This window comes from Python bivittatus, unplaced genomic scaffold, assembly GCF_059951505.1.
Source record: "Python bivittatus isolate LINGU-HERP-01145 unplaced genomic scaffold, Pbiv_v1 ctg000570_np1212, whole genome shotgun sequence".
In the NCBI taxonomy this organism is placed as follows: Eukaryota; Metazoa; Chordata; class Lepidosauria; order Squamata; family Pythonidae; genus Python; species Python bivittatus.
In genome coordinates, this window is record NW_028277097.1 from 4913375 (window position 1) to 4985463 (window position 72089).

At 39.3% G+C, this 72089-nt stretch overlaps 1 protein-coding gene across 2 annotated transcripts; it reads left to right on the top strand.

Annotated features, from left to right (window-relative positions):
- The first annotated feature begins 1539 nt into the window (after positions 1-1539).
- Positions 1540-34959, top strand: EMB (embigin). 2 transcript variants are annotated; one of them, XM_007435279.4, is made up of 10 exons: positions 1540-1696; positions 10980-11060; positions 14378-14455; positions 17416-17611; positions 19411-19499; positions 26135-26274; positions 26573-26855; positions 28257-28290; positions 32235-32310; positions 34045-34959. In XM_007435279.4, exons 1-9 carry the CDS (start codon positions 1618-1620, stop codon positions 32290-32292), a joined length of 1038 nt encoding a protein of 345 aa, XP_007435341.1. In that variant the 5' UTR covers positions 1540-1617; the 3' UTR covers positions 32293-32310; positions 34045-34959. The 2 variants fall into 2 exon arrangements, with proteins under 2 accessions (XP_007435341.1, XP_007435342.1); XM_007435280.4 differs by having other exon boundaries at positions 14381-14455.
- Positions 34960-72089: the final 37130 nt, after the last annotated feature.

Here is a 72089-nt window from a genome sequence, read left to right on the forward strand (position 1 = left end):
ACACAACAAGAGCACGAATAACAACCATGGAGCCTGTGCAGAATAGCTAATTCCACTTGTGGGGATAATAACACTTAAAAGGTTATTATGGCACATTTTATAGTCTCCCTGCATCCTGCCTATATAAAAAATAACAGAATGTTCAGAAAAATGGCCATTTTAAAAAGTCAGATCAAAGTTAGAACACTTCGTGTTTCTGGATCAACATTTTACTGCCTATTGTTGTTCCTAGCACTTGTCCTGCTTAGTTGCAGGATCCTCTTATTTTGCACTGCTGCAAATAAGAACTTGCGCTTTGCTGCAGTTGCACGTAATGAAGCTACCCTGGGGTGTCTGCTGGGAGGGGGGTGTCAAAAGTCTGGCTTGGAGAAAGGAAGGCCTCTCCCTTTTATGGGAAGGGATTACTGCCTCTTGAAAAAAGAAAGGAGGCAGTGATATAAACTGTGAGTAGGCAGTCAAGGGTCCAGTCTCATCACATCACACATTGAGAGCTGTAGGAGGTCAAGATGGCCGCCACAACCATGTGATCGAAGCACTGCCCTTTTTACTGTGCAGACCTACTCAAGAGTGGGCCTTCAATTCCTTTCTCCAAGCCAGGGTTTCTCAACCTTGGCCACTTTAAGATGTGTGGACTACAACTCCCAGAATTCCCCAGCCAGCCATGTCCACACATCTTAAAGTGGCCAAGCTTGAGAAATGCTGATCCAGGTAATGTCCATGTCAATCATTACTTGGACGGTTTGCTGATTGGCCAAAAGTATGTTAAATCAGGAGCAGGATTTTTTTAAAAAAACAAAAGGGACTGTATGTTTTACTTCACCTCTAGGTTTCTGGAAGGGTTAGAAATGAGCTCCCTTATTTAAAATGAGAAATAAATAAAAACAGATCCAGGGATGTGACCATTGTGGTTAAAGTGGCGTGAAACCTGCAGATTGGCTGTGGATAAATGGGAAATGGACTGTGCTCTCCTGATTATGCTTTTATGCTTTTCATAGTTTCTATTGTTTTTAATGTTGTTGTTGGATTTTTTGGTTGTTCTTATGCCTTTGGTTATTTTTGGTACAGTCTTGTTTTTTTGTGTTTTTAACTTAACATTTTTTTTAACTTACACCGCCCAGAGTTGTGTTTGGGAGAGGGTTGGCTACATAAATTGAACAAACAAAATAAATAAATAAAGTGGGGGAGGGTGTCGTCTTCCTTGCAGTCACGCACCAGGTCTCCTATTCGGGTTATGAGTCCAGCTTCCCCAGTTCTGGCGACTTCGACTTTCCATCCTCCGCTCTCTGATGATGGGAGATGCCCGCCTTGGACCAGGCATGCGGGCGACCACTGATGGCCTCATTTAGCCCCCGCACTCTGGAGAGCGCCAGTTGGGGAAGGGCCCGCGGAAGGGCCCCGTCCCGGGACCGAGGCGAGCGCCCGACGGGCCGGCGATTCTCTCTCGCCGCTGCAGGCGACCCATTCGCTGCCGGCCCCTCTTGACGTCAAGCGGCAGTGATTAGAGCCGCGCCAAGGCAACGGGAGCGCGGAAGCCCGAGAGCCGCTGCCGAGAAGAGCCGCCAGGGGCGCTGCGGAGCCCAAACTCCGCGCACAGCTCGCTCAGAGGCTGCTTGCACCATGAGGGTCTCCGACGCGGTCGTCCTACAGCTGGTCCTGCTCCTGGCCCTCTGGGGCTCCTCGGAGGCTGACATGCCAGGTACCGCGTCTCCTTCGCCCGCTCGTGGCTCCGCTCTTTCCATTTCTCGGAGGGCGGTGGGGGTGCTGGGCAGCGACCCGGGCGGAGTCATCCTTGGGTCGCCTTCCAAGGGGACTGCTAAGTCACCTTCGTAGAATCTGCTCCCCGCAAGAGAAAAAAGAAAGTGCTCGCCCCGTGCGAGGAAGGCTCCTTAATCGGGAAAAAGGCGCCGAGCAGAACCGATGTTCCGCCTTTGCGGTTGGGTATTAGTGCATCCAACCTGCCTGCTTTGCGGCAGTGGGACCCGACCCCCCCTGCCCTCCTCGCGGCCAACCCCGGGAAATAGATTGTGGTTATGAGCTTTCAGATCGCGAAGACCCTTCTTGGATTCTTTTTCTTTCAGATATCAGTATGTAAGAGATCACCATAGTCCCCAAACCTCACTGCCTCCAAATTATTTATTAGTTGACTAGAATGAGGGACGAGTGCGGGGGGGGGGGGGGGATGCCAGTGAATGATGGAGTACCTGGGGATGGGTAACAGTTGCTGAAAATAGAAGATGGTGCCCTCCAGGCACCATTTCCTGTGGGATTAACTTAGCAGTGCTGAGATAATCACTGGCAACTTCTTAGTTAATATCTGCACCTCTTCCCCAGCTCATTCTTCATTTTGTTTTCTTTTTCCCCCCTTTTTCCTTCTTGTTTTGAACTTCGTTGGCCATTTTATCCCATAGTATATGATCCTCTTGAAGAGAACACTAAATGCACAGGTGAAATGAGTTCCAGTTTATCTCTAGTCTACAAAAGTTTGTGTCCCGCAAGCCTGCTGGTTTGCAGGGTTCCTCACTTTTGCTATTTGACTAAAGTCAGTATTGGCTACTGCACTGGTTGGTGCTTGTTAAAGACAGGGAATGGCTGGTCATGATCTCATCATGCATTCCTTTTACCAGACATTATCAGGCAAAAGTGTAGGAGAGACTCACACCCTCGCTCCTGGATGGGGAACCAGAGCCTCAGAAGTATAATTGATTGGTTGTGCACATTTAACCCAGCAATGAGAAAATTAAGAGATGAAGTGGTTTGAAAGACGTAGATGGTGATAGAATGCTTGAAAGTGGTGGGGAAGGCATGATGGAAAGTTAGAAAGAATTTTCTTCTTATATAGGGTAAGCACCAAGATTTCATATTTTGGCACTGGGCCAGAAGCAAGGTAATATTTAAGATCTCTCCCCACCCAGTAATTTTGTGACAGTATGGAGGATACTATGGACAAAGACACAGTTCAGGTGGCAACGCCTAGCTAACATTGGCTGATCTCAAAAGAAGCAAGCAAACCTTAGTACTTGAATGATAGAAGACCAGAAAATCCCAGGGTTGTAGTTTAAGCTGGGAAATTAAAGGTAATAGCAAGCCATTTCCATATTATTACTTTAAAAGCTACAAGGATTGCCCACAGTGTTCCCAAAAGTTAAACTTGATTCCCCTTTTACAGGACAAAGGCTGGAATGGGCTTTAATCTCAGGACAGGAATTAGAATTCTTGAGAACCTTTTCACCCCTTCCAATCTATGAAGAAGGCTCCATAATAAGTGTTGTTAAGAATTTAACTTCCTCTCTTCCAGTGTACCAGCTACAAATAGATAGGTTGCTTTGTTTCCGTTCAGCTGCTGTGATATAACCACCATCACCACCACAAAAGCACAATGACCTGGTTTTCACATTGTGCTAAATTTGGGCCTGCTTAAACATGATTTATTGATTATCCCAATAAGTGGCTAGACTTAAAATCCCATAAGGCCATGAGCTTTGGGTTAGAGATTGCAATGATTGGGTTCATACATGGGATTATCATAAAGTGATTTGTTTGATTGTGGCTTAGCATCTTCTATACATTTCTCTACACTCCAATATCCACAAGGTTGGTTGCCCACAAAAGGAAGCTCATTTGATTATATATCTATTAGGATTCTTTTTCTTGGTGCAAGACAACTTTTCTTTCAAAGGCTGCCGTCCTTTGAACATTGCTTCATAATAAGCACACCCTTACTTACACAATGTCTGGCATTTTGCTTTTCCTGTTTGTATCACAGCAAACCTCTAAGAAAGTGTCATCATCGTTTCCATCTAAAAGTGAATTGAGATAATGTTTCACCAGACTTTAGGTGAAGTGATTAAAAAGGAAAAACAAACAAACCCTCTTTCAGGGAACAATTCATTAAAATTCTTTAAAGTTACTGTATACACAATTATTAGAAAACAACTGTTCTCATGATCTCAGTTTTTACAGTATATTTGATTATCATATTTCCACTCAATCCCTGCAAAATAATTTCCAAGGAAATAAACAGATTTAAGCGATTAAAACACACATAAAATTCCGGCTAAGTTATCTGGAGTTATAATCATATAACTCAACCTTCCCCAAAGCCTGGGAGTTTCCAGATAAAAACTGGGAGACTGTGAATTCTAGTCCTGCCTTAGGCACAAAGCCAGCTGAGTGACCTTGGGCCAGTCACTCTCTCTCACCCCTGGGAAGCAGGCAATGGCAAACCACTTCTGAAAAACCTCGCCAAGAAAACTGCAGGGACTTGTCCAGGCAGTTGCCAAGAGTCAACAATGACTCAAAGGCATAAAACAACAACAACAAAACCACACTTACTTGGAAATAAGTACTGTGGGGTTCTTTAGGAGTTATTTTTGAATAGATATATACTATGTGCTTCTCTTGATTTCAGTTGGACATAGACCACATCCAATTATGTAGTGGTAGTGAAGCTACTACATTGTTTGTCTAGCTCCATCCCTACCACTGCGGAATTGGATGTGACAAAGGTTCTGGTGGAAAAAAATAGACAAGTAATTCTATCTAACAGTTATACTTTTTAAACAAGAATGTTTAGCATTGATAGAATTCTTGATCATCTCAAGTTTACATTGCCAATATCTATTAATTACAAGATACATATGGTTAAAGGCATGCTTCAGAATAAAAACAATGCTTAATCTCCTCAGGATCAATGCCAGTTAAAGATATGTAATTTTGACTGAATTATCTCCATAGGCAGCAACTTAATTTAGAATTTGCTGATCAATTATCAAATCCAGGAACACTTTAGTTTGGGAATATGTTAATTAACTATAAGAAAATGCTATGGTGCAATTGAGTTATGGAAAAATATCCATGGGGAACATTTGATAGAAGTTTATAAAACCAGACTTGGGTAAATAGAAGATTTTCTTCTTTGATACCTAATTTGGGATTGTCCAAGAATTATTCTGGGAACAAAGGATGAAATATATCTTTGTATTTTTTTTTTAATGAAATTCATTTGCCCAGAAGGAGGTGATGGCCCCTGCTTTAGGGTTATGCAACAAACTTCTGCAGCATGGATTGCTCTGTTTACTCCAGTGCATTTTTCACTTCCCCTTCATACCCTGGTGTTCAATGTTTACAAGACTGTTGTTGCAGTTTCTTCCTTAAAGAGTTATGATAATTGGCGTAATCAGCAACCTAGAGAATTTCAGCTACTGAAACATGAATGTATGTACGTGAATAACACACAACTTCTCTCTTGCGTGAAGATGGTTTCACAAGATCCCACACGTAGACCAGGACTTTACAGTTGGCACACAATATGGGTTTAAAATTCAGGTTTGCAGATACCTTTCTACTTGCTATAGCTCTAAGAAAACACTGGGTTCAGAATATATTATTTCTAATAGTAGTTGTTGAAAAGTAGGACTGGAGTGGGATCTTACTGCTTCAGATCCTGCTTGTGATTTACCCTGAAGCACTGAAGCCATAAAGTTCCACCTTCTGGCTTGTGCAGGAATCCAGATTAAAATATCCCAGGCAACTATGATTGGATGTTCAAAGCAGGTCTAATCCAGGATTGTGATCCCTCCCCCCTCCCCAAATAGAGGCCAACTAAATGCCTCTGAGAAGCTGGACAGGAATATAGCAACATTCTCTGGTGTTCGGAGGCTTAGTTTTAATTGAACAAACCAAAATTAAACTAAGAAGTATTATGCTAAACGAAACCAAGTTTTCTTTCAGTCATCTTTAGTTTTTTGGGTTTGTTTTTGGAAGGGGAAGAAGGGGGAGAGGAAGAAAGTTTTTTTTTAAGTAAGAGCTGCAGATGTAATAAGATCCTACGTTTAGATACCAAGTTCTTCTAATGACACATTAATTTCAGCAGCTTTAGGAAAGGCTAAAATAATCTTAGGAAAACTACCCACTTTGCTTTGCAAGGGTTTTGTGATAGGCTAAGGTTGCACTTTATGAATTGGTCAAGTATTTGGATTTAAGATGTTATAATCCCTCCAGTGTGAATGATTCCTTAACTTTAAACCCATTACAGGAGAAGAAAAGAATTTACTCCATAGTGTTTAATTAACGGGGTGTAGGCAAAATTCCAGAACTTTTAATGCATACATCTTTATTGGTTAAGACCTTACCTTTCCATTGTATGAGAAGGGGACCCTACCCACTTTACTTGTATAAGTGTAGATATTAGGAATGAAGGATGTATTTGCCAAAGGTTTGGGGCTGGGTTTTGCTGTTTTTTTTCTCTTGCATAAATCTGTAGATATATACTTATCTGAAGAATGAAGATGATAGATAGAAAGATACATACAGATATTCTTGCTTGCATTTTTCCAGATTTGGCTCAGCTGATCGCTGCTGCAGCTATTGCTCCAGAAGCAGGGTTCCCTTGCTGTAGTATTCCTATGTTTGCCCTTCCAGTTCAAAACCAGCCATATATGTATTTCTTTCCCTGAGCTACCCATTTTTTCCCCTTCATCGGTCTACCAGTGCACCACTGAAATGCTAGAACATTTTTCCCCCTCTTTCTTTTCTCTTTTACCCTATCCCAAATAAATTCAGTGATAAATCCATTGCAGGACTTGTCCATTTGGGTGATTTCTTTGCATCTTTAAAATGCTTTAAATCTTTAAATTTTAAATCTTTAAGATGCTTTAAATGGATTCCTGCTTGTACAGGAAGATTGGCCTAAATGGCCCCTTCTAACTCTGATCATTACAAACCACATTGCTAACCACTGGATGGCCTTTTAATATTATGTCTCTAGTATATATCACTGAGATCCAGTTTGGTGTAGTGGTAAAGGCACCAGTCTAGAAACTGAGAGACCATGAGTTCTAGTCCCACCTTAAGCATGAAGCCAGCTGGGTGACCTTGGGCCAGTCACTCTGTCTCAGCCCTAGGAAAGAGGCAGTGGCAAACCACTTTCGAAATCTCGCCAAGAAAACTTCAGAGTCTAGTCCAGGCAGCTGTCAAGAGTCAAGGCTGTCAAGGCAGCTGTCAAGAGTCAACTAGAAAGCTATCTATCTATCTATCTATCTATCTATCTATCTATCTATCTATCTATCTATCTATCTATCTATCTATCTATCTATGTATCTATCTATGTATCTATCTATCTATCTATCTATCTATCTATCTATCTATCTATCTATCTATCTATCTACCTACCTACCTACCTACCTACCTACCTACCTACCTACCGCCAACATAACAACTATTAACAGAACAGAAAGAAATATAAATAAAACTGAAAGTCAAGTTCACTGATTTGCTCATCATTTGTTAGTTTATATTTCCTTTTCGATCCATCTTGAAGGCTTCTTACGCATTTTAGTACTTCCTAGAGTTCTTAAAGAAAGTTGTGTATAAAGTATTTTAAAATGCCCTTGGACTCCTCTATTTATACATGCATTTGTCTCAGTTGTTACATTTCAGTTGTACTTGCAAGTTAAAGATGCTGGTTCAGGACAGAGGGAAGGATATCCAGAATGATTGTCTGAAGAGTTATGCACAAGTGTGGCATGTATAAGAACATTAGAAAAAAGCATGTTGAATCATACCAGGGGCCTCTCTAGTCCAGCATTATTTCCCCCCATCCATCAACCAGAGGCCACTGAAAACCCCACAAGCAGGATAAGATGAAATATTACTCTCTCACAATAAGGAGGCGGACTATGTAGAACCATGTTACTTTGTATATTGAAAATTATCTAGAGCCACCATGAATAGTAGCCATGGTTACTTACCCTCCTGTAACCTATCTTGCAAAGTATGAAACTCACCTGCCCTTTGTGACATGATGAGAATTCCCACCTCTGACCATTTTTTACCACATTCATAGTAGCAAGTCATACTTTCACATTTTTTGTGGGCTGTCTACATTTTTATTTTTGAAATTTGCACTTTTTATCCAGTTCCCCATTGATTTGTTGCTTTCTTCTGGTTTTTAAAAATGTTTGAAAACATCATGGGCCATGATTTCAAGTTTCTTCTTCTAGCCAGTCTCTGTTACTGCTACATACACATGTTAAAATTGCTCTGAAGGATCAAGCTAACACCAATTGTCCAGCAGGTAGCCAAAACAATGCCTTTGGGGTGTTCAGAAGGAAATAATGACATATTTCTTTCCTGCTATTGATCCCCTGTAGCTGGTATTTGGAGGCATGCTGTCCCCAACCAGAGGTAACATTGTGTTTCAAGTATTACACATCTTGGTAGACCTCTCCTTCATGAATTTATCCTGTTAAAGCTATCCAACAGTCAGTGGCCATCACCACATCTTGTGGCAATGAATTCCACAGGCTATTTATTGTACATGCTTTCATATAAAATGACCTTAGGGACCAGTAATTCATTTGAAATGAATGCAACACATTCTTCAGAAGCAGACTTACTGTTAAATATATATATTGATGCATTATGGCACATGAATATTGGCATATCAGGTTAGAGCTAGCATATTCCAACAGTTATGGAGGCTATGTGTCTGTATGCACCACCCACTTCCATTACGGGCTGTGGATGGATTAAATGTTTTTATATATACTTTTTAAAAAATCAAAACGAGGTTAAAACATTCTAAAAATATTCTAAATCATAGAATCCAACATACCAGGAGGCAGAGCCTAATAGTTAACATTCCAAACTATCTACTACAGTCCAAGACATTTTGTTGGTTAAAGCAAAGAATGAAATACTGTTTTTCCCATTGCACCACCTTTGAGGACAACAAACAGATCAGCCTGTAACCCTCAACTCACACCTATCTCCATGCTAAAGCTGCTCCAGTCTGCCTAATAGTAGAGCTTGCCCAACTGTTCTGATTTTGCATGTTATTTTCTTCTGAATGAGAACATCTGAGCATGCTGGAGGCTTCAAAACAAACTTAAACTGATCTGTGGAGACCAGGCCACCAGTTTGCCTTAGAAACAAGCCATGATTCTGTCCAGTGGAGAGCATCAGCTTGATTTAATTTCCTAGTCAGTTATTGACAAAGGCATAATGGATTCTGATGAGACACTCTGTCTTCCTTCCACTTTGGGGCCTAACTGAAATGAGGTCATCTGTCTGGTGTCAGCACAAAATGTTATTTGCAAGCAGCAAGGCAAAGAAGAGAGAAACAGGGACTCTGGCATTACATGATGAAGAGGCTCCAGACAACAGAAGTGAATTATTTCCTCTACTCTATGACTCTACAAGGCACAATCAGTATTTCAGTCTTGTTAGCATGCAGATTGCTTTCTTGCAAAAGGATCACAATGTCTCACAGATCATTTGTTCACTGCTGCTCAGAAGGCAGAAGCCGTGCAAAACAGTTGGGAAGAATATTAAAGATCCCCTCTTAAAATCTTCCAACACTTTGCAAGAAACAGTTCAGAACAAAGTGTAAGAAGAGGAAAGGTTCAAGACTTTTCCAATGTATGTCCTATGTACTGGGTTATATAACAAGGTTAAATATAGGGAAATCTATGTCAATAACTCTTGACATATTTGTGCCACTTTCTGGAAATGTAGAAGTTTCCCAAAACAGCACTTTTATCATAGTCTTGATTAACAAGAGAAAAATATGTACATTCCCACCCACCTAGCCAGTCATCGCACCACCACTCCATTTTCCATACTGTGAGTCATAACTATTAATTATTCACTTTTCACCTTTACAAATAGATTTTAAGGCCCCTGGAACATAACTGTCAAAAAAAAAAAAGTAACTCATAGAAGGAATAGTGGAAGACTTTCAAAATTCATTCCTTTTCATGATGGTAAAAATGTCAAACAATACAGATGGCCAAATAGCTGTCTTGGTTAGGCTCTGTAAAGTTGGGTGGAGAGATTCAATCAGTGATTATGGAAGTACTGTTCTTTGTCCAAGCATCCTTCACCATTGGCCTTCCTAGGGATGCTGCTAGTTGTCATTCTGCAACTACAACTCTTCCAACTGGAGTAAGCTGGGATACATTCAGTAAGGTAGAATACATTGGATTTTGTCACTGAGCTTTTCTTCCAATTCCAAAAGAAGCCCATTTCTTCCAGTCTAGCACTACATCTTTTCCTCCTCTGAATGATTTTTTTCCCAAGGACAGCTCCCCGTGTAGCCAGATAGCACTGCAAAGCTATTCTGCCTTCACCCCTTAATAGAAGTTTCTCGTAAGAAAAACAAAATAAAACAAAAAAGCCAAAAATAAAAAAAAACCCAACCCCACAGTAGAACACAATGAAAAAATGCTTCTGTAATGTTGCCAAGAAAACAGTATAGATGTGACCATGTAGTCACCAAGAATGGAGCTTGTTTTCCTTTAACTCTACATGCTCAATAAGAAGATAGGCTGGAAGCCCTTTAGGTAAGTGTTGTCTTCCTGCATGTAAAGGAACGCTGAGGTAACCTTGATGAAGGATGAGCTGTTAAGGGAAGAAAAATGACAACTCAGTAGTGGGAGAAAACAGAACAAAACAAAATAACCCCACCTTGATTGTGTTTAGTATAAGATGGGGCAGAGGATACCTCTCACAGTCTTTCGCGATTCTATGATTATGGCCTACAACAATAAAGTTGCCTTCCTGGAATCCTTGCACTGTCTGTTTCTGATCTGGCCAACCTCAAAGGGGTGATATTAGAAATTGGAGGCTTGAATGATGGATCCATAGTGTACCTAACATTGCCAGGAACGCTCTGGTATTAAATTTTAATACCACTTTAAATTAAAATATAGAAATTTTTTTAACACAAAATATAGAAAATTTTTAAACACAATTACTTATTTTGTTTCAACTGTATCTACTATTCTGAAATCCTAGAGTAATTAACCAACCAACCAAATATCAATAGAACATTGCAAGAAATTGATAAAAGGAATAGCTTAAAGTTACCACCATGTTGTTCTTACCTATTCTTTGCCATAAATCATACATCTGTTAAAAGAAGTACATATTCTGTATTGTTGTAACTAATTATAGATTTTATTTTTACATAAAAATAGATACTTCTACTCCATCAGAAAATACCAGCCAGAAAACTCCAGGAATTTCTAGCCACACAACTTGGGAATACTCCAGTTCAGGTAAAACCCATAACTTTCTTCCTGAACTTTTCAGTTTTCACTCATGGGTTATTTCAAGCTGTAGTGACAATTGTAAAATAGGGTCAGAGAACCTGTGACTTTCCCAGTGTGACTGAACTTCACCCCTTATCATGACTGACTGTGGCTGGGTTCCAGCCCCACTCCTGTCAACATGATCTTCATCCTTGGGAAGTTCGACTCTCAGTACTCTTTCAGAAACAAACACTTTAAAGTTGATGTATGATACTGATCTAAAAATGTTATCACTCTAGCAGCTAAAGCATGCTGTTTGTCATTTATGGATGGGCCTGCATTTTTCAATCCAGGCAGCTGTATGAAATAGCTTTGTTGTTAGAAATAAGCACCATGGGAATTAGCCTCTGGTAATTCACGTAGCAAAATTCTGAAGGCTGCAATTTATACAGGATTTAGATTGATGGACAGGCATATTACTACTGTGATTGTCTCCCACCTTAGTGGAGAAAAACCAGAAGTATTAGCTGGATAATTACTGATTTGGATGTTTCTAGGCCACAACACACCCTCAGTGATGTGAAGCAGGACCCCCAACTTTGCCTCTCCTTGTTTCTGTCATCATGCCCAAAATAATTGTTGATGGAAGACAGATACCAATCAATGCTGAGTGGACATGATAAATGGATTTACAAGTTTCAAGGTGGATTTACAAGCCACCCAGAGTCACCCGTTGGGGGAGATGGGCGGCATATAGATTTAATAAACAAACAAAGAAAGTTTCTAGGTTTCAGAGTATTGTGAAGGAGTCTGTGCTGGGGCTTCAGAGGATGTGTATCCTTTGGAAAACTTATTTTCCTTAAAGTTCTGGCCAGTCCACATTTAGTTTAAATTACAAAATCTGTCCTCCAACCTCTTCCCCTACAAGGGAAGCTCCTTGGAATTTTTGAGAATTTCTCTGGGTGGTGCTGCATAGTGACATAGATGTTGCTGCTCCTGGGTTGTGGTACTTTTGTTACTTTTTGTTTTCTACTACATTATCTCTCCATCACTTGTAGCTTCTCTGGCTGTTCCTTTTCTCAAATTTGAAAAGGCTACATGGAAGGAATTTCCTTGTGTCACCTTCCTTTGGAATATAATTGAAGTAAAGATGTGATTGTTCATTGACAAACAGAACCATTGCATAAACTCCTTTACCACTTCATGATTAAGTTGCAAAAGAGGTTGCAAACCACCAAGGAGGTTATTATAGAATGATAGACAGAATTTGAACATATGGACGTGATTTCACTGAAGTAGATTCAAAAATGCTTAATGCTTCAGTGGTGCTTATTTTATAATGTGGTCCTGGGTACTTTAAGGGGAAGTTCAGATACAGTATTTATTTCTCTGAATGGTTTCCTGAACAGATTTCCTGTCAGTTGGCAGATGCCTTATCTTCAGACACTGCTTAAAGGTTTCCTGGAAGCATCTGATGGGCCACTGGGAGAAACAGGATGTTGGTCTTAAAGATAGGCTTCCTTCTGACCCAGTAGGGTTCTTTTGAACTCCTTCAGCTCAGCTGGGCTTCTCTTCCCATGTGAACCATTGGCCAAGTGGTCCAACAAAAAGTTACCTTTTCTAAAATAAAGTACAACATTTGCTCCCAATAATTTTATCTCACCTACAGGAAGGGAGGAGAATTTGGAACAGCTATCCAAATAATATGTAAAATGTGTTACTAAAAGGGGCCCAACTCCTGCAGGACCAGAAGGCTTATTAAAAGTTTTTAAGAACTAGTGCTGTTATTATTCCTAAATAAGGATGCTTCCTGTTTTCAATAGTATAGACCCAAGTGGAAGAAGCTTGCTCTGATTTATATACTATTGCATTCCTGGAGATTCTGAAGGGCTTACAACAATCCATATAGAGCAATATAAATACAGCAAACAAGTAGAGCAGTTAACAACAAGTAATCATAACCAGCTGATGCACTTCCACTGGAGGGGTAACATGATATACATTCATTCATTCCCAAATACTGTTGAAGAGCCACATTTTTATAGTCCTTCAAAAATTTAGTAAGGATGGCATAGTTTGAATGACTCGGGGCAGGCTGTTCCAAATGAGGAAGCCCATCACCAAGAAGACTTGACAGTGAGGTCCCTGTAGATGGCATTTCCAGTGTCAGCCCAACAAGGTAGACCCAACGAAGAAATCAGTGTCATGTAGGTATGTAATTTTATTGTAACAGCTATGGTAGCAGAATCTTGCAAGTCTGAATGCACTTCCCCTGCCCCCTCATTTTGTCATAGAATGAACTAGGGAGGGGCCTGTCGGAAACGTTTATTTATTGAAATGGGCTCAAGCTGCGCTTGTCTGACTGCTGCCCTGGTAGTGGCTCTTCCTCCTGTCCTTCATGGCCATTCCCTATTCCTGCCACACCTAGAATAGATGCCAATAAATCTGCTCTTTCCAAGTGAAGAAATAGCACTACGTTAAGGAATTGTGGTGGGGTGATTGCAGTGAAGGGGAAGAATTAAATTCTCTTTTTTTTTAAGAATCCATGTTCAATGCAATACAGGTAGTCCTCAATCTATGACCATTCGTTCAGTGACCATTTGAAGTTACAACGGCACTAAACAGATGGTGGTTATGACTGGTCCTTGGAATTCCAGCTGTCCCAACACCCCTGTAGTCACGTGTTCGTGATCTGGGTGCTTGGCAACCGGTTTGTACTTATGACTGGTTGCAGCGCTCCATGATCATGTGATCACCATTTGCAGCCTTCCCTGCTGGCTTCCCCAGAAAGTCAATGGGAAGCTGGCAGGGAAGGTTGCACGTTGCTGGGGTAAGTCTCCCCCAGCTGTGCACCTTCCCCCAGCTCCTCTGTACTTGCCCTGCACCAGCCACTCATGCACCCTCACACACCCTCCGCGACCCACCCCACACCCTTGCACATCCTCCCTGACCTGTGCCATGCCTCTCGCACATCCCCTTCCACCCTCACGCACCCTCCCCAACCCAGGCCACACCCTCCCTGACCCGCACTGCACATCTTGTGCACCCCCTCATTCCCTTGCATCCCCTCTCCAACCTGTGTGGCACTCTTGCACACCCTTTCCAACCTATGCAGCATCCTCATGCACTCTCCCCAACCCACACTGCACCTCCTGCACATCAATTGGGTTTCAGGCGAGGATTTAGTACTGAGACAGCCTTGGTTGTGCGTGTTGATAACCTGAGCCAGGATGGCGGTGGTACATCCATCTTTATTCTCCTTGATCTCTCAGCAGCTTTCAGTTATAACATGTTTTCAATGATGTCCCGTTGAAATAAATCTAGTCTCTCTCTCTTTTTTTAAGCAGGTCCCTCCTCTACTATGGAAAGTTTTGGTCAAGCTGAGAAGATGCCTATCCTGAATGATACCATTATCATACATGGTATGTTTTTTTTTTTTAATCTTCACTTGAACATTGACTGATGAGAGATTTATGCTAATTATTATTATAATTTTGAATCAGCAGTAAAGTTCAAGGTTGATTGAAAGTAATTTAATGAAAGTGTTTGATTCAATTTGTTTAACTAGCTGAAAGCCTGCGCGGAAATTGATGAGTAAAAAAAGGCTGATTCTAATGTAAGGGTAAACATTTCATTCTGTATGTTGTTGCTTGCTGTTTTACACAAGAGGTTGTCAAATAGGCATGCAAGATTTCATTTTATGGTTGTAAGACTAAATTTTGCATGCAAACAGAAGCTGTGCAGTGTGTCTGCCAACACGTTTGAGGTAATCCTTTTGCTTCACATTGGAGCCACCAGATCTGGGCTGCAAAATCCAGATAGCCGCTAGAGCCACACAGCTTAAAGTGCCAAGGTTGGGAAACACTGCTCTAGTTTAATCCTTCAAGGCTCTAGATACTGTGTCCCAGTGGACCTTTTGCAGTGCAGAGCTGTATTGACTGCTACTGCCTTGTAGTTGGTTTTACTGATAGGTCCCACCTAGCCACCACATCAGTGCAATCTTACAATGACTCTGAATCCCTTTCCTCAGCATTTTCAAATTCTCCTTTTCTGTCTCCTCCTTTCCTTTATATGGTGTATCCACTAACTCTGCCTCCTTTTACTCCATTATCAGAATTTAACCTTTCCTAACATCTTCACAGGATTGTCCCCTAAAAACCTTTTTGTTCTTCTCAGCATCCCACTTCTGACGACTCATGACTCACTGCGCTCATTTTCTAGCACTATTTTGTCATATCCCACCAATATATGACCTGTCAATTCATGTTGTGAGAGAATTCCCTCTCCCACAGGTCCTCCTCATTTTCTGTTCAGTGATGGAAGGTGGGAAAGAGCAAAACAGTGAATGTTGATGAACATGTAGACATCTGGTAGAAGCCATAACGTCATGCATGTCATAGCCCCCTCACAAAAATTATGCAGATTATGCAATTTGTGATGTAATTTGAGTAGTGACATCATGGTATGCACATCATTTACCCCCCTTGCAGATTCCCAGGAGTGCACATTAATAGTTCTATGCAGGGTGCATTGCAGGAGAGAAAGACCGAACCAGTGTCCCGCTCATTCTAGTACATTATCTGAACCCTTGCCATGTCTCAAGGGGTGAAAGCTACTGCACGATTCACTGGATGCCTGTGTTTGACATTTATGCTATCCTCGTTTCCTTTTGATTTTCGTAGGCAACCTGAGAGGTAGGCTAAGATATGAGACAGCTGATGGCCAGCCATTGAACTTTGTGGCTGAATGAGGATTTGAATCTGGGTTTCCCAATAACAGTAAAGTTGCCAAGTTTGAAGCCATCATTTTTATTTAGCATGGCATCTATCTGTGCCGGCGGAGGTTTATCGCAGTTGTAGTCTAACATTTCTGAAAGATGGCAGGTTGGAGAAGGCAATGGGGTGTTGATGGAACTAGATCAAATTGATTCAGTTCTACTGTTCAGATAGAGGCAGCTACCATCTTTTGCTCTGTTGTTAAAGCCTTGCTTTTCATTATCCCGTGTACCAATAGAGGTGAATATGTGTAGCTCAGGGTTAAACTGTGGAATCTTTGGGGTTCTCTGAGCTTGGTTGTTTTCTTGCAATCATTATCCGGCTAGGTAACATCTTCAGTGCTAAAATGGGATGGGGTTTGCTCTCTATTTATATACTCTGGGCTGCCTTGCCAGTGCTGGTGGGGGTGGGGCTTTTGTTTTGCTCCTCTGGTAGTTCTTTGATTAGCATCTGTTTGCTGCTTGATTGCATGCCTGGTGGTAACCTTTGCTTATCTGGGTGATGATTGCTGGTGATTGATTGCCACTTGTTGAGATGGGTGGCTATAGAAATCAAACAAACAAGCAAACAAACAAGATTTCTTGCTTAAAATTTAAAACTCAACAGAAAAAAATAATAGGGCTTGCTCAAAAATCAATATCATAGAAAAGGTAAAGGAATTTAGTTATTTTATTTCTCTTAGCATATCCTTCTGGAACAATGTAAAACAATGTCTTTGTACCATCAGACATCTGTGGTGAGAGGGTAATTCCATGGTAGAACATGTAGTTGGCAAAAAGGTCCAATCTTCCCTGTTTCCAAGTAGATCTGGAAAAGTTTGCCAGTCGCACTAATCAAAACTTTTCCCAGTCACAGTAAACAAAACTGGATAGAGCAAGAGCCTCATCGGATAGAAAGCAGTCTTCCCAAACTAAAGTAACAGTTACGAGATTAGTTCAGATCAGTTACGTGATCTGAATTCTAGAAAGTAAACAAATCTTTAAAAATTAATCAATGAACAATTAAGATTTTTTCAGTTGTCATTTATTGTGGAAAACCAGACTCACTGATATGGAATCTTTGGTGTTTCCTTAAGTTTGGTATCAGGAGAGAAGAATTTATCTGGAACAGGTTCTCCTTGAATTGCAGCAGGCTTCCACGTTCAAAGTAGATTGTGAATGACATGTGTAAGAAGAAATGCTGGTATTCTGATGACATTTTAGTCTATGCCCACTATTAGGCGCAGGCTAACAGGTAGCATAATAGCATATCTAGTTGGACATCCAAGAGACCAAGAGATTATCAGACAGCCAAAGCAATTGTTTTATGAATGAAATGTTTGGTTTAAACATCTAGAATACTCTGCTGTCACAGGCTTACTTGCCAGGAGCTGTGTTTAAAATTCATCTGTTTCTAGAGTATCTGAAACAAAGGTTTGGCATAACTGTGGTGTGTGGGACTGTAATACCTTAGAAGTCTAAAGCTTCTAATTGCCAAATTAATCTGAATGTGCGAATTGTTTTGAAGCGAATGGCTGCACAAAAAGTTGTTTGAGTAATGCATTCACTTTTTAACATTCTTTTCTTTTAATCAGGGAAGTGTTATCTCTTCATTATTTCCCATAATAGGATTCCCCAAAGTCTCTGAAACAAAAAGTATCACATTAGAGAGTCCAGCTGAACTTGAACTGATGTGTAGTTTGGTTATCAGCAACGCCACAAACATGGAAAAAATGGAGACCATTTGGAAGTCAGGAAATGTAACTATCAAAACGGAGACCATCAGGAGGAATGAAACTCAAACCAAATGGTGCACTCGAAATACGTGAGTGGCTTTTGTGTGATGTGCTGGCATTGTTTAAAGCAGAGAGGAGCAATCTTTTAGTAGCTGAGGGTCACACTAGGCGGGGCACTTGAAACGGCTGAAAGACTGTCATGTAGAAAATGAGGCAGGATTGTTCAGTGCTGGATTTAATAATTTTATCTTTTTGCCACATTAAAATTTATAACTTGATAACAAGTTTTAGAGGTCTCTTAGTACTGCACCCAAGCATTTTAAGGGCTGCAAGCAGCTTGAGACTATAGAACACTATTTCTGAACCTTGGCAACTTTAAGATGTGTGGACTACAACTCCCAGAATTCCCCAGCCAAGGTGGCTGGGGAATTCTGGGAGTTGTAGTCCACACATCTTAAAGTTGCCAAGGTTCAGAAACACTGCTGTAGGATATAGACCTCTAGTTTCTTTCTATGCACTGCACTGAGGCAGGACACTGACCAACTACAATATATCCAGAGAAGAGGAATCAACATGATAAAGGGTCTGGAAGGAAAAACTTAGAAAGAATGGTTGGAGGTGCTGGGTCTATTTATCCTAAAGAAGAGAAGTTTGTGGAGTGATGCAGTAGTGCCCTTCAAGTATATGAAGGGCTGTCATGGAGACAGTGGAACAGAATTTTACTAGAAGACAGGCCAAGAAGCAGTGAGGTTAAATTACAAGAAAGCAGATTTTGGATGGAGAACAGGAACGTTTTCCAAACAGTAGGAGCCTTTCAACAATGGAACAGGCTGCCTTAGACAGTGGGCATGAGACTGGATTAGATTATGATTGAGGTCCTTTCCATCCCTTATATTTTTTAATTCTGGGGTGATAACGTAAAATAGGTCAGCCTCTGTTGCACAAATCAGGGAGGCTAGGATTTTTTAAAAAAAATTTTTAAAGCATGATTTAATCTTTATAATCTTCATTAAATATGCAAGTTGGGAAGTGTGCTATAAATTTAATGCATCCATATACTGTAGCTTTCTCCTTAGTTGATTAGCCAACATATTGAGATGATTCTCCTATAAAGTGGAAGGTATCATCATCATGCCATATTGTAAGAATATCTCTCTTTCCATTAGCGGTAATCAATTATGGCAGTTGTGACATCACAACATAGCATAAACCAGGAAGTTAGGCAATCTTTCTAGGTTGGCAGCCACATTTAGGATTTTGAGAGTCAGGAGTAGGTGGCCTCACAAAATTGATTGTCTGCAACAGTGGCAGGTCCCAAAGTACCCATGAGAAAGAAGGCAAATTGAAGTGATTACTCTATATCATCCTTCAGGATGCTTCATACCAAAACATCTTGTCATATTTTTTAGATAGCTGGACAGGACAGAGAAACATTCTCAGAATTAAGGTGATGTTAGAAGCAGGCCCTTTGCTTTGCAATGAGTCAGTATAGCTATATTTTAGTTAAAAGTAATATTTAATGTCTCAGCTGGCGCAGGGAGCCTGGTGAGTGTCAAGGGAAATATCAGGGGATTTATCACATTGCCTATCCATGGTACAACCATGGGAGGAAGATAATTCAATCATAGGTATGCCATTTTTGACAGTAGACTGGGGTAATTGAACCACAATAGTTCCATCTATAGTATTTGAACTGTGATGATCCATTTGGACAAAATGTTTCCGCTCTCAACTGATGAAGCTACATCTATGTTTCAACAAACTGCTTGCATGCCAGCTTCTATCAATCCAGAACATTACTGTTTTCATATTGTTATACTTAATTTTCACTTTTTACTTTATAGCTCAATAGTGCTTATTAAGTGTTAATTATTTAACTATTTTTAAGGATAAAAGTCAGAAACAAAGACCAGATGGGAAACTACACATGTGTTTTTCAAACTAAACCAGAAATAAATGCTACATTCCATTTACAAGGTAAGATCCAAGAATTTTGCTTCTACAGGATCATATTAAATTTTTAGGATTAGTTTTGTTCATATTTAGTTATCAATGACATTAAGCATGTCAGCTGTTAGTGGATAGATATGTGGACTTTTCTACTCTTTTAAATTCAGAAGGACATAGGTTTGTATTAGATGTTCAGTATGTGGTTTGTGACAAGGAGTCATGAAACAGTTCATCCAAATGTAACTTGAAATCAAACCCTAAGAAGACAGACATAAACCTTCCACATCCTGAATTTCCTTTAACTAGTGTTCTAAATCTAAATATTAAGAAGAAGAAACTCTCTTTTTAGTTGCTATCCTCAGAAACATTGTGCTTTCTCTGTATCCCCATGCTGTCAATACTGTAAATCTGAAAAGGACAATGTGTGGCCTGCAGATGTTGAACTCCAACTCCTATAACTCTAGCCAGCAGGGTAAAAAGTGAAGGATGATAGCAGGTATCTTCCAGTGAAGTCTGGAGGACCATGTTTGTTGTCCTGCAGTTGGAATTCAGAATTTCAGTGTAGCTTGGAAAATAAGAATTATCACTTGCATACTCGTTGCATAGGCCAAAAAAGAAATGTATCACTAAACAAGGGACAAAGACCTGGATTTAGCTTGCATTTGCTAACTTCTGGCTATAGAAGCAAATATAAAAAGAATTGTTATAATGGAAGTGAACACCTAATACATGTGAGCAGCCTGACATTATCAACTGTATTACATTGGCTCTTGAATTTACTGGCTGATGTATTCCATGCATAAAAAGAGTTTCTGCAATAGTAATTATGTTCAATGTGCGCTTACCACTGGGAACACTCCAGGCAAATGCAAAGCTAGGCTGGTAAGTCATATTAGTACCTAATCAAAGCAAGACAGTTCTTCATCTTAAGGATCTAAATTGTTCCTGATTCAGTAGAGAGAGGTGAGCAACCCATGGCCCCTGATAGCAAACCAAGGGTGCAAATAATGTGTCCGGTGTTCCACACATAACTTTCTATCACACCTTCTGTGTCTTTCCTCAAGGCATTCCAAAGGGAAGGAGGCCAAAAGCTTATACAAGGATTTTAAGAAGCAAAACCAGCAAATTTACACCTTAAAAACCCATTCTTCCCAAAGCACACCATTTAGCAGCAAACCAGAGAACTGGCCCCATATTTTTCTGCTAGGACATATTAATGTTTTATGCTCGCCACCATCCCGATTAAAAAATCCAGAAAAATTGGAAAAAACTGGATCCACCACACAGTCCTCAATGCTGCCAACATACATAAAATGAAAAAAAAAGGTCTAGCAAAAAGTTGCTTGCAATTAACATGAAGCAAACGGCAAGTCAAATTCAAAAATATGATCTTTTTCTCATTAACATAAAGGAGGAATTTTGCTATACATCATCAAAAATACTAATCTCTTTTCAGACATAACTTAAAATATGTCAAGACTGGTTCCCTTAGGTCTCATTTCTTTTTGTTCTTCTTTTTTCTCTTCAAATCTGCATGGAATTTCCAGCAGTTTTTACTGTTGCTGTCCCTTTTTACTGGAACGGAAAGATATCTTCTGATGTAAGATGGTATTTTACAGGGGATGCAACTTGCTGAATTAATGAGATGACTAAATATAGAATGATGATACAGATTAATGGACTGTATCCATTAAACATTAATGATTTGCTGCCTTATATATACACTCACTTGCTACTGATTTTTAAAACTGAGCAAGTACATTCTGAAGAATCACCACTGGGGCTGTAAATACATTCACTTTCAGTGCTATGCCATTGAGTGGTAGTAGGGGGTAAACATAATTCTTCTTGTCTTTTTTGCAAAACAACATTTTGTAGGATTAGAATTTTGACACTGTACAGTTTAAATGTGCATCTAAGCCCTAATCAAGCATCAGTCACCCAAAGGAATTCAGTTTCTTCTTTTAGTCAGGTCAGTTCTTGAAAGTCTGATGCCATTAGAGCCCCAAGGGAATTTCTGATTTGGGTACTTTCCCACAAAGCCCTATTCATTTGCAGAAACACCTGCTCATCTCCAGACCCAATTTCAAGATTCTGATGGGAAAGGCTCTATCACTTTGACAGGACAGTTGCTTTTTCATGACCCCATGGAGATTCAGAAGTAGAAAATTTGATTGAGTATGGAAGGATTAAAGACCAACACTGATCATCAGGGGTTTTTAAAATAGTCTTGTCTATATTCTAACCTATATACTGTTGCTTCAGCAGCAGAACTGCTCCAAAAGTGCTAAATCAAGAACAATATAATGGGATATTGTGTACCTATCATTCTCACATAATTATGCCTACTGACTCCACAGACATTTGTTCCATTGCTTACTCTGAGTCATAAAACAGTGCATGCTAAGAAGGAAAATTTCATTAGGATAAAAAAAAAAAAAGCATGGTCAGGAATATCACACTCTGCAGCTGAACATTAATCACACTGGAAAATGGTGATGATCAGATACATTTTATTTCATGCTATTTGCTCAGTTCTAATCTATCAGTGAGACGCAAGCAATATATTTCGCACTGTTATATTTTGTAGCTGGGTAATGGTGTGAGCAAAATAAATTTGCTCAAACCAGAATGCTCTGAATGGGTCCTTCATAGTTGGCTCTGGCAAACTTTTGGTTTTTTCTTGTTCAGGAATTCTAACAGCTAGTTTGCAGAAACCCTACTTTTTATTTTTGCTTGCTTGTTGTTTCTGAAGGAGAAAAATTGCACAAACCATGTCTCCACAATATTGGCTGCTTATACAGAAAGCCTGGTTCATGTTAAGTTTGATTACCTGCACAGCAGTGAACATATTCAGGTTGCTGTAGTAGAACTCTGTCTCACTGGGAATGAGACACACCTTGCAGGCACAGTCTTTTCTTACGCATAATGGCAAGTTCATATCTTAGTGGGAAATGATATATGAACTTTCAGATAAACCTCATCTTCAATTGTTATGTATCCTTCAGCCAATCATGTTTGCTCAGAAGTTAATTTTGAGTAAATTATTTCCATGGGATTTAATTTCCAGGAATGTTTCGTACCATATCTATCTGTGGGTGTCACAAGGGACATTATTTCCATATAAATTGTTAAGTCTGGAAGACCAAATCTACCTTGAGCCTACTGCCAGTAGCTGGAAGTGTGTGTAAAATAAAGTTATGTACACTGAAAATGTTTCAACCTTTCACCCTTAAAATTGTACTTTATGATCTAGTACAAGGGTGGACAACTTTCGTGTAGCCAGGGCCCGTTTGCTAATTATTTTGGCCTGCTTGGGGTGCTTTTTTTGGTGCAAAAAACCAAACCAAAAACAAAAAAAAATCACCTCAGTGTTTAGTGGGTTTTTAATGTCTCCAAGTAAAATCCTTTCAAAATCTCCAAAATACAACAGGGAGGGGGAAATTCTGATTTTGTTTCCACAGTGTCTAGCCAGAAGCTTATGGGAAGTCCAGAGCTAATGTCCACACAGAATGTTGCAAGGGCAATGGGGCAGTTTCTCTGGTTCTGTTCTAACTTGTACTGAATCAGAGAGATGATTCAGCAGTGTTGGGGGGGGGGGGAGATGAGTGGGTGATATCTTGGCAGTGCATTCACTCAGAGAAAAGAGAAAGAGGTAGAAATGGTTTCCTGTTGAAATAGCCATGTTTTAAAGGCCTACCTAAAAATCATGCCGTTCTACAGAATGAGGGCAGGGATAGAGAAGACTTGCTTCCATGATCCCTGAAAACAGCAGTCCCTAAAATAGAAACTATGGCCTTTTTTTTTCATCGATTGATTTTCAGTCTTGAATCTACCCTCTTCTATTTTATCAAATTCAAATTGAAAATACACTTAATTGTCCTTTACTGGAATTGCCTGCAGGAGCTCAGGAGGCAATTGAAATTGCATAAAGAGCCTTAGGCACTATTTCTGTCAAGAGTCATGTCCTGTTAGGGATACTCTACATCTGTGTTTCTCAACCTTGGCAACTTTAAGAGGTGTGGACTTTAATTCCCAGAATTCCCCAGCCAGAATTCCCCAGCCAAACCTTTTAAAGTTGCTAAGGTTGAGAAACACTGGTCTACTGGTCTCAACTTTTTTTTTCCCCTTCCCTGATAGCCTTTGGCCCCTCTCCCAAACAGAAGGTTACAGGGAAAGGAACAGCTATTGCCAGGAGCCTGAATTAATCCCTTGCATAGAACCACATTGAAAATAGGACTAGGGCTACACTAAATTAGTCCAAAGCCCAATGTGGCCTAGAGGCTCCAAGTTGCTTATCCCCGCTGAATTAGGAGCCTTTGATTTTCTCAAGTGAAAGTCTCTGGAGTTTGTTCTGTTCTATTACGTATTCCCTAGTTCATTCATTCTAGTTCACTGGGAAAGAATTGTTTTAACTAGTAATGCTGATACTGAAATGTTGCTAATGATATACAGTACATGCCAGTCCAAGTAGAAGTGATTTGTCTCTCAGATGCAAACATTAGAAATCATCGCTTTGGCCATAAGCATAATGGAAAAATTGCTAATTCTGTGCTCAGAATTCAAGTTTTAAAGTTGAAAATGGTGCAGACCTGCCTTGACTCAATGATTGAAAAGGCCAGGCAGTCTGTTCACTGGAATCCAGTCACTGGAGCAAAGCAGCCAGTAGACACCAACAGACATGGAAAAATTGAAGTATCACCAGTCAAAGCATTGAGGCAATTGTCGCTCTTTGTGTGCGTGTGCGCGCAGTGCATATCCCATGTCAGAGCATAGACAGTAGATCCCAAACAACCAGGAACTCAATCATTTTCTAACTAGTTTATTAGAACATATTCTATAAGCACACCCATCCACTCACATGTACAAAATGTACTTACCAAAGAGAGAGAGAGAGAGAGAATGTATCTTTTCCACTCACCCCGTAGATGAAAGAGAGTTGAGAAATTTCAAAGAGCTCTTTGGAATTTCAGCTTTTCCACTGCCAGATTTCCATCATTCATAGCTAGCTAGTTAGCTAGATTGTGTGTGTGTGTATGTATGTGAGAGAGAGAGAGAGAGAGCGAGCACTGATTTATTTATTTATCAACTTTGTATGCATCTTGGATGAACTCCAATTGCTTGGTATTTAACAAGGTACAAAAATATGGTAAAGTATAGAAAACACAAGAGTAAAATAGATAAACCCCAAAAAGAATATATGTCATCAGGCCCAAAAAGCCCTCTGGGAAAGCTCTAACTTTAGCTTTTTCTACAAGGCAGACAATGTGAAAGACAGATGAACCAACAGGAGGTCACTGCAAAAGACTGGCCCTGTTACTGAAAAACAGCACTTTTGGGCTTTTTCCCCCTCCGCCCCTCAGAATGGAGAAGATGGTTGAGCCAATTCTAGTGGGGAGATGTGGTCCTGAAGACAACCTGGCACCAATCCATAATGGCCTTTATAGTTTAATACCAGCACTTTAAATTGCACTCAGAAGCTAATAGGAAGCCAACACAGGCCCTATAAAACAGGTGTAATATATGCCCAGGGTTCCTCAACCTTAGCAACTTTAAGATGGGTGGACTTCAACTCCCAGAATTCCCCAGCCAGCATGTGGGTGATGAGCTACTGTGGTCAGATTCTCTCACAAAAAAAAGAGAAAAAAAATCACATTTTGTTCTGGCCTTGTACCTTCCTTCCTTGTTTTGATGTGTCAGTTCCTTTCACAAGGAAAAAAACCCCTCATATATTAGGAACAGCCATGCAGGCAGGATGGATAGGTCTTCCTTTCAGTTGGCTTCCATTCTTAATGGTGCCAGTTGATGGTTTAATCTGCATTCTTTAGCTCTCGTCTTCTTTCCTTTCTTCTCTTTTTCTGGTCAGCTGATAATCAAAGAATACAGACAGATGAATTGGATTCAGAGAGGATATAGAAGAAGGATATAGAAAATAGAATAAAAGAATGAAGATTAAAAAAATAAAGATACAGTGGTACCTCGGGTCACGAACGCTTCTGTTCACGACCAATTCGGGTCACGAACAGCACCGTTCGCAAAATTTTGCTTCCGTTCGCGAACTCCGCATCGGGTGACGAACAGGATCCGCGGCCATTTTCCCTGCTGTGACACGTGGTCGTGGCTTCCTGTAGGGAGGGGGACTCTCCCTCCAAACAATAACTGCCTCCCCACCCGCCTTCCTGTCCTCCATGACTCAAGCAAGGTTAGCGTTCTCTCTCTTCATAGTGTACTGTACTGTATTTTGTGTCATATTTTTGTGGTTTTAAAAAAAAAAACCATATGGTTCAGAACGGATTAACCGTATTTACATTGAACCTTATGGGAAAATTTGATTCGGGTCACGACCAATTCGGGTCACGACCAGAGTTGCGGAACGAATTAAGTTCATGAACCGAGGTACCACTGTACTAGGTAGAATACAAATGTACATTTCACATCACAAAGGGCATCACTTTGCTTGGCCCTTTGCTGTACTGTAATAGAAGTGTCTGCATGTGCCTACAGACCTGCAGAACACTGTCAAAGGCTGGAAGAGGAGGCGGCACTGGGTTTAGATGGGGAATTTATTAAAGGCTTGATCCGAGGAAAGCCCTTCCTTGAGACTTCATGTGGGCCTCATCTTTGAACCATATCATGTCACAGTCATTCTTGTTTTTCCTTAGTGCCTCAAATCCATGTAAAGTCTGAGCATATGATCACTTATGTGGGTGACACCGTGATCTTGACTTGTGAAGTTGGCAATGAGAAAACTCACTTTAACCCAACTTTTTGGACCTGGTATTCAAATAATGGAAGTGGAGAGGTAAAGTTCTGTTTCATTTATGGGAGGAATCCCCCCCCCCATTATTTCAATATATTTTTTAAGCTATGCTTTTATAATATAGACCAGATCTAATCCATCTTGCCCAAATTAGGCTGTGAATCAAATGTTCATAGATTTCCAAGGTTTTTTTTTAAAATTTCCCTTTCACATTTCTATTTCACAGTCATAATTTTCCTGCTAGGATGTTTAATTTGCATATTTAAAAATCTAAATGTTGGGATTTCTAATGATGCATGAGTTTGTGCTAAAGATTCTTCACTCTTTTTTCCTCTGTTAGGTTCTTATTAATTCTACCCTGATGCCAGAGAAGTACAGCCTTATCCAGACACATGCTAACATTACCAAACTGAAGATCTTTGATCTCTCTGAATTAGATAGCAGTTTTTACTGGTGCAAAGCTGGATTTCTACTGGGTGAAAGCAAAGGAAAAGTATCTCTCAAAGTCCTCACCTATCTGACCCCTCTCAAACCATTTCTCGTAATAGCTGCTGAAGTTATTATTTTAGTAGCTCTTATCTTTATCTATGAAGTGTGCTCCAAAAAGAAAGAAGAGAATACTGGTAAGATATGGTGGAATAACATATTGAAATGTGATTCTTTTATTTGTTTTGTTTGTTTGTTTATTTTTTACAATAAACCAGTGAATTGTAGACTTCTGCTTATGACTGAAGTTTGAACTTCAGACCAAAACTGATGGTTTTCCTCAACTTGATGGTCATGGGTGTCCTTAGGGCGTAAGGGAGGGGGTATTAATGTCTTGCATGTTCATTATGTCATCATATAAATTATGCAGATAACGTAATCTGCTGAGGTATAATTTTTGTCATGATGTGATGACATGCAAAACATCATTATGGCTTCTACCAGACACCTGATATGTTCCCATAGTGTTGGACCTCAGCTTCTAGAATTCCTGAGCCACTCACTTCTTGTGAGATGGGCAGCCATATAAATTTGATAAACAAACAAATAAATAAATACATCATAATTTGTGTCATTTGTGAGATGACATCATAATGTGTATGATGTCATTGTAGCTTTGATCAAATGCCTATGTGTGCTTGTCAAGTTGGAAGAACTGAACCTTTTCAAAAGGCATTCAACACGTACACCCTTTTTATGGCAGGAGTTTTTTTTTAACTTATGAAGAGTTTTAATTTGTTACTTTAATTTTATTTCCTCACTAATTCTTATTTTATGTTTTTATTATATATTGCCATGAGACATCAATAGTTGGCAGTATAAAAAATTAGCAATATATAACTAAAATAAGTATGAAGTGAAATCACCTAATGAAACTATAGAGAGGAAATATATTGGCATTAAAATAATCTGGCTGTTAGCTACTCCATTAATTAAATTTGCAAAGGTCTTTTTCACACTAAAGGAAGAAACAGCAACTCTTTCTATCTTGCAGTGTTACTGGGCAAAGTATTTCACACAAGTAACATGCTTCCAGTTTTAATATTCCATTTTTGATATTTGTTATCTTTACATATTTCCAACTAAGTTAATATTCTTTGTTATCCTTAAGCATGATTCCTTTTGTAGAAAGATTTTGTAAGCAGTCATGTTAATCAGTCCGAGTCAGTTGACTATAGCATCCCATAAATTCATAAATAAAAGGAATAAAATTAAACACAGTTTGGTCTACACCAAACTGGGTTTAATTTTATTCCTTTTATTTATGAATTTATGGTTAAGGCACCAGGCTAGAAAATGGGACCGTGGATTCTAATCCTGCCTTAGGCATGAAGCCAGCTGGGTGACCTTCGGCCAGTCACTCTCTCTCAGCCCTAGGGAGAAGGCAACGGCAAACCACTTCTAAAAAATGAAAACTGAAGGGACTAGTCCAGAAAGTCACCAGGAGTCAAGACACTCAAAGGCACAAAATATTAAATAAATAGTTAAAATATGCCAACAGAAAATACAAATCACTTTCTTCCTTTTTCTCTTTACAGAAGTTGAAAAAGAATTTGAACAAACAGAAACATTGTAAGTAATGTTACTGTTGTAATGTTAAAGTAATAATGTTTCATGTTTTACTATGAAAGTAGTATAAAGCTGAAGCTGTAACAGGTGACAACCAACTCCATTAAAATTCAGTCTCAGTGGGTGTTGGACTTCAAGTATTAATCCTGCTCAATCCATTTGTGTGGTAGTGGGAGAAGGGTTGGCAGGAAACCCACTGAGCCCTAAATATATGCCAAGTGTTATTAAATGTAAAAATACCAAATCGTTTATTTGTCCCCTAATGAAAGTGAGTACAAATTGTTATGCTTGAAGATTGCTGAATCTGATATGACTCAGTACTTGCAGAACAGGAAGTACTATTGCAAGCTTTTTAAAATTTAGTCTAAGGTTGATCTTTTTCACATTTAACCCTAAGAAATGTTTGCTGAAGTGTTACTGTGCTTAAAAAACAGTATCAGACTGTATTTCCGCCCCTCGTCCAACCAAGCTGATAGGGAATGATTTCAAAAAGGAGATTTTTTTTGACAAAGCAGTAGAATAGACAGTACGCCTTGCTTCCATGCTGCAAACCTACATCTACATATAGACATTTGCAAAAGACAGAGAACAACTGAGAACAAAACTGTTACAGGAAGTGGTGGTTTTTCTTCTAGTCCTCTCGTCACACTTAACTTTAGGGTTATTCCCATGTTCAACCACTCACTCTGGCAATCTCCTAAACTCAAAGCCTAGTAATTCTTAGGGTTTATTTCTTGTGATTGTGAACTAGTTAGTTGCTAGGACGAACAACCCAGTGAACCAACTGCCTTCCCAGAAAAATTTGATCCCAAAGGCCTGGGTGGCTAGTTAACACACACACAAAAAATCTTTCTTTTCGAAAGGCACCATGTTCGTACTCATTCTGCAACCATCCTAGCTTATAAATAACCTACAAAATGCTAGTCCTGACTTCTGAATCAGAGCCTCTGCTGCAAAATTCTGAATGCCACCAGACAGTCTCAAGAGTATTGCATGTTACTAGGCTTCACTGATTGTTAAGTGCGTTTCTACGGCAGTGAGCCTGTACGTTCAGTTCTCAGTCTCACGTTCTTCTTTCATTCCCTGAACAGTAAATTCATGCAACATTTTGAAGTCCCTTGTGGGTTCTCCTTTTTCTGGCAGAGCAGCAAACCAAAGATAACACTGAACCAGAGAAATCTAAATGCAATCCAGTGTTTGCTTAAATCAGACTATCAATTTACAAAAGCAGAATTTAGCTCAGATGCACCACATTAAGTGTATAATTTTTCTAACTTATCCTATAAAGTCTAAATTTAAATTACTATGGTACGAGTCTCAAGCGGCAGGTAGAGGGGCTAGCCCAATCAATGACATGCTGTACAAGATGAACAGAGCAGGAAGTAGGGAAGCTTTGAAAGGGTAGAGACATTTGGGCAATCTCTGTTGGAGATCTTCTGACTCTTACCTCATAACCCAGTCCTTTTATATACTTTTGAGATCCAGGCTTTCGGTCCACACCTGTGGAATCAGGCTTTCTGATTGGTTCTCATCCATAACCATCCAATTCAGGCTATGTAACCAGCCCGCCTTTTGGATAACTATCTCTTGACTTTGGGTGGAGGACTTGGGTGCAAGCTTATTAGAGATGCTCAACCCATGCAATCTAGGGAATTGGCTACGACTCTCCTTCCCAGATGCTGTTTACATCTTAATCTTCAACAACCTATTTAACCAAATATACTGAACTTGTGTTAACCCCATTGATCCTCCACTTGGTGACTGATGTTGAGACAATTTATAATTCAGTCATCAACAGGCTTTATTTCAAATTAATGCATCAAAGAGAAACATACTACAAATTAAACACATTAGAATAGAAAACTCATATACAGTCATGTGAAAAAGAAAGTACACCCTCTTTGAGTTCTGTGATTTTATGTATCAGGACATAATAAAAATCATCTGGTCCTTAGCAGTTCTCAAAAGTAGGTAAATACAACCTCAGATGGACAACAACGCATGACATATTACACCATGTCATCATTTATTTTACAAAAAGAAAGCCAAAATGGAGAAGCCCTGTGTGAAAAACTAAGTACACCTTATGATTCAATAGAACCATCTTTAGCAGCAATAACTTGAAGTAATTGTTTTCTGTATGACTTTCTCAGTCTCTCACATCGTTGTGGAGGAATTTTGGCCCACTCTTCTTTACAACATTGCTTCAGTTCATTGAGGTTTGTGGGCATTTCTTTATGCGCAGCTCTCTTGAGGTCCTGCCACAGCATTTCAATCAGGTTGAGGTCTGGACTTTGACTGGGCCATTGCAACACCTTGATTCTTTTCTTTTTCAGCCATTCTGTTGTAGATTTGCCGGTGTGCTTGGGATCATTGTCCTGTTGCATGACCCAACGTCGGCCAAGCTTTAGCTGTCGGGCAGATGGTCTCACATTTGACTCTAGAATACTTTGGTATATAGAGGAGTTCATGGTCGACTCAATGACTGCAGGGTGCCCAGGTCCTGTGGCTGCAAAACAAGCCCAAATCATCACCCCTCCACCACCGTGCTTGACGGTGAGATATTTGTGCTGATATGCTGTGTTTGGTTTTCGCCAAATGTGGCGCTGTACATTATGGCCAAACAACTCCACTTTGGCCTCGTCTGTCTAACGGACAATGTCCCAGAAGTCTTGTGATTTGTTCAGTTGCAACTTTGCAAAGCTAAGCCATGCTGCCATGTTCTTTTTAGAGAGAAGAGGCTTTCTCCTGGCAACCCTTCCAAACAAACCATAATTGGTTTGTCATGAACTAATTGTACTGTCATGAACTTTAACATTTAACATGCTAACTGAGGCCTGTAGAGTCTGAGATGTAACTCTTGGCTTTTTTGCAATTTCTCTTGAGCATTGCATGGTCTGACCTTGGGGTGAATTTGCTGGGACGTCCACTCCTGGGAAGATTGGCAACTGTCTTGGATGTTTTCCACTTGTGAATCATCATCCTCACTGTAGAATGATGGACTTTAAATAGTTTGGAAATGGCCCTATAACCCTTCCCAGATTGAGGGGCAGCAAAAATTGCTTCTCTTAGATCATTGCTGATATCTTTACTCTTTGGCATTGTGTTAACTCAATGCTCAAGACCAGCAAACTCCTAAAACTTCAGCTTTTATAGAGATAGTCACACTTGCTGATGATCAATTGATGAAGGGCATTTGATTAGCAGCACCTGGCTGCTACCTACAGTAGCTTCTTCATACCTATGGAAGCAGTAAGGGTATACTTAGTTTGGCTTCTCCATTTTGGCTTTCTTTTTGTAAAATAAATGATGACATGGTGTAATATGTCATGTGTTGTTGTTCATCTGAGGTTGTATTTACCTACTTTTGAGAACTGCTAAGGACCAGATTATTTTTATTATGTCCTGATACATAAAACCATAGAACTCAAAGAGGGTGTACTTCCTGTTTCACACGGCCATACATCACAGCAGCATTCTGAGAAATCCCCATTAGATCTTATCAATGCTTCACATTCATTTTTATTTAACCACATGGGACTACGCTGGCTCTCTGCTTGTTCAGAACATTAGAAACTCTAATTTTATGTTTCTTCATAGGCTGAAAAAAAAAATCACCTGTAATTTGAAGCTTAGAGTTTTGCTCCCTCGCTTGTATTTTTGTAGAAGGTGATGTGGAGACTGCCTTGTTAGTTTATAGATACTGTATGTATAGAAATAGTCGCAACAGGTGTATATTTCTAGAAGGTAGGGAGCCTCCTCACTGATGGCCAGCTTCTCCATTTTTTATCATATCTCATGTCTCTGTTCTGTTCTATTTCTGGGGAAGTTTAATCGAGTACGACTTAACAGTGGGAAAACCCAGCTAAGGATGAAAGTCCATATTGACATTAATAAAAATCTGTGATGGAAAAAGACTGAAAAAAAGAACCATTTATTCTGTACAGGAAATCAGAAGACAGCAATGGTGTGGAAAATAGTACTACCAGACACAGAAAAGTCTAAATCCTTTGTGGAAAAGTGGTAAGTTGCAAAGTAAATCTGAGAGATGCTGTGTTTATTAATGGCTGGGTTTGTTGAAACTGGAAGTCCAACCCATCTCACGAGTGTCAGGTTTGGAAAGGCTGAACAAATATTAAGAAACATTTATTCATTTATTTTATTCAATTTATTTGCACCTACCTCCCATAGGTGACTTTGGGTGGCAAGCACAAATAAAAACATCAGTACAAGAATATAAAATGAAAATTAAAAATAAGAATATACGGGAATAAAATGAAAAAGTGGCAGCTGGGATTAACCATCACCAATAATTAACCATATCTCACAGGCTTACCTAACCAGCCAGATTTTAAGGACCTTCCAACAGGCTAGTAGAGACAGGGCCAATCTAATCTTGGGGTGGAGGTGGAGGGAATGATGTTCTAGAGAGAAGGCACGGGGATAGAAAAGGCATACTTCTTGTGTCTCACTAGATGACACTCTTTAATAGATGGGAGCCAGACCATGCTCCTTCTGCCAGAACTGATGGGGTGGCTGGAGACAATGGGTGAAAGGTGGTCCCTCAGATATTGTAGCCCCATGCCCCAAGGCATGTATTTTCCTGCTGCAGAACTATTTCCATTTTAGTTTATGAAACAGTGAACTCAGTTCAGCCCCCACCCTAAATAGTATTGTTTATGGAATGTCTTTTTGGACATAGGAGGAATCAACCAAGTGGTGCTCACTCTATTGAATTACAAATGACTACCAGATAAACTTTGAAAAGTGGGGCAAGAAGTTAAAAAGGGAGTTTTTCATATAGTCAAACAGAGAGTCAGTAGGACTCTAGTTCTTCTAGTTCTTTCTATGCATGTCTTCCCCAGCTTTCCCTTGTTCATACATTGTACCCCACACACACACACACACACACACACACATCAGCAGCAGCAGTGTTCATGCTGGAGAAAAAGTGTGGGGGGAGTTACAGTCAGAAACATCTGAAGAGCACCAGATTTGGAGATAGCTGTCTGTCTGAAGTGCAGGATATATGGAAAAAAGAAACTTTTGCCATGTCAGTTGGAATGTTGGTTATGAATGGTCTAAAGGAATAACACTGTGCGAAGGACTTCTGATTAGTCTGTGAAAGACAGAACAGATCCCTTCTTCCCTTGAAGTCTTGTTCCTGACCAGCAGAAATAGAACACCATACACACAGGCAAAACTAAGGGCATGATGATGTAGGAATTCTCTCAATTAATTGATAGGCGTTTTAAAGATGGCATGGCATCCATATCTATGCATTTCCACATACACGGATTGTGTCTCCTGTGCACTGTCTTCCATTTAGATACAGGGAGATTGATACAGCCACTCTTCTAGACCAGTGGCCTGCATGGCACCGTTTCACAAGTGTCTATGAGAGGTCTGTTGAAAAGGATGGTGGCTGTGCAGGTGAACTGTTACTGCTGCAATGTACAGCTGTGCATGGCAGTTGGCAAGGCAAGCAAAGTGGGGAAATGGCATCACACCTGTCACGATGTCATTGTGGCTTCGGTCAGACATCTGTGCCGGTGAGCAAGTGTTCTTTTTTCCGTAGGTCTGCATACATCAAAAGTAATGCTTGGGGCTGTTAAAATGCGAAGTTGGGACATTTGAGACTTGACTTAGAGTTTGAACAACTCTCAGCTTTAATCAGCATCTGAAAGTAATACTACAGTACTTTGAATCAGATGGTATCACTACACCCTTTTAATCTATCTGTTCCTTTTAATTTAGGCAAGATGAAAAGAAAAGCCAAGACTGCACTGAATAAAAACTTTCTGAAACAGTGGAATTGCATCTGCTTGGCTTCTAATTATGGCCTTCTAGGTGTCTTTTAAAAAACAATACTGCTTAAAAATGCCTTTTTAGTAATGAATGTATTAAATAATGCTGATGCCATACGTATTGTCCTAAAAGTTCTATCTAAACCTATGCTATTGACTATACTCTTACTCCTTTGGCTGCATTTAGCTGTAACCTAGACTTAACTTTCATTCATTGATCTGAATATGTAAAGAGTGCATTTTTGTATATGATGATCAGCACCAACTGATGTATTCTACTGATTCCTCCATGTTAGGAAAATAATGTTACCAGAATAAGCCATCAAAGCCAAGATTTACAAGGAAAAGTTATTACAAAGGATTTAACATTTATACTGAGAATTAAAATATATCTCTAACCTAGAACCAACTAAAATAGAAAAAGTCTGGCATGCATCTTTAGCCTCCAATATTCTGGGTCAACTGAGGATCACTCTTAGAATCTCAAAGCATTTTCTCCTTTCCTTTTGTAAAGAAGCAAGTTATTAGTTCTCTTGGAAGAGGTTATTTGACTGGAAGGGTAGTGTGAAGAATATGGTAACTAAGTAAAAAAACAAATACCAGGTGGCTACTTGTCCAGAAGCGCCGTCCATGAGTGAACAATAGCAATACATCCAAAAGGTATGCCTTGCAATCTCATAATTTCATGGTTTATTAATAACTTTACCAAAGAATAGAGAAAGTATCCAAATTTCCTTTAAAAAACGAATAAAGCCATAACATTTCTAATGTGTTTTAATAGTCTTTTCAATTTCTGTGCTCCCTTTTCCCTTCTCATTGTTTTTGCAATAAATGTCAGTAAATAAATGTCAAATGTTTGACTCGATTAAGCTTTCATGAAGTGTTAACACGAACACAAATTATAACTACACATTTGAAAGAGTGATTCTCCCTTTTCAGCCAGCAATGGGGCTGTACTGCTCTTCCATATCCCAGGGGCATCTGCAGAGGGCAGGAAGGGGTCAAAAAAGGCAAAGTGGCCACCACGAGCTTGTGATCAAAACCCTGCTCCTTTTGACATGCGTCCTCTTCACCTTGCCTCCGACATCACTTCTTTCTAAACGTTGACAATGACATCAGAGGAAGGCATCAAACCACACAAATATGAGCCAAATGAAAAACAGTCATTTATTTTACCAATAGAAAGAACAAAGTGGAAATTTAATGTCTTGCAGTGTTATTATAGAATAAATATCTTTAAAAACTACTTGTGTTATAAAAGATAAGGAATATAAAAGTCTTGCAAAGCAGATGTGCAGTAAATCCTGGAATGGTCAATCATTTGGATGCCTCAGTCCCCTAGGATATTAAGGTTATTACTCTCTATTTGTGATATGTCATGTTTAGGTGAAAAATAGGAAACGATTTGCTGACAAACAGAAACGGGGATTTAAATTGGTATTTCCAACACTAATGTAGTAGATATATATTTCCTTCAGTAGCTATAGATTCTGTGTCATATACCCCAGTCATTGAGTGTTGGGTGGCATACAAGCTTAAATTATTGTTAGTCGCACAGTCAACCAGATGTTTAGACTGGATTTGGCATTTTTATCCACCTATCGGGTCTTATTATTACTATTATGTTGTTATTGTTATTTAGAATGCATTGCAATGATCTAGATGGGAAGATATCAGTGGATTAAAGTAGCAGGAATAGGAAGCCAGCAGAAACTGTATTTCAACTACTTGAAGATTAGTGACAAAGGTGAATTTAGGGGTGGGAGAAAATCAAGAAATCCCAGGACTATAGGCTAGACTGGGAAGTAGGAAAAAAAAATCCGGGAAAAGACAGTGGCATATCACTTCTGTATCTTTGCCAAGAAAATGTCATGCAAATGTCAGATCTTTAGGAATATTCCCAAGTAGGAATATTTCCACGTTCTCTGAATGGAATAGGACCATACTTAGGGCAAGTCACTTAGTTGATCTGCATACCTGGGAATTACCAGTTTACAAAGTATCTGCCTTGTCAGGCTTTATTTTCAGATATACTAATGATTTAATTAAACAAAATTAATAATAGGAATGTTTGGAATAAGCTACATAATGCAGCTATTCGTAGAAAAACTTCATTTTTATTTAACATTTCAGCTGGGAGAAACAGAAGTGAAATAGTGAAACCAGGCAGATCACAATGATGTATGAAAGAGAACAGTTCTAAAACATCACTTACAATTCTTGCCATTGTAGACTAATGAGTTTTTGATTGCATTATAGGCAGAAGAAAATTAATGCCACTGTTTATTTTTTAATAAAACTAAAGGAAATCGGTTTTAAAGGTTTCATGTTAATGAGCATTGTTTTAAAACTTAAGTTAAATAGCAATAAACAGGACTGGTAATAGTGCCCAAGGCACTATTGTGGCTCACTTTGTAGAGTCACAAGACTGAACTGATTTATACAGTTTATTTGTCAATGTAATGGTTACAGCCCATCTTCAAACTGAAGAACAGTGAAAGGTGAATTTCTTTTTAATATTTCTCTAAAGTACATAGAATATGTATATATGATGTTTCATTTATGCATGGCCCATCTTTTTGCAATGGATAGACAAACAACAACATACAAATATCCTTAAAAAAGCAGTTGTGACATTATCATTCCTAAATCCAACCTGCTCTTTATCTGCAATTTGATTAGTGGATGTACAATCATTCAATTTATCTAAAAGAAATCATGCATATAGTTTGGGTGGAATACAAGTAGAAAATTAAGTGTTGGTGACTGTGTGTGTATACATACACACAAACATACACATGCACACACATTTTTGGCATTTGTAGCTTTTTGCAAACCATTGCCAATTGTTTTCCTTAAAAATATATATCTGTTGTTTGGAAATGAGGGCAATATTAATGGGGTTCTCAAATGGTTCTGACTAGCAACACCACTCACTGGGCTGAGTTTTTTTTTTTGGTCTGCGCTCAGTCATTGCTGACCCTGCAGTGACTGCTTGCAGTTTTCAAGGCAATTGGTTTTCGGAAGTGGTTTGCCAGAGCCTCCTTCCTAGAGCAGAGCCCAGCTGGCGAGCGCAGGAGGCAGGGTTTCCGTTGCTTCGCACCCTTCTCAGGCACGCGCGGTTTTTCGCGCTTACTTACCAGCAACTGCTCCCAACTCCTTTTTTGCAAGGCGCTGCCAGCATTTTTCCTCCCACCGGAGTGAGAGTCCCCATTTATCTACTCACGTGAGTTTTCGACCTGTTGGGTTGACAGGAACTGGGGAGGAAACAGGAGCTCACCCTGTTTAACGCGAAGGCTGGACTCGAACCGCTGAAGCGTCAACCATTTCTGGCCGGCAACTTTCAGCGTCATTAAGCCGCTGCGCCACCGCGTCCCCCCTGGCTGAGGTAGGGAGGCACAAAAGAGCGTTCATGGCCCCATGAAGTTCTAGATCTAAATTCCAATCTGGATGGGGAATGTGGGTTTATGTTGTGCCATCCTGTCTTGATGCAACAAGAGGACCTTTTACAAGTCCTTTTTGTAGTTTTTATTATATCTATGGTTTTTATCTCTGCTTTCAGAGATAAAAAGTAGGCAGGCCAAATTATTCAGATTAAGTGCCAGCGTTCTTCTGGAATATAAGAGCAAAGATACGGTAAAATAAATCAAAATCACATAATAATTTAGGAATTGGATTCTCAAGAACTTTTCTGTATCAGAAAACCTACCCCCCTTGGTCATTCTTCTAGAATGGCAAGGTTGCCTGACTCTCCTTTGCATCATATGAAAAAAGAAGAATGATTGCAATACATTCAGTGAATATAAGAAATGGTGTATGGGTTTTCAGAATAGCGACAGGATGCTTTCAAACATTCAGAGATTAACATTTCCTAAATAAACACTGAAATAATAAAATTATTCAGACAAACTCTTCCAATATGCCATTCTAAGATACTGTCTTTATCACGAAACCAGTCTCAGGGAACCATCCACAGTTCTCACTCCAGGGAGGAAACTCCTAAAATCTAGAGATTTCTTTGAGAGATAATAGTAAGGAAATAGTACTGCCAAGACCACCATGATTATCCCAGGAGCACCAAAAGCAGCTGGAAAACAGCTGAGATAATTAGGATGAACTCATCAACCCTTCCACTTGCAGCCTGTCTCCTTTCCTACTGTAAAGTTTCCCAAAAGAGCACTGGCTTATTCTGTAACAAGTGCTTCTTGCACGAAGCTCAGCTTCTGGTGACTGCATTGCACACATCCACATTCTTGATTGCTTGCATTTTTGTATACCACCCTAGATGTCAACAGAACTCTCGGCAGTGTACAACGGAAGAAAATATATATATAAACAACATGAATATGAAAGTAATTGTCATTTTCTTCTCGGTTGCCTTTTTCCCCCCAGCCTAATTTACAGCCTGTTAGCCCTGCAAGGTACTCCAGACAAAAAGTACAACCAGGAGTACTAGCTCTATCTTTATTGTAAGGTTACATTAACAGAATCTTGCAAGACTGGAAGTATTTCTCCCTTCCTTTCTTTTTACTTTCCAGAAAACTAAGGAGGGTCCCTTGTAAAATGTTTCTCATGCACTCCCTCCTTCTGTGGGCTAAGGTACCTTTTAAATACCAGTTGTACAGTCTGAGGCTCTCCCTCCTGTCTCCCAAAGTCATTTACCATTACACAACCCTGGGATTTCTTGGTGATCCCCACCAGATTACTAATCACGATCCAGACCTGCTTAGTGTTCTCAAGATCAGCCCAGTTAGATGATTGTTATGAAATTATTTCACAAAACTTTGAGAGTTTAGTTTTATGTTGAATGAACTAAGAGTTAATCATACACTAATAAGCTTCATAGTATTATTAATCCTCTCCTCTCCCAATGCCATGCCTTGTCAAGGAAATTCTCTGTGATTCTTTGACATATCCAACAAAACTGCTAAGTATTATAGGTCATTAAAGTATTTTTTTTTAATAAAATTACTGCATATAAAAATTATTACTGTATCTCCATCTAAATGTCAAAATCAATGGCTTTATTAATGTCTTCTCTAATTGACCATATATAGCTTTTTTTTAACCTACTCCATTTTGCAATGGAAGTTTAGGAAAATTGTGTTTGTTATTGCTTCACTTTAATGTAATGAATTTTCTGAGTTGGTGATTATACAGTATATTCTTTTTTGAATGTATGATTTAATCTATAAGAATTTAAACAATTCATTATTTTCATGTACTTAAATACAGGTTCCACTTAATACTTTTTGAAGCCTTCTAGTTGAAGTTAGATCATATAATTTCTTGCAGTGATTTCCTATTTTTAATAAATTCTATTACATGATTTCTAGAAACTGCTAAGTTGTCCACAGTTCATAAGAATGGCAGAGACAGCAAGAGAGCTTTATATCATTTGAATCCAAAGCTTCTTGTTTACCTCCTGCCCAACTTTATTTCACCCTTTTCTGAGAAGTCCCAACATTTATAATGTCCTGAATTTGCAAAGAATTAGCACTGGAGTTTGACAAGGAAGGAAGCAATACCAAAATTTCTCCTTGGAGGTCTGAGCCAGAAGGGATAATTTGATATATGTTATGATCTTTGGTAGCTGTTCCAAGATGATAGGATTGCAAACTTTGACCCATCCAGAAAGGGCAAACAAAATTAATTAAATTCAAAATATGGGTCAACCAAGATGAATTCACAAAGAAAATTAAAAGCCCAATTCATAAAACATATTAATAGTTATTAGACAAAGCAGCAGATAAAAACAGACATAGATGATTGAGAAGAAACATATTGAGACAGTAAGTCTTCAGGACAGAAAGGAAGCAATAATGAGGTTTTGAGAAAGGGAATTCCAAAAGGTAGGGAGCAGAACTGAAAAGGGTATTTTCTCCATTTGTGATTCTATTGATTTTAAGCTGTATCATGTTAACTCTATGGTATAATTGCATTCTCTGTTGGGACTGAGGGAAGGTCTAACCTTGAACACCTTCTTGTCATAGTGTTAAAATAACTCTTGATTGCAAAGGCGGCAAAGGACAAAAGGAAGCATCTTCAGAATCGTGGAGCCACAGAATTTGAAAGGACCATTTAGGCTATTGTCCAACTCCATACTCATGCAGGAATCCACATGGAAGCATCCTTAATGGATAACTGTTCAGGTCTGATGAATCCAAAGGTTCATAATTCCCAGCACATAATTCCCAAAATATAGAAAAAGTGTTCTAGTTCTGGTGCTGGTGGGTGGATTGTTCATCCTATTTCAGGGCTAACGATCACAGAATGACAGGGGATAGTAAATGAAGAAAAAAATAAAAGTGGTATTTCTGCCTCTGCTGTTTTTATAGCTGCATGTTATATCTGCTTATCTACAGTAAGTCCCACTTAACTCTGGGATTTTCCTCTGATGGATGTATAAAGGATTGTACTCTTGGTAATTTTAAATGTCAAGCAATGTTCCCATCAATACATTAATTTTCTCCACTTTTTATTATGAAGCTTTTCTTTAAGGATATAAGTAGACAATTTCTCATAGTTATTTTTATACATCTTTATCACTTTTGGACAACTGGATGAATTCTTTATAACTGTCTAATTTCATTGATAAAAAGCTTTTCACTGTCTTTGATCATTCTTATATGTCTAAATCACTTCAGTTTAATTAATTTTTGAGTCCAGCTACTTGCCCATATTTTACCAACTTGTTTGATTTCTGGCCTTTGGAAAGATGGGATCTCTCTCTCTCTAACTCTCTCTCTCTCTCTCCCCCTCCCTCCCTCTCCTCATTGCATACATACATCATCACAATGGGAGATACAATAATATATTGTATTATCTGTATATCATACTGACATCAGAGTGATTATATAAAGAAAGTACTGTAAACCAACCGTTCCATGTATATATAGATGTACTCATAGAGTAGTGTTTCTCAACCTTAGCAACTTTATAATTTCTGGATTTTAACTCTGCTATAGAGTATAACCAGCACCTATTCAGACCAAAATACCTTGTATTCCAAGTATGTTTTCACAGTAAAAATTCACCAGAAACCAATAATAATATTTTTTAAAAAATACCACAGCAAAAAGTAACTAGGGTATAATTCTTTTTATTTCTTATTTGTATTAATTTTTTATTTTTTATTATTTTTTATTTCTTATTTTTATTAATTCTTAAACACTGAATTAAAAAAAAACATGTACAAAAGAAAAGATTCTAAAGTGAGCTCGAAATTAAGGTACACGTAGAGGAATGTTTGGGAGAGATATCATTTATTCTGAGAAATGTTGCTTGAATCCAGTGATAACCCCAACCAAAAGAATTCTAATAAAGAATATATTGCCCTTGAAAATGAGAATTCAAATAACTTGATTGGCTTAGTCACTTACAAATATTCTGTTTATGGCTTAAAGTTGTAGCAGAGCAGTAATACAAGCTTCAATGCAATTTCTGCATTGATCAGAAGAGGTCACCTTCTTACCATAATTCAGAGCTTACCATGCTCAACCCCCCCCCCCCCGCCTCTTCCACTTTCTTTTGCAGCCTTGAGCAATTGTCTCCCTTTCTTTCTAACTTTACATGGGTTAGAAATTTCAAACAGATATTACAACTGAATACGTGGAGCTGGAATGATGCATGATGAAGCTTTTGTGTATCTGCAGCCTGACCCTCTTAGTGATGCTCTTTCTACAAGATCAGGGGAAAACAAGGTGCATGGATGCTATTTTGGAGGTTTAATGTCCAGTTGGGTTTCATTATGGTGGTTATGATCTGGGCCTTAAATACCATCAGGTACCTCACCTGAATATAAAATATAGGGTAGTGATAATATACAGTTTATATAACAATTTAAAATATTTGAACTACTTCTCTCAACTATGTATATGTGCTCCAATGTGAAGGAATGTGGGGAAAAAGACAGACAAAACATTTGGAGTTGTGATGTCGTAGTAGGGAATGGTGTTGGACAATTCATGTATGTACCACAATAGGTATTACAGTGGATGAAAGTTTGGAGTTGTGTAAGAGAAAACCAAACCTTGCTCTTAACAATATTCATTTTTAAGCACTTCTCTTTTAATTAGTTTTCATTTTTTAAAAACTGCTATCCTTTAGATTAGTGAAAAGGTTTAAAATTAAGGGCAGCATAATTCTAGATATCTATGCAGAGCCATCCCCATCTGAAAGTTTTTAATTGATACTTAAATGTTCATTGATTTTAGTATTAATGCCTACTATGTACATGTTTTTAACTTTTTAGATTGTTTTCGTTTCATTTTAAAAATGTGGTCAGCCACCTTGAGTTCTTGCCAGAGAGTACAAAGGTGAGGGATGAGTCAAATAAATAATTATTTACAACATCCTGTGTCAGTTCAACTTCATCTGCAGCCAATAAATCTCTCATTTTTCCTCTGTATCTGCACGGCTATTGGTTTCTTCTGAAGACCTCAAAGATGGCAGATTCTTCAAACAAGATTACTCCCCAAATTGTATTAAATTCAGCTGCAAGGATGGCTCTGGAAAAATCAGTCTATCAGAGCAACAGATAAGGAGAAAGATTTAATCCATATATGTTGGAAGTTGAAGTGTTCTGTATGTGCACTGAAGGTTCCTGAAAGTGGGAACCCAATCTGAGCAGATTGAGGATTAATGAACCATGTTTTATAAGGATATTTATTTATAGGAAATACTGTACATAATAAGGATAGGCAAAAAATAGCATCCAGCTACAGTATCTACATCCTACCAGGAGGAGTGTCATGGACTTTCTGCATGTGTTCCCGGGAAGAAAGGGGAGAATGATGTGACCTCAGATTAGCAATCTCTCAGAAGATTGTAGCAGAGTGATAGACAAAAGGGACACAGTGTAAATCTTAACTCTACTGATTCTTGTGGTCAGTAGGTCCTGAGATGCTAAAAAATCAGTGCATTGGATTTATATTTCCAACAATATGGATCCTAATAGTCTGTGAGTTGAAGCTGGAGAAAGATATGGGGCAATGGAAAATAGTATAAGGACCATAGCCTGTACCCTCTTAATTCTTGTTTGAATCGATTAAAAGTATATTGTTTTTCAGATTTAACAAATATACTTAAGAAAAGTATATTGTTTTTCAGATTTAACAAATAAGCAAGTTCTACAATAATTTTGGAGCCAGTCATATGCACAGTTGCTTGTTAGGACTGGGTAAAGCTTTAGGAGTGATTTTCTTCAACAAAGCTTCAAGAGAAATACCCTTTCAAAGTTGATTCAAGAAGCAGTAAGTACCCCATACTTCATTCTGTGCTGCTTATGGAGTCTCCTTGCACATACAATAGCCAGAAGAGTATTATGGACATCTAAGCATGGGCAGAAACCTCTACTAGTACTAAATGTGCCAGGAGAGGTTCCAAAAGTAACATGAGATGTCTTGAAAGTTTGAACAATGTCACCAAGCTCAAAGACTTGAAGCAAGCACTCTGTCCCTGTTGGTGGGGACGAGAGGGGAAAGCTTTGACTTCTTTTTTAAGTAGACACTTTTTTCCACTTAAACACTAATTAAGATTTATTTTCTAAAGATATTGTTAGATGTTGCTAGGGGAATAGGATGGGTTAAATAATTTCATCCAGTAGAGAATGAATCGTAATTACTTTGATTCATGAAGACAGTGGGGTTTGGAGGGCAAAATTTGGTTACATAACTGCAAACTTTTATTTCCTTTTTAAAAACACCCTAGCCTAGCCTTTCCTTTAAAAAATTCCATGCCACAGAATTTCTGCCAGATGTCCATTGGCCTTTACCTGGCTTTTGTGATTAGTTTAGCCAGTAGTTAATGAAGTATGCACTGTACAAAGAATCCCCTGAGCATCCTTGTAGGGGAACTTTTGTCCGAGAGCAACTCACAACAGTCCTTTGTCATTTTAGAAAAAGTCATTAATTTTAGCTGACAGACCTGAAGGCGGTAGAGGAATTTCTGTATATCCTGTTAAGCCACCATCCTCTGCTGACTTAAGCAACAAAATCATTTTAATTTCTGCTGTCTTATCCCATTTGCCCAGAAGTTCCAAACAATGTGTGAGAGTCCCTGAGGACTGCTTTGCAAAAGAGAAAGAAAGACAGAGAGATGACCTAAAATCTTGCAAGCATGTGTGCATGGAACTTCCAAAATGATTTACTCTGGTCTGCCCATAAATATTTTATATCTCTTGCTGGGCAATTACAGGAAAGGAAAGGGAAATATCAAACTGGTCATAATTTATTTAAAGGATACTGAAGTTACCAGGTGTTTGAATCGTCTTTGTTAACCTTGACCATCATTTTGGCTCCTGGAAAACAAGCAACTGAACAATGATTAAAATGTGTGGGTGGTTATGTTCCTATCACAGGAGAAAGCACTTTTGCTGATTGGATCTTCTTCAAATCTTCCTCTCCAATGGATGAGAGATATGAAATGCCACAACATATCAGAGACGAACACGGCCCTTCAGACTTCCCTAAACTCTTTTAACTTTGCACTGACCAAAATGTCCTTCTTTCAAAAGGGGAGCTAATCATTCATGTGGCCTTTCCATCATAAAAGGAAAATAAAACTCTCTTCCTTACCAATAATGCATTCTGCAGGGAGGTGCAGGCAGCCCTGACTTTCTGTTCCTACTTAGAAATATAAGTGTATTTAATGAAGCTTCTGGAAGAAGTATGGCAGAGTCAGACTAAAGAAGGCCTTCCCCAAGAAATAAGGGGTCAAGCAGCTCTCCCTGGGACCCCCCCCCTTGTTTTGCCATAAGTTCTCCCTATAGAGCTGTTTCCCCCTTCCTCATGGATTAAGTACTACAACTATCCTGCAGGGTGGGGTGCTGCCTGGCAAAATAGGGGAGAATTGGCCATTTTACCAGGCAGAACCCCTAACAACCCTCCAATGCTGAGCCCTTGGGGAGGACTTCAGCCCAGTAAAGCACCTCCTCCCCACATAGATCAGCTAGCTTAGGACTACATTTTGACAAGTCTCCTCACTTAGGGGTTGTTTTCCTGTTGGTAGGTGACAGCAAGGAATCCACCAATTGGCTTCCTTAAGCCAGTGTTTCTCAACCTTGACAACTTTAAGGTGTGTGGACCTCAACTCCCAGAATTCCCCAGCCAGACATGCTGGCTAGGGAATTCTGGGAGTTGAAGTCCACACACCTTAAAGTTGTCAAGGTTAAGAAACACTGCCCTAAACTGTTCCACATTACATCTATAAGAATAGCATCAGTCACTGTAATCAGTGACTTCTCAATAATAAGAAGAGGGCAAATTATGCCAGCATACTTTTTTGCTGCCTCACAGGAGAAAGGCTCATAAATCCAGGCCTGAGGAAGTACCCTAAAGCTGTCGCCCCTAATGCTCAGTCAATTAATCATGCACGTTTTAAACGGCCAGATGATGATGATGATTTAGGTGCTGCCCAACTCCATATGGACTCTGGGTGGCTCACTATTTTAAAAAATGCAATTACAAATATGCAGTCGAAATATAAATCATTAAACAAGATGGTAAATCTAGCTGACAACACTGGGAGAACAGCCAGATCTTTAAGGCCCTCCAGAATGCCATTAAGGTGGGAGCCACCTGGATTTCAGGGGGAACCTCATTCCAGAAGGAAGGTGCTGTGACAGAGAAGGCACACTTCTGGGGTCCCGATAGATGTACTCTTAATCAAAGGAACTTGGAGCACACCTGTCAAATCACACCTGCCAACAGGTGCTACAGGAGACAGGCAGTCCCTCAAGCAACCAGACCCTATGCCATGTAGGGCTTTATAGGTCATAACCAGCACCGGAAGCAAGCGGGCAATAATGCAACTTGAAAAGCAGAGATGTCACATGCCCACACGATTGTATTCTGGACTGCAACTGCATTTAGTTGAAGCTTCTGAATGGTCTTCAAGGGTAGTCCCACCCTGCAGCAATCAAGCTGTGATGTAACTAGAGCATGTGTGACTTCTGAAGGGCTTCCCAATCTAGGACAGGACACAACTGACACACCAGATGAACTGTGCAAGCTGTGGCCTCTTTCTGGCCACAGCTATCACATGCTAATTGGGCAGAAGCTATGAGTCCAGAAAGACCCCCAAACTGCACACCACTCTTGAAAGGGGAAGTGCAGCCCCTCCAAGGTGAGAGGTGAAATATCCCCAGATCTAAGTAGTCCAACATCCACAGCCACATGGTCTTGGAAAATCAAATTGGAGATGGTTCCTCCTCATCCAGGCACCAGGACAGGACCTTGACAGCATTTGGGTGACCTGGGATCAAAAGGTATGATTGGGCATCATCAGAATACTGATGATACAGAACACCAAACCAGAGGTTTCATGTAGATGCTGAATAGGAGGGGAGAGAGCATTGAGCCCTCTGGTACCCCATAAAGGAAGGGCCTAGGGAGTGACCATTCTCCCCCAAGTAACATTGATTGAAACGTGAGGAAGTAAGAGAACCACCATAAAATGGTGCCCACTATTCCCATCCCTCAAAATTGATCCAGAATGATACCATGATCAATGGTATTGAAAGCTTCCAAGAACTCAAGGAGCACAAGGATGGATGTACCACATCCATGTCAGCTCTGCCACAGGTCATTTACAAGCAAGACCAAGGCTTTCTCCATATTGAATCCCAGCCTGAAACTGAACTGAAAAAGGTCTAGATAATCCACTTTCTCCAGGATTCTCATCAACTGCAATCTGACCACTTTCTCAACAACCTTCCCTAAAAAATGGAAGGTTGGAGACAGGATGATAGTTATCTAAAATTGGTCCAAGGACAGTGTCTTGAGGAGGGGACATATCACCACCTTCTTCAAGTCTGGAAATACCACCCTCTCCCTCAAAGAACCAACACCTCATCATATGCTCAACCAGAGGTCTAATTTTACCATTATATTAGAGGGGCCTGAGTCTAATAAACAGGTGGCATAGAGATGCTTGTCCACTTCCTGAGGAGTCACCAGTTCAAACTCATCCCAGATCCCAGATCACACAAGACCAGGCCCCAGGCCTCAGTTAAGTCCAAGTAGAAGTCGATATGATTAATTATTTACATCATTGGAATTTACCAGTTATTAAAACCATTGCTTTTAAGAATACTAGTATTCCTTCCTTGAGTAGTTCCTTTCTACTCAATCAGTTAACAATGATCAAAATATAAAATACAAAAAAACTAAGTTAAAATCAAAACTAAAAGGCCCAAAGTATCCAGAATCATATGAGGTGTTCCTTACATAGTGGCTCCTGTTGAAGAACAAGGGTGATGGAGATAGGAAGAAGGAATAGTAATTCAGTTATCTTCACTTTCTCTTGTAAAAGTCTCATAGACAAGAGGAGACCATCACAAAATTCTAGGGCTATAGGCTAGATTAAGCCAAAAATATTCCAGAAAAAGGCAAATCGTTTTTGTACTGCTGCCAAGAAAACTCCCTGGTTATGTCTATGAAGGAATGGAACTCAACTAGGGCTACAGTATTTATGCTGCAAAATTCCAGACAAGCACTAGATGGAAGCAAAAAGGTTTAGAAAACTAGTGGTCATCTAGATTTTTGCAACAATTAGGTAGCCTTAATTTGGCTCAAGTATTTTCTATTAATCTCACAAGAATTAAATGTGATAAATTAATAACAGATCTAAGAATGTAAATGCTCATTCTCCAATTTGAGGAAGGATATAGGACAGTAACAGAAGAGTTTAATTTATCTGCCTCTCTTTCATAAACACCCCCTTTTTCTAAGCCTTTTTTTTTCCTTTTGAGATCTCAGAAGCTATTTTTTGAGAAGAGGATTTGTGTCAAAGCAGAGTAAGTGGATTAAACCCCATTTTAAGATTTAATTTTAATTTTATTAATCTCTCCATCTAATTTTAATTTTATTTTCTCCCTCCATCTAAAATATTTTCTGTACTGTGTACTTTCCCCATTTATTTTGACAGCCTAAAGAACATGGGATTTTTAAAAAACTTGATATTAACCATGTTCTGGATTTCAGTTAAAGCTAGATTTGAAATGGCAATTTGAAACGGTCTGTAAATGGTGGGTTAAAAGAAGTTCTGCTTAGCCTTGATTGTGAATGCCCAAGAAATGCTCAGTCATTTGGAGCAGGGGGAGTTTCACATAGGAGTGAAAAAGCTGTAGAGAAGGAATGTATATTTGCAAGGCGAACTCCTATTAGTTCAATATATCTGCAGTTCAGTAGTTTGGACCTATGTCTGATATTTTGAATGTTCAGTTGAAAGTGAAGAAAACTGCAGATTTAGCAAAATCCTCAATTTTCCCTATCACTTCTCCTGGAAATTCCCTCTGGGCCCATTAATCCTCTTCGTTAAAAATAACATCCAATTAGAAAAGGTTGTCATTTTTTATTCAGATCTGTGACGAGAGTACAACTGTTTCATGCTCACATTCTAAAATTATCTCACCCATTTTGAATTCAAGCTTTACATGCCTTGAATAAAAGGAAATCATAACTTGGATGACAGGGTGAATAAAAAGCAACAGTGTACTAGTTTTCCATTCCTTTTGTCTTGAATGAAGAAAATAGAAGTAACCTCTTCTAATTTAATACATTTTCTAACCTGGACACCTGAGGGCAGTAAATCTTTACTTTTCACATCTCTCATTCTTCCTGTTTCTTTCAAAGGAGGGATTGTTGATGAAGTACCAGTACGATGAACAAGAAATAATTTTTGCTTGGGGATAAACTAACACAAAGTTTCAAAATATTGTTAAATTAGACCTAACAGACCGAATTTTTACAGCTGTTATTTTAAACTGATCTTTGATATTATTCTCTGAGGTAGTAATTAAATGCTCTAGGCCAGTGTTTCTCAACCTTGGCGACTTTAAGATGTGTGGACTTCAACTCCCAGAATTCCCCAGCCCAACCCTTGCTGGCTGGGGAATTCTGGGAGTTGAAGTCCACACATCTTAAAGTCGCCGAGGTTGAGAAACACTGCTCTAGGCTAAAAACCAAGAGGCTGTAAGTGCTGGTCCATAGAAGCCTTCTGGAGAACTTTGGGCCAGTCACTCTCTCTCAGTCCTAGGAAGAAGGCAATGGCAAACCACTTCTTTAATTTTTATGTAAACTCAGAAGTAAATTCCATCCTCCTGAATTAGCTGATAGAGATCTTTCAGTTCTCCTGTACTGTAGGCTGATGAAATGGTTATTCTCTTGCTGTCTCTGATAGGAAAACGAAGGGCTTTAAAATGCTTTGCTCATTACCGCGAAGAAGAACAACTGATGGTAAATGACCAAAATAAAAAATTAAGGCCTTCAGCAAGAGACCTGATGTTAACAACTGCTTCATTAATTGTAACAAAATAGAGCAGGTTAAATGTTTTAATTACCTGGGAATCACCCTTCAGTCATCAGGGCATAGAGATCCATACCTGGCTATGTATCTCAGATTGTTCAGAGGATCATAGCCATGCTGTCCTTTTATTTCTCTAAAGGTGTGTTGTGGCAAACTAAGTATGGAGGATCTCTCCTAGGATCTTGCGAACAAGTTCAAAGCCAAGCTCGGTCAACCCTGCCTCCTATTGCTCCTTTAAATAATCCCATCAGACCTGAAGAGACGATTGATTATGTGCCATTAAGTTGGTGTTGACTCTTAACATGTGCCTTTGAGTCAGTGTTGACTCCTGGCGACTGCCTGGATAAGTTCTGTAGTTTTCTTGACATCATTTTCAGAAGCGGTTTGCAATAGCTTCCTTCCTAGGGCTGAGAGAAAGTGACTGGCCCAAAGTCACCCAGCTGGCTTCGTGCCTAAGATGGGACTAGAACTCATGGTCTCCCATTTTCTAGCCTGGTGCCTTTAACTGCTACACCAAACAAGATTTTCTCCATGAAGAGACTGTTCCTGTTCTAAAACAAAGCCCTCTTAATCTCATCAGGTACAAGAAAAGAAAAGAAATATGTCTCCAACAAAAGATGAAAGACTCAGCCTTTGCACCTGCCCAGCAGCAAACCTAATAGTGGAATTGCAACAATGTAGCTGGTTGGAAAACCTCAGATGTTCCATTTCTAAATTAAGGACACCCACCTAATCTTCCAACATTCAATTGCTTGTTAACATGGGAACAAAGGGCATTTCCTAGTGGTGCTTCCTCCTTTGAAATGGTGAGATCCTTTTTCCTCTCCTTTACATGGAATAAAAACAATCTGACACACAGACGTACACACACACACACGGCTCTAAAAACTCAAGCAAATTACAGCCTTAAAATTTCCTACTTCCCAGGTCACAACTTCTATAAAAGTCCTTACCTTTCTTTCTTTCTTTCTTTCTTGTTCCTCTTTCCTCTATGAACTGGAAGCCAATGATCATTGCTTGCAATAAAATGTGATCTTCCTTCTCAGTGTTGCGCTCCATCTTTTGCATCTACAACAGGTGGACATTATGTTCTAGCTGCCTTATAATTATTTGAGGCAAAAGTAATAACACAGTTACTGTATGGTACTCAGTTAGGGCCTTATATCAATCCAACCATAGCAGAGAAGGTGCAATCTAGGTTTCTAAGATCAATGCAGCTTTAAGAGTAGAATTAGGAACCATAAGGGTAGAAACTAGGATCTGGATTGCCATTTTTAACTACTGGTTGAAATTAATGTTTACCCCAGTGAGTCTGATATCCCTTGATAAGCAAGGATAACTTCCAATCTACTTGTATTGGACAAAAGGTGGCTGTATATGGCTTCTCTAGTGGCACAATATAGAAAATCAGATAGAGTCAGGCAAAATGGGTATTCAAGGAGAGGATTCTTGACATAGGTTGGCAGCAAGATGTTAGCATACACCAAGGCAACATAAGTCTTGGAGTTTCATCTTTACTACTAAATCAGCTGATTAGTGCCAATCCTTAACAAATCATAGACATTGCAGAGCATTTGCATCTGCTGTAAACCACTCAGAGTCATTTCAACGAGATGGGCGGTAACAAACTTGATTAAATAAATAAATAAATAAAGTTGCCCTAGCTAGGTTTGGTGCCCTGCCCTCAGCTGTTATTGATGGTAAATGTCAAAAGATTCCTTTCCATGGATGCATTTTAATTTTCACCTCAGCTGACATCATCAGAACCATAGAAAGATGAACTGCTTCATAAATGAAAGTGCAGGTTAGCTAAATATGAGAGTTGATGAAGAGCATCTTAATTATCATAATCATTAAACCTACAAAAAAAAAGAGCTAAAATTAAACATGTAAGATACTTCCTCTTATTTCATCTGCATGATAGCAAATGGGTTAACAGCATTGGAAGTCAACAAATGTTCATGTCAACTAGTTATCAAAGGCACAAGAGTCCAGATCAAAATAAAGAAGGGCCACTTTGCCAGCCACCAATTACGGAAGCAAAGAATAAAGAAAGGGGTGGGGAATCAAATGATTGGTACAATTTACAATAAGATATTTCAAGCTGCATTTTAAAAACTTCACTTCCATAATGCCTGAAACTGATATTTCAAATGCAATGCCAGCATCTGAGACAGGCATAGATATTACTCATATTTTGGCACTGAAAACAGCATGTTATGAAATATTTGCCATCAGTATAAAAAGTGCTATTTACTTTGCAGTTCCAGGAATAAGGTTTACAGTTTTCTGTTAAGGTCAGAGATGTTCACATCTTCATTTGAAGATTATCTGCAAACCCCCTCATATACAATGCAGTGAAAGCCAGAAATATTTGGCATGTACAGAGCTAAGATTAATGAACCCAGAAAATTCAATGTTATAATTCAGGTAGTCACATAACAAGATGAACAATAAATACAGAAGTTTAGTTATCTGAAAAAAATTGCCAGATTGATTGGCCCTGAAGCAACTTTTCACAGACATTGTGAAAAGAGTCTATTAAAAAGTAACTTTACTCCAGGTGAGATAATCTGTTTGCTTAACCAAATATCACATATAGATATTCAGAAGAATGTCAACTAGACTAAAGAGAGCATGGAAGACTCAATTCAGACCCTTCTGCAGAGATCCAGAAAACATACAGTAAATACCTATGCACCCTCCTGCTAATGTGGGGTAAGAATTCCATACCCAGAATCTCTTTGAGGACAGAATTTGTTGTTCTTGACATATGTCTCTAATCTAGGAATATGTCTGTGTAGAAGCTTTAGCTGGATCAAGGCTTATGTATTTACAATTCCTGTCACTGCTTTGTTTATTTATACAAATTTGAGGCCACCTAGCTCCCAACGACTCTGGGTGGCTTACTATTAAAAAGTAAGAAAAAGTGAAATAATCATAGAAATCATAGGTGGCCCAAAGACAAACTTATAAACAAAAAAGTCATCCAACAGGGGCTCAACCATCAGTCTGCCCCAAGGGCCAGGAGAATAACCAGATCTTTAGCAGCTTCCTGAATGTCATCAAGGTGGAAACCATCTGTATCTCTGGGGGGGGGGGGGAGGTATTATTCCAGAGGACAGGCGCTGCAACAGAGGGAGCACATCTCATAGTTCCCACAGACACTGCCTATTCTGTGGGATCCAGAGCGTACCTCTTCTGCCTGTTCTCACCAGATGGACAGAATCAGCTGGAGACAGTCTCTCAATAATTGTTCATAATTTGTTCAAGAAAGGGTATAGACTTTAACCCTAACCCTCTATACTGTTCCCTCCAAAGCCGTATTCTTTTGGGAGCAATCTGTTGGGTGATAAATAATGGGCAAACCTACAAGCAATAAGTAGGATCAGATCACCAAAGCTTGTTGAAACAATGACAGTTCTTTTGAGGTCCTACTTGGCTTTCTTCCAAGCTTCAAGCTGGAAAGAAAGGATAGACCTTTTACCACAAGACGAAATTGTCCCTACCCATACATGGGGATCTTTGTAGGCCCCTCACATATCTACAAATAAGTATGCTAGGCAGGACTTGGCTTTAGAGCATGACAGCTTCCTATCTCTTTCTCCCTCCCTCTAGGGCAGTGTTGTCCAAACTTGGCCACTTTAAGATGAGTGGACTTCAACTCCCAGAATTCCCCAGCCAGCATGGCTGGCTGGGGAATTCTGGGAGTTGAAGTCCACTCATCTTAAAGTGGTCAAGTTTGGACAACACTGCTCTAGGGTGTTGTTTACTATTAAAAGGATAGTAAACTTTAAAAGTAGACTTTAAAAAGTCAGGAGGGACAAGAGTACAAATGGAGATATCCAGAGCTGTATGCATGTTATTTTCTTTTTTTATTTTAAAGCTTCTATAGCCCACACGACTCGAAAGACTCTAGTTCCCAAGGACCCAGGTGCCTGGGCAAAGGAATGAAGTAGCATCCAGTAGTTCCTTTGAGGGCCTCCAAAAGGCCACAGGATGGGTTAGCAGAAACCCTCCCTCAGAGATCCTTTCCCTTGTCCTTACTCTGGTGTAAAAGTTCTGAATCAGTAGAGAAGACAAAAAGACCATGATTGGGTGTGGCATGGGGGTCAATTGGGGGAGGCTGATGCCTCACAGGATGCCTACCCCTCCCCTTCTATAACCCTCCTCCCTTATAACAAGCAGGCTCACCTTATTCCTCTTACAATAGCTCCACTAGAAAGGAATGCTGATTTTGTTCCTAAAAAAATCTAAATGAAGAAAATAACATCCTGGAACAGGAAAAGAAACAAAGACAAATGCTGGCCCTCTCATGTTGTGGGGTTCAAAGCTTCTGGCATCAGTCTTCCACCTTGTGGAAGACAAGAATTGCCTTGTTAACAACATTGAATAAACACAGCTTTGAAACTAGGTTCACATTAATCTAATTCTTAATCCTTATCTAATACTTTCCTGATGCTTTACCAGACCACTACATATATATATTTAGTGCCCCCCCCTTTGTTAATATCAACATTTGATTTTGTTATTCTTTTATCATGAATGGATAAGGCATTTTAGAAAAATTCCTAACTCCATTCACTATTGCTATAGATCTAGATTACCCAATAACTACAGTTATCTGGGCAATATAAAAATAAATTAAAACAGTCACTTTAAAAAAATGAACCAATATAAAACCCGACAGAGAAAATAGGACAATAATCGAACTAAACATCAGAAGCCCCAACAATAATAGCAATACATATAGATAAACAATGAATTCCTTTTTTAAAAACATCAGGAAAATAAAGCCACATTTCATCTGTTTTATTTATCTGCTTATTCTACCAGCTGTTAAGGATTTGCTAAAAAAGACATTTCCAACTGAAACCCTTTCCAAGCAATCGCCAAAACACCATGAAAAGAGGGGACATTTTGCTACTCCAAATGTTTGCAAAGGAGCATTTGCCCTCCCCTTTCAGCTCAGCCTAGTTTTAATAACAGTAATAGGATTTCTATTTTTAACATATTGTTATCCGTGCTGAGCCCTTGGCTCAGGAGGTGATATTGCAGACAGAGGTCTACAGAATTTTAGAATTGGGCCCGCCCATTTGTCTCAATAATTCTTTTTAAAAATGCCCCTCACTTGCCCTGGAAAAGGGGGGCGGATCTTTTTCTTTACAGTTTGATCTTCTGCAGCCAACATGCATTATGAGTATCCATTCATTCTCTGAAATAATTTGCTTGACAACCACCCCCCGCCTTACACCAAACATTCAGATAGTGGGCTGTTCCTGGGTCAGTTGCGAGAGCATGTGACAATTATGAGCCGGGGAAGCCGTGAGGCAGCATCTTCCTCATCTGGGTGTTCTTAATTCCATGTTGGAGCATTACATAAAGAGATTAGATGTTTTCTCATAAATCCCACTCCAGTCCAGTGGATCTGGCCCTTGCCCATAACTGGCTGTTTCATTTACCTACCTTTGGAAAGAGTGAGGAGCTTAAGTTGAGGCACGCAACTTCACACTTTTAAATGGGAATACCATACTCCTTGCTCCTTGCTTTGTTCTGCACTAAGGAAATGCCTCTCTATATTATATTTAAGTGGAAAGATCTTGTATCTTGAGAAGAGCTACTGATTACTGCTGGAGCCAGGTCAAGGCAGAGGGCATCTATCCACACTGTTGCCAGGGACCTAATATAACTATTAGGTCACCTAAATATTTATTCAGGGAGGAAATCTTATGCTTACCATATACTACACCCAAGAATGATGTGACCAACCTCTCTTATCCAAATTAACCCGTGAATAATGGCTACAAGACTCATTTGCTACAGTAGGAAAGAATGAATGCCAGCTTTTTAAGGAACATTGAAAACTGTCAAGTCAGACATTTGTTTTTCTTAGCATTAAAGACCTTTAAGGCTTTAGGCAGAAATTTGTCCAGCCATAGCTGTAGATCTTGGGGACCAAACCGGGACCTTCTGCATGCAAATTACTCCACCCCTCATCTACAACCCCTTTTCTTAGCTGGGATCTCTAACAGCAAATACCATAATAAAAGCATACAAAACTTAAATAGACTTCAACTTAAAAGGCTATTACAATATTAGATCATTCCCACCATGCTGCCATAATCAATATGATTTGGGCTATTAGTTTCACAGTTAGGATTTTCTCTGTAATTATTTGTTTGATATTATGCTAATTATAGGATTAAGGCCATTAAATTAGACTACAAAGAATTTAAGATCTAATGCTTTTCCCCTCTATGAGACCCAAGGTATTACTTTAGCTCTTGTGATACTGCATATTCTAGCTTGTTCCACAGGACTAAAGATCTAGTATTGAGAAGAGTGTTTCCAACTCTGGAGGCCTAACCTGTCATGGGAACTCAGCTGAGATATCTGAAAATTTGAATCCCACCTAAAACACATGAAATCATAAGTGAAAGAAAAATAGTGTTAGTAAGTAGCCATTGTTCCAGATGCTGAATAGGTAAACAGAACCTGAAAGCCTTTAGGAACCACAATCAAGTGGCTTGGGAAAATCACATTATAAAGTAAACTGAGAATGAGAAAGTCCTTCAGCCCTCCTTGGTCAGAGTCGGAGCAATACATTTTACAGGAGAAGGAAGTGTAACTATAAGGAGAGCTGCTGGAGTGTATGACAGTAAGTGTGGTGATTAAGGCTTTGGACCAGCAATGGGGAAACTGAGGTTCAAGCCCACCCTCCACAACACCAGATATCTAAAGTATGGAATGAATGTGGCTGCATTGGACCAAAGCCTGCTGGCCTGGATCAAAGTTTTCATCTATTACATTTGGTTTCCAACAGTCATCAGTCAAATACTAACTAGGAGACCAAAAGCTGAGACTATCTTTTCTTTAGCCCTCTGCGTCTAATATTCAGTTGCACTGACTTTGATCATGGACATTCCAAGTTTGAAACACATAGATTTAAATATGTGCACACACAGTGGAAGTCAGAACTGAATGTTCACAAAATCACAGCATTCTGGCAAGAAGAACAACAAATGAGCCATATTCAGAGCACTATTCTTTAACCATCTTTTTACAGGCTGCTCACTAGAACTGATTGCAGCTGAACAGTGACAGTAACAGTATATAATGTACCATCCCCTTTGCAAATAGGCATAGAGAAGACAATTCCTAAGAACATTAGAGAGTCTGTGATGGATCTGACCAAAAATCCAACATCATGTTTCCATCATAGTCACAGGGAAGCCACAAGTACAGCATGAATTTGTTTATCCACTAATAGGGCAGGAACAGTAAAAAAAATCCTCAGTTTTAGAAATATACTCCATTCCCCTTTTAATATTGATTGCTATTTTCTGCATTTTTGTAATGGCTTAGATATCTTTGCTAACTTTTTTGAAATATGTATATATGTCCCTAGAGGATCAGTCTGAAAGCCTCTTCCTAACAATTCAGTTGTCTCAACTTCTTAGAAAAGAGATTTGAACATCATCTCATAAATGTCTTATGGTGCATAGTGCTAAATAATAATATAACAAACAAGCTAAATAATAAAAAAATGAAACTGAACATTTCTATAATTGTTAAAATGTATGATTCATAAGAATGCATTCCCAAGATGTCCTTTCTCTTTGCTTCATGCTTTAAAATAATACATACTCCAGATGAATTTGAATGAAATTAATTATCTGGATAGATTTCAATGGGGCTAAGGTACTTAAATTGCTTGGCTCAGGTGGTGGATGATCTACACCAGAAATCAGAGTGTGAAGGGAGTACAGTCCTGCTAGTTCTTATAGACCTTTCAGTGGTGTTTGATATTTTGGTCCATCGTATCCTTCTGAGCCGTCTGGTGGGATTGGGCCTCAGGGGAACTATTTAGCAGTGGCCTGTCCTTTCTGTTGGATGCCCAGAAGGTGGTGCTGGGAGACTGCTATTTGACATCTAGTTTTTTGACCTATAGTGCCTCACAGGGTTCTACAGTATCATCTCCTTTTGCAGCTGATAATCTGCATGTAATCTTCATGAAATCACACTGAGAGGTCATTCAGAGCTTTAACATGAGATGCCATATGCTGATGACACCAAAACTCTTCTTCTGTGAACCAGCCCAGTTATTTGAAACAGAAGGAAGGGCTCATTAAAGCTGTCCCTGCTGGCAGAAGCTTCACAATCTGGTACACAGGAGCAGGGACCTTTCTGTTTGCCTCCCAAGCTATATAATGCTCTCTCCTGGAACATGCATCTGGCCCCCACCCTCCAGGTATTTGGGAAAATGGCAAAAAAACCCCAAAAAACCACCATATATTTTGCCAAGCTTTAATGGTAGAGTTTTTGGTGCTCCCTGAGCTTGGTTGTTTGCTTGCAGACGCTTCATTACCCAACTTATCATCAGTGCAACGATCAGTGTAAGTTGTTACCTAGTTGGGAAATGAAACATCTGCAAACAAGCAACCAAGCTCAGAGAGCATCAAGAACTTCACAGGTCAGCCCTGAGCTACAGATATTCTCTTTTATTGCAAGCTTTAACTGTTAACTACTTTTTACTTTTATTCTAATTGCATTGTTTTTATTGTCATGTTCTATATTTTGAATTTTGTTTTATTTTTGTAAGGAAACTTAAGGGCTTATTTATCTGTATATCAAATTTGTCACTGCCCATCTTGTTGAAATGACTCTGGGCAGTTTACAGCGGAGATAAAATTCATTAAAATATAATATAAAAAAACTATCCTAACAATAATTTTTTTTTTTTTTTGTCTGCGCTCAGTCATTGCTGACCCTGCAGTGACTGCTTGGACAAGTCCTTGCAGTTTTCAAGGCAATTGTTTTTCGGAAGTGGTTTGCCAGACCCTCCTTCCTAGAGCAGCAATAAATAGCTTCCAAGAAAGATGGAGAGTTGGCAAATAACCCGGGGAGTGTTGTCAGGGCACTAACCACCCCCAGGGATGGTTAGAGCTGATATCACCCCATGCACGCTGGCAGAGCCAGGTCTTTAATCCTTTCTGGAAAGCCAGGAGGGTGGGGGCCTGCTGCACCTCTGAGGGCAGAATATTCCAAAAGTGGGGGGCAACAGCAGAGAAGGCTCTTCTCCTGGGCCCCGCCAGCTGACATTCTCTTGCTGACGGGGTCCACAACATGCCCTCTCTGCCTGACCAGGTGGGACGGGTTGATGTCTATGTAGAAAGGTAGGGTATACATTTAATGAAGTGATTCTGGAAATACAGACTATATAACTTCATATTTGCAGTGTAGGTCTTCCTGATTAACACACACAGAGCAGTAAAACTCTGCAACAAAACTTTCGGGCAGTAGCCCTAACTTATTTTTCAAAGGAGAAAAAACTTAGTAAAACCTTCAAAAGTGAAGTGAGATACTCTTTCACTTATCTTAACTACAGCGCCCAAAAGATATACTGTATGTAATTCTCTGCTTTTTCATTACAGAACCCAACCTCATATTCTGCTAACCACAGCATGAAGATGTCCTGTTAACCATTTTCAGAAGTCACCTTCAACCCATTCCCAGCTCACTGCAAAGGCAACTTAAAGTTGTATTTAGCTCTTCTTGTTTTAAGGGAGTGCTTTTCATCTTTTTTTGACACACACCATGCTGTATGAATGCTTTGCAATGGCTTGCTGAGAACGTTGTGATGATGCCCGGGTATTGGCGTCTGTTCATCTCCTATCACCTGCTTTAGGTTGCTGCACTCATGCCCTGGTCCCTGCTGTCAATGGCTTTTTTGGCTCCGGCTGCTGGACAGCCTGGATATCTGGCTCCCAAAGATGCCTCCACCTATGTAATGTCTAATCAAGAATTATGTGCCCTCCTTATATACATGGGTCTAGTGCTCTTCTAGAAGAATGCTAGAGCTGCTAGATATGTTTAGTGTTACTCTGAAACTGCATTAGACCAGATTTTAGGAAAAAGAACTGGTGCTTCAGTTGGATTTAAATCAAGAATGAGAGCTAGGTTCTGTCCGCTATTTGTGGCGGGTTCTGAGTATATTATAGGTTTTCTGCTGCTTCCGTAAATAAGGGTGAAACAATGGCTGTACTTTCTATTACTTTAATCAAGAACAACATGGATTTCAGTAAGGCATGTTTTATGCTAGTTTGGGATGAATGCAGAATCCTGAAAACTGTAGAGCAGCGTTTTTCAAACTTGGCCACTTCAAGATGTGTGGACTTCAATATGCCGGCTGGGGAATTCCGGGAATTGAAGTCTGTACATCTTAAAGTTGCCAAATTTGAAAAACGCCGCTGTAGAGGAATTTCCAAGACTCAGTTGTAGTGAGTTAATTACAGCAGTTGATACTTTTCCCCACCTCTCACAGTAGCTGAACTGAGTCCCCATTCAAATGCCTGTCTCCAGCTTTCCCACAGTATTTGATGCAAGACACTGTTTTGCCTGTTCCGTAGTTTATTTTCCAGTGCTACTGGTCATAGCTAGACCCAGTTTTTCACTGTGGCACTGCCACTCTCTTGAGCACTCACCAATCTGGGAAATATGGGAACTGTATGAAATTGATACACAGGAAGAGTAGAGGAGTATGAGATGAAATGGAGGGCAATCACCTGATGTACTTCACAACTCCACCAGTGTGCCTGCTGGCTACTTCTATTTCCAGAAAAGATGCTAGTTGCTAGTTCCAGAAGATTCTAGTTTTCTTTTGGAAAACTGCTAAGCCTGCATCCAAAAATAGCCCAGCTGGCAGGTCAGTGGAGTGGAGGAGGGACACCGGAAGAAGTAGCAGGGAAACTGTCCGGTGCACTGAGACCTGCACTCAGGCATCTTGAAAGATGACAAAAGCCTCTTGGTGACAGTGGAAGCTGGCCACAACTGGCCAATCCTGTGCATGCCAAGGATAGGGATTTGTGGTTGTTTTTTTCCACTGGCAAGTGACACTCAGCGAGAGGCGAAATGAAGCCAGGGAATCACCAGCTGCTTTCTTTGATTTGCCCTGTATCAAACTGTAAGGAAAGTATACTTGTCAGCCTCATTACAGAGGGAGATTAGACCTCAGAGTAGTGCAATTGATGTTGGCATATTTATGTCAGCCAAGATGGTGAGGGGCTTGGAGGCTAAATCCTACAAAGAGCAGTTAAAGAAACTTGGCATACTTAGCCTAAAGAAGAGAAGACTAAGAGGAGATACGATAACAGTCTTCTGATACATGAAGAGATGTCACAGAGAAGAGGGAATAGATTTATTCTCCCTAGTACCTAAGGGTAAGACAAGAACCAGTGAATGGAAGCTTTACAGGGAGAGATCCAAATGAACTAAGGAGGCATTTCCTGATTGAGAAAGCCATTAATCAATAGAATGGCCTACCTCCTGAAGCTGTGGGTGCTCCATCATTGGAGGCTTTCAAGTAAAGCCTGGACAACTATTCGTCCAGAATGGTCTCAGGATTCCTGCACTGGGCAGGGGGTTGGACTAGAAGACCCCCAAGGTCCCTTCCAACCCTATGATTCTATAATTTTTCTGCCTACTAGAGGAATGCATGTTAACATAGATGTAAAAAAGAATCCACTTTCTGCAACTTCCTTAATTTCCACATTCAATCAATTTCCAAGTGAAGACAATATGAAAATATTTTTTTTTCTTTTTTTAAATGAGAAAGTGGGGAGTCTATAGAGTAATGTAAAGGAAGCAATAAAGTAATGTAAAGAAATATAACAGAAAATCAACCAACAGTAGCAGAACTGTTGGTCACTTCATGGCAATGATGTAACCTCAAAGACCTACAATATCAAATTATAAAGAAATCCTCGAGCTTTTTTTTTTTTTTTGCAGGAGATGAAATTATTTTTGCAAAGTATTAATCTTGACAGTTCTTTGTTCTTTCTGCCTTCTGTTTGTATATTGATTCTTTTTCCTAGATTAATTAGGAAATAGTTACATAAAAAGGCAACCAGCTGACCATATTCATGCAGCTGCATTAAAGAGGTGGCTGATATCAGAAAACCTTTCTTCTGTGTTGCTCAGCAGTTCTTTGCAGCAAGCAAAGAGAAAACATCTCAGGAATGATGTTAATACACCAAAGGGGAATAGAAGACATCGGGGCAGAACTAAGTTAGGCAGATTATGTGGGCTGGAAAGTTTACTCCCAGCTTGTCAGAAAGAGAGCAGTCTGGAAGGACTCAGGAGAAGAATGGGCAAAAATTAATAACAGAGAACACAAGATCACAAAAACCACAGGCAGCAGTTAAATAAGAATAGTGGTGGCCATATGTTCTACTTTATAGAATATCTCCTTTATTTCAAAGAGTCCTTTATTCAAGAGCTTTTGAGCCCAAGTCTCTTTAAAAGTAGCAGATCAAAAGAAGGAGTTGGGGGAATTGTAGGCGTTGGACAACAAATTGAGCTGACACCCAGGTCCCCCTTTCTCCTTTTTTTCCATCTGTTTCTAAAAGATTTCAGGTCCAATACTAGAGTGGAGCATAAGATGGCAGTGACAGTCACCATGTCATTATTAGTGTTGCACATTTTACAGCCAGGAGTAAGAAGAAATGCTTGTGAGAATTTCTGTCCAGGCACCCCCATAACTTGATTAGCCTTCAGCTCTATGCACCTCAACTTTTGTGGGGAGAGATATCCTGGTCTATCTTGGTCAGCAAAGTTTGTTTGTTTCTTTATTTGATTGAAATGGCCACCCAACTTGCATCAGAGAGTCTCTGGTTCCTTCTGTGAGTCACAATACTTTTTTTTTTTTTTAATGGTGCTGAGATTGCTCTCAGATTGAGAGAAATATACTTTGGGAATGTTTGATCTTTGTGGAGGTGGGTTATTTCCTCCTTAAACAAAATCTTCCCTAGATGTAGCAAACTGTTATTACAGGGTGAGTCTCCTAGATATCCCAAGTTATTATAAGCAGGTAGATAAATTTTATGAGGAGTTAGTGTTAGACTAGCAGCTCTTATTCAGAGATGTATTTGGTTTGGCAGACAGGTACTCACTTGTGCCCTGCCCTCCCCCCACCCAATATGCTCCAAAGTACCTTTTTATTTTTGAAACTGAAGCCCTTCATAGCTGTGTGCATTAATTTGCACCTTTTGACAATAAGGAATGTGCAAGGGGAAGCCAGAGAAACAAGTTGTGCTGGTGACATCTCACAGAAGAGGAAAGAGCAAACACAGATCCCACATCTCTTCTTGAAAAGCAATTTCAGCTCAATAGCCTTTTTTACCTTTTGGAAGTTTTGGGTCAAGGTTACATGTGATATGAAGTGAAACCACCCAGATACTTTGCTTGCTTTTAGTTCATTTTAAAAATTTACTTTATTTACTATGATTTTTATGCCACTCAGTCCAACAAGGTGTTAGAGGCTTATAAAATAATACATATGTTGGAATACCTTTAGAAACAGGGATGTGAAAGGCTGTGTAGTTTCATGGATTTGCTTCAAAGGGGGGATTTAATTGAATCCCCATGAAGTTAAATCACTCCATCTAAGCTTTGTCCAGCCCTAGCATGTGGTCTGAAATAATCAAGCTTAGGCTAGATTTTTTTTTTCTTTTCTTTGACATTAGCAAATTATGCGGTAACACTCCTTGGCAGTGCAGTTTGCATTTCTAATTAAAAGTTCAATGTTTGCATTTCTAGGCAAAAGCTGAAGCTTGCATTTTAACTGGCTGTAGAAATTCAACATGTAAAACTGCGAACTCTCTTCAGCCAGTTAAAATGCAAACTTCAGCTTTTACCCAGAAATGCCAACTAAGGGTAAGCAGTGAGATGGAGCGTTGCTCTGTTTCATGAACCTGCTTGAGTGGGATCATTTGACCGAATCTCTATGAAGCTAGCTCACCCCAGCAAAGCTTTGTCCAGCTTCCACTTGATTACTTTCCTCATTTCCTCTGTGTTCATCTGCCACACCCAAAATGTAAAATTCATTATGGCCTTCATTTTCCAAAGCAGAAGTCATTTTCTCAGGTATAAATACAATTTATGTCATCGTTTCCCCTCTGCTGAGGATAGTATTATTAAAAATAGCCTGCATACTCATGGTTTTTAAAAAATCTACATCAATGATGCACCTTCAGAAAAAGTGCAGTATATTCTCAATATGCCCCCTTCAGTAACCTAGCAATATCCAACTATTGCAGTAATAAGGTCTTGAGAGAACGCTGCATGGATCACAGTGGTCAGGTTAGTCCTGCTTAGAAGTAGCCATCGCTCATGAATCCTGCTGTGGAAGCCTGATGGAGAAGGCTGTGGGAGTAGCCTGAGATAACCCTCTGTTCGTTGAGGCAGCATGGATCCAAAGCTGGTTACTTCCCTAATTCTTAGAAAAGGGATTGCCTTACCCACAGTGCCTCCCTCTGATCATGATTTAGCTTCAGTGTCTGATTAATATACCATTTTTTTTCTACAAATAATGGCTCGCCAGTCCCAAAGGAAAGTTGTTTCCTTCTTTATACAGAATAACTGGGCAAGGATTTACCAGTATTTCAGCTAGACCGCTAACAGTTGCAGCCTCCACATGTTTCAGATGGAAAGCAAATATGGCTGAGAGCCAATTCTCAATAAGAGCCACATTTCCTACCAGTGTCATACTGACCCTGCTAATACAACCCATGAAGACAGATTGTGTAATGTAAATAACAATGATTCTGGCTTTCTCAGTGGATTTTCCCCCCTTTTAAAGCTATCATTCACTGGAATCTGAGACTTGGGGACAGATAGCATTTTGTTTCCAAAAATCTCCTTCCTCCTCCCCACCGTGAGTTGAATAACCATCACTGATGAATTACTTGGAAGGCAGCTGAAATGATTCATGAGCTCCACTTACATGGCACTGCATTCATTACAGGAGCTTCCTGATTGCTGTTAGTTTTCAGTGCTTGAAGATGCTTCCCCAGAATCAAAGCAATCATATCTGCTATGAAAAACAAGATTTGTAATTGACAAACTATGGCTTCTGCACAGTTACAGTCATCAGCTATCTATTATATCGAAACAGAATAATTTGACCACTTGGATCACCTTATTGTTACATAAAGATTGTCCAGGAAGAATCCTCATTTATTTGGGGGAATGACACAGGATTTCAAGACTTAGCCTGACTGTTCAGTGTATAAGTAGGAATGCTGGCAATTGAGGTTTTGAGCTGGTTCACACATATATCTGTGTCCTTTATTTGCCACCATTTGGTGGCAAGCAATGGAATGGGTAATGCAATGCCAGCAAAAACCATTATTGCTAAAAGGGCATTAAACGCTGCAAATTTCAAAGCATTGCAGCTACTTTCATCCATTTGTATCTCCATGCCCAAGGCCAGCTGACTTCAGGATTTTGTGATCCAGTGTGGAAGTTGTGTTTTCCATTTTCTCCAGGCTGAAGCTTTACTATGGATGCTGTTTGGCATTTCAGTTGCGACTGAGGTGGTGTTGCGATAAGCAGTGAGATCTGTCCAGCTCCACTTGGCTGCATTTGGGTGGTATGGGCGTACCTTCTCCCCTCCAGTCACCTGTAGGGTTTAGTAGCTAATAGGCCACTCATGTGATGGGGGAGATATCCTCTCTCAGATCCTGGGTGAGGTGTGTTGGTTGCTATGCCGGCAGGTTGTGTGCAGGGGCACTGCTGACTGAAGAGGGAGAAGTCTCCCACTTCAGCCATTGCTGTCCCCCACATTCCATATTGGAGCCATGTTAGCAGATTGCAAGGGGGTAGTGCAGGGTGAAGTGGAAGATTCTTCCTGGTTAAAATATTACCATCCCTCTCCTGCTATACTGGAACCGCCCCCCCCCCCCCAATGTCTGATGCGTGGTAATTGATTGATGGAGGCTGCAGGCTTGGTTAGCCCATCCCAATGGATCAGGTGTTGCAGGTGATCCATGGTTAGGTAGAAACCTCCTGGAAAGAACAAGATCAGCTTCTTATAAATGGCTAAACCTACTACTCTAACTATCTGAGAGAAATAGTGCTTTTCTTGCTGGCAGGAAATCCAGCAATCTTAATTTGCCGACAGTAAACTGTTAGGACAGCATCTCTCACCAGTCTCATTCATTAGGAAGAATTGAAATCAGCGATGGGAACCAAACAAATTATTTGTCATACTTTGTGCCATCTTAGGCACTGGAGGGCAGCAAGTTAAACTGGCTGTCTAGATGTGCCCAAGATCTAATACCTTCATTTCAGGGCTGAGAGCACAATCTTGGTTTCCCTGACACATACTTTGGAAACATGTCATTTATAAGGATATAGCTGCAATGTTTTCTCTTTGACCGCTGAAGCATTGACCTGCTTTAAGGGGAGGAATCCTATTTTAATTTGTTGGATGCAAATGTTACACTCCAAATGTGCTTCTCCAATTATAAATTGGGTGCTTGAATGAGAATGTATTGCCCGGGCAAATTGCTGGCACAGTGTTGCCCATGGCTTCTCCTCCTCTGGCTGTTCTGCCCCATTCTTACATTATTTGGCCTAGACAAAGCCATGCAAGTCACAGAGAGTTCTAGATCTGAATGTATAGAATGACAGATCCAAAATTCCGTCTTACTGTCTGAAGGACCACTTCTGTACTCCTTTCACACTCCCCAATGCTCTTCATAGAATTATTTCTACTACACACAGAAAAGCATTCATGTTAGCAAGGATCAGTGCTTTGCTTCTGATGCTGAGTGAGGGGAGATATAATAACATCCCTTATGCAGAAAGCTTCTGTGTCTGTTCCAACTCCAGATCAGATCAGTAGACCATATTTTGCTTCATTGCTCCCTCCATTGTGCTTGGCATACAGAGATCATAACCCCGCTTCTTCCTTATTATACAGGCTGGTCAGAAACCAAATTTATTTGCTTTATATGGTACCTGTTGACTTCTCCACTTAAATTTGTAGTGAAATGTTGCTCCATTGCAATTGCTATTAGGAGAGGTTGATTCTTATGCTGGCTGAGGGTGACAAACTCTCTCATTTTTATGTTCTTATTCTATTTTTATAGAGACCTGTCAAAATATTATCAATAATTTCCTTCTGTATCATTATCTTATGCACTTTTTTATTATTATTATTATTATTGTAAAGTGAATTGGAAACAGATTCTTTGTTCTCTGTTTCCACTGCTGGGGCAAAAAAATAAGAAAAAAAGAGTTCCATAATCTGAGTCTAAAGGATCTGTAATTGGAAACGTTGCAAACATACAATGCTGCTGGCTGTTCCAGTTTTAAGTTATGTAATTATATAATTCCAAACTTCTTGAAATAGAGTAATGGAACGTCCTTTTAATTAAATTAGAATGTGTTCATTCTAATATGAACTTCTTTGGTCAGCTGGCATATGTGTGTATATTTACAAATAATAAGCAATTTATAATTTATGAAATTGAATCTGCTAGCATTATTTTTTCATAATTGAAATCTAATTATACTCTTCCAACTATGGGGTTCACAGCTGAGTTTAAGGAAGGATTTTCCATAAGAGAAAAAGTAATATAGAATGTTTGTAGTAGAGTGTTTTACCTGTCATGCTGAAAAATATACAGCATCACTATGCAGAATTATAATTAGAATGATTAGCAAGGAAGAAACAATCAGAACATCTCAGTGAGCTTCCTTATCAAACTATAATAACTTATTTTATTTGCTGATGGAGTAGAAACCTAAAGGCTGCAATTTTATGTATGTGACAGATGTAAACCTACACATATTAAGTGTCAACTAAGCTTATTGCATAGAATTGATGCATAATAGTTTCAAAGTAACACACAGCCACAAATTATATAATAATGGCCATATAAATTGGGCACAGATTGTACAAATTTGTCTTAATGGGATAACCTTGCTGCTATATTAAGATGGATCTATACTTCTATATATGTTTTGAATTATTGGGATTTACATAAACACACTTATATGTATGGTTGTAGTCCACTTCTTAAAGAATATATCTTCAGAATTTGTTTCATTATATTTATGTGGGCTGAAGTCAGCAACAGCATTTGTTCAAAATAGATATTGATTATCTCTTTATTTTTATCTCCACAAAAGCAGGGTCAGCCAGAGATCCCATTACAAAAGCAAATGGCCTGAGTCTGACAAAACATTATTTTTAGGTAATTTTATTAATCCACATTTTTAGTCTTTCTGTAATATCTTTATGATATACAGTTAGGTAGAGGCAGTAGATGATAGATAGATAGATAGATAGATAGATAGATAGATAGATAGATAGATAGATAGATAGATAGATGATAGATATAGATAGATATGATGATAAATTATATAGTAATGGTCATATAAATAGGGCATAGTTTGTACAAATTTATCTTAATGGGATAACCTTGCTGCTATATTAAGATGGATCTATACTTCTATATATGTTTTGAATTATTGGGATTTACATAAACACACTTATATGTATGGTTGTAGTCCACTTCTCAAAGAATATATCTTCAGAATTTGTTTCATTATATTTATGTGGGCCGAAGTCAGCAACAGCATTTATTCAAAATAGATATTGATTATCTCTTTATTTTTATCTCCACAAAAGCAGGGTCAGCCAGAGATCCCATTACAAAAGCAAATGGCCTGAGTCTGACAAAACATTATTTTTAGGTAATTTTATTAATCCACATTTTTAGTCTTTCTGTAATATCTTTATGACATATAGTTAGGTAGATGCAGTAGATGATAGATAGATGATAGACAGACAGACAGACAAATATAGATAGATAGATGTATTACATAAACAGTAAATGCATTAGAAAGTACATGCGTTAGATTATCAACCGTGAGAAAGGAAAATCAAGGAAGAAAAAGCTAAATGGGAAAGTAGGATGATGGTAGCAAAGGAAGCATTGATTATAAACATTTTATAAAATAGTATTATCTATACTTAAGAATAAACCCAATTTCTGAATTCACTGTGATCAAGGGAATTCCCAGAGGAAGAGGAAGAAGGAGAAGGAGAAGGAGAAGGAGAAGGAGAAGGAGAAGGAGAAGGAGAAGAAATAATTAAGAAAGGAGGAAAACCAAAGAGAACAGCCCTCCCAAAGGAGAGAAAAGTGGTATGCTTCGTTTGGAAAATTAATAACTTGAGATAATGGGAGTGTGCTGAGAGCTGATAAGGAAAAACTTAGAAGGTTGCATCTTATTAAAATTTGGATGAGTAGAAGTAAAGATTGGACAATATGTGGGTTTCCTAAATGTATTTCTGTGAGTAGTAACTGTGTGCCTGCCTTTTGTGCTAATGTTGCACAGGCTAAGGAATAATCAGGGTCAAAAAAGGCCAAAGTGAGTGGTAAGAGGCTAAGCCTTATCTCAGACATTACCCGGTTTTTCCAGTGGCTAAAATAAAGTAACACTTGATATACTCTATTCATGCCATTCAATTAAGCAAAGATTAGCAAACATTGAACCTTTAGTTCAACACAAAAAAATATGCCTTCATTAGATAATCTGACAGACATCCCATCTGGTCAAGGACTATAATGGGAGATTTTTTTGCTATTAATGAATAATAAGGTCTGAATGTATTTATAGTTCTAAAGATGGACTTTATAGTTCTAATTTCAAGCCTTTTTGAAATTAGAAATGGCTTCGTTTATAATGAAGTTATATCCAGTAGCCTGATCTTCAATATTTATCAGCCTGAAATTCAAAATGTGCCACAATTAACATGCCTTGGTAACAGTGATCAGTTGTATAAAATCAAAATAAAGTTTAATAAAGAAAATCAAGCTATGCTTCTAGCTGTTGGGGAAAAATACTAGGAAGATAAATTAAGATTTAACCAAGGGGGTGGGGGGGAATCCTATTGGAACTCAAACTGAAATCTCATAGTATGTCAAGTGGTGTAGTTTTCAACAGGGTTTATTGTTATACTGGAGATAATGCTAGTGAATTATGTCTAAGATATTTCGCACCACCACTAAACTACAAAGTTGGCAATAGCAGAATCATCTTACAAGTGGGACTTGTAGCAAATCTTTGCAATTTTCAAGAGTTCAAAAATTCCATTGCCCTTCCTTTCCAGGCATTTCAAGGCTATGGAATGTTTCTACTAGTGGGACATTTATTTGTTTGTTTGTTTGTTTGTTTGTTTGTTTGTTTGTTTCCATCCATCCATCCATCCATCCATCCATCCATCCATCCATCCAATATGCCACTGCCCATCTCATTGAAATGACTCTGGGTGGTTTACAAAGTGGTTAAAATCAATTTAAATTACAATATACAATAATATTAAATAAATAGAGAATAAATAGATCCAAGGTTAGATGCTAAAATTGGCAGTCACTCAGGCAGTGTCATCAAGGTGCCAGCCACCCCCAGGATTGGTTAAGATTGTTGTCACCCCATGCAAGGTGGCAGGGCCAGGTCTTTAATCGTTTCCGGAAGGCCAGGAAGGTAGGGGCCTGCCGCATCTTCGGGGGGCGGGGGGAGAATATTCCAAAGGGTGTTCCCCTTTATAACATATATCTTTGTAGTTCTGCAAATTTTATTGTGCTTGAGTGCACAAACAATGACATTTATAGCTGGAACACTAGAAAGAGAAGAAGTGTGGTAAATTATTTTCTTGGTAAAATCCAAGTTTCTATTCTGCTTGCTTTTCTGGTTCAAAACTGATTGGATAACCAAAGTGTTAGACATTGCTAAAAGACCAAAACCACTTCTGAATGAACAGCTGTCAGGTGGACTCCTTCCATATCAGACAATGTTATGGTTGAAAAAAAGAATTACTTGGCATTTTTCTACTTCTTTTTTTCAGCTTGATGGAAAAGACATTGCTATTGTTCATTTTCCAAAGGAGAAGACTATTTCTTAATGGTAAGACATTTTCTTATAGGTGAACTGAGAAGTCCTTCCAAGCATTTTAGTTACAAACTGGCTGAGGGACCTGGATGACTGTACACTAGTTTCCCAATAATTTGCAGCCTTCATGGATTCTCACAATTCAGCTCTTCCTATGGGACTTAGGATCAAGTAGCAGGGGCAACTACTCTTTCATGTATATCATCTGCAAGGAGAGACAGAAAGATGTATAATTAAAAGCTAAGTACCAGCAGACATTTGCCTTCATGTAGTAAAAGCCCCAAGATATTTCTGAAAGAAGTGTGAAATACATGCTGAAGCATCCTGGATGGGAAGTAGAAAAACAAGTGTCATAAATAAATAAGAAAGAAAGAAAGCCCCCCCCCCCCAAAAAAAAGGTTTTGGGAAATGTCAATGCAGTGTTGGTCCTGAGTTCTGAGTACTCTCAGTTTCTGAGATCCAGTGTGCTGTAGTGGCTAAGATGTTGAACTAACACTGAAGAAACTCAAGTTCACATCTACTCATGGAAATTCACTGGGTGACCTTGGCTGAGTCGCTGTCTCTCAACCCAACTATCTCACAGGGATGTTGTTGGGAAAAATTGGAGAATGGAATCCTTTGAACCCTGCCTAGATAGAAACTCCCAGAATAAAGGAATATCAATCTAACAAAATAATAAAAACAATAATAAAGTGGTCTTGTACTCCAGACAACCATACCCTTTTTTAGACCATCTCTGAAGGAGGTATCCCAGGATTTGCAATGCTTGATTCTAACATTTATCTGAATTTCCTTTGCTCTGTTTAGCTGACTCCTGTTATAAATGGCTGTTAGTTCCAGGTCATCTGATTTCTCAAGATATTGTAGATTTATCTAAAATAAAAGAGAAACTGTTGGATCACATCATTTTAGTACTGATTGTTTAATTTTTGAGTCCATTTTCTGTAATGATAAGCTAGAAATGACAGTAATAAGACTTGATGGTCTATCAGCTTTCCGAAACATAATGTAGAATTCTACTGAGAGAATTGTCTGAGTCTCAGATGATATACAGTGGTACCTCTACTTACGAACGCCCCTACTTACGAATTTTTCGAGATACGACCAGCTCCGGCCCCAAAAATTTACCTCTACTTACGAACTCGCCTCGACTTATGAACCGGATCCGCAGCCATTTTCCGCCCATTCCACGTGGTCCGCGGCCATTTTTCCACCCCTGACATGTGGTCCGTGGCCATTTTTCCGCCCTGCCGCGTGGTCAGCGGCCATTTTTCCGCCTCTGACATGTGGTCCGCGGACGCCGGAACGGATTAACAGTAATTACATTGAACCTTATGGGAAAATTTACTTCGACTTGCGACCAACTCGACTTGCGATCAGAGTCACGGAACGGATTAAGTTCGTAAGTAGAGGTACCACTGTACATGAAAGAGCAACTGTGTACATCCTTAAAAAGACACTAAGAAATAGAATGTGAAATGTAGAAGTTTGAGTTTACCAGCCAACTTTCTTCTGTAGAAAACTGGCACCAGCACTTACAGCACAAGTAATGTCCTAGTAGGAGACAGGGTGAATCCTAGTGTTCATATTTTCAGAGCTATGCTCTTGAAAACTCATTTTGTCAAACAGATTAACAGTGAGGCTATTTTGGAAAAAAAAATTGGAAAGGGAGTGTATGGTTTGTAATCATACCATTTGTGTTGTTATAAGTTAGAGATGAATATCTTATAGACTGCAGGAGGCCACCATCCTAATTTTTGAGGGTATTGGAGCCCTCAAGATTTATATTATCAAATTCTGCTGAAAATAGTTCAGTAATGCAGGCATAATCTTCATGTTTTTTTCTTTTTCTTTTTCTTTTTTCTTTTGTAAAAATATCCAAATTCCCTAAAATGAAAACAAGAACAAAAAAGCAGTCCTTATCCATTCAGTGATATTACT

What these genes read in the sequence shown, in the direction of transcription:
- EMB (XM_007435279.4), top strand. Translation starts at nt 1,618, where the DNA reads ATGAGGGTCTCCGACGCGGTCGTCCTACAGCTGGTCCTGCTCCTGGCC. An exon ending in TTGGGAATACTCCAGTTCAG is followed by an intron (nt 11,061 to 14,377) that starts GTAAAACCCATA and finishes TCTTTTTTTAAG; the next exon opens with CAGGTCCCTCCTCTACTATG. An exon ending in CAAATAATGGAAGTGGAGAG is followed by an intron (nt 26,275 to 26,572) that starts GTAAAGTTCTGT and finishes TTCCTCTGTTAG; the next exon opens with GTTCTTATTAATTCTACCCT.